This window comes from Lactuca serriola, chromosome 1, assembly GCF_051521515.1.
Source record: "Lactuca serriola cultivar US96UC23 chromosome 1, Lser_US96UC23_V15, whole genome shotgun sequence".
Classification (NCBI taxonomy): Eukaryota; Viridiplantae; Streptophyta; class Magnoliopsida; order Asterales; family Asteraceae; genus Lactuca; species Lactuca serriola.
Window position 1 is genome coordinate 75,504,914 of NC_136408.1, and position 72,089 is coordinate 75,577,002.

The window sequence follows — 72,089 nt, forward strand, 5'->3', positions numbered from 1 at the left end:
GTCATTGAGCGTGCTTTAGGTGTCTTGAAAACACGATTCCCTATATTGAAGAGGATGACACCATTCTCATTGGTTACACAACGAAACATTACTCTTGCATGTTATACACTTCATAATTTTATAAGAAGAGAGAGACTACATGATGAGTATTTTGCACGATATAATGAACCAAATGTCTCGGTTAGGAATAACAATGCAATCGTTGATAATGATGAAGATGAGATTCCAATACATGGTACTGCAGTGGACCGTGAATATATGACCCAGCTACAGGATAAAATTGTCAAACAATTGATGCAAAATATGGAATGAGAATTATTAAAGTTTGGTTGTATGAATTTTATTTAAAAATGTTATTGTAAGACTAATTTGGTTGTATGAATTTTATTTCAATGTTTTAAGACTACAATTATTAAATTTTCGGTATTAAAAAACTATTTTCGGTTTATTAAATCACTTTATTCTAAATTTTTTTAATATTTGCAGCAGCCTGCAGATGTTCAACAAACAAACATACTTTTTATTATAGTCTGCAGCCGTTTGGTCCACCTCTTCTGCTGCATTAGGTTGCAGAGGTAGTTCGCAGACTTCAGACATTTTCGTTTCGAAAAAAACAAACAACACCTAAATAAGCCTTAAACTAAGAACCGAAAACTGAACCACATACCACTATTCGGTTCCAACCGGTTTTGTTTCTGATTCGGTTTTTCATTAAAAAAAACTCATCCCTACCCTAGGTCTTTACATTTTGGAGTGTCAAAACTCTCCAAACATTTAGAATCTGGATAGACATGTTCAAACCACAATGATAATAAATTCAATAATTTATTTATCTATTAACGTAAATCTTTGAAATGAGAAACTTGTCTCTCTGATTTGTCGAAAGATTTAAACTTCACGGAAATATATTGAGTAATGAGGACGGTAGAGATGAGTAATGAGCAACAGTTGGGGTTCTTTGTTCTTCAACAATAATGATAAGGGATCATGCACTAAATTGTTATTTTTTATGTACCTAACGGTTTATTTAAAAGGATGTTAGTCATATGAACTATATATGTAACGAAATAAAAACATACGAATGACGTTGAAATGATTTCAGAAATTGGGACTAGATTCAGACAATTTCAGTAATTTATTCTATAATATATATTTTATTAAAAATGACCAAACAAATAACGTACGCAGCCATACAACATTCTTTATGGACAATGATTGGAGGAATGATAGAGGTTGAGAATACGTATGAAGCAAATGAGTGTGGCAAGAGGATTGGTTGGAATTGTGGAGTAAAGTTTTAAACTTTTGTGCACATTACTTAAACGTCGCATGTGCCGAAATTTTAGGGGGTGTCGATGTAAATTGGAATATTCTCTGCACCTTTGAAAATTACGCGTTTCCGGCTCCCGCAAGAAAGCCCATGCCCATCCTATAGTCATTCCCATTAATGTTCGTTTTAGCTTATTACTTATATTGCCTTTAATCTATATATTAATGGTCCCTAAATGTTCATTTTGTGTTTTACGGTCTGCAATTTCATTCAATTCTAAGATCATAATAATTGAAAAAGATTCAATGGGTATCCATGAAAGTTTATAAAACTTCATTAAACTTTAATTAAAACTATTACGCTTACACGTGATATTGCGACAATTCACCAGCAACGATGACTCCCACCTTTGACCATCGAAATTGTGTTCCTTTTTATTTTAAATTCGGTAGATTTTGACAGAATCTAATCATTTTTGTGATAATTATCTTAAAATCAGTATTATACAATCATTGATTTTCAATGAGCAAGAAGATGGAATGATATTAAAGGTGAGTGGTTTAAAGTTCAAATTTGTTGGGTCAAAAATATGGTTTATATTTTACTTTTCTAGCCAATTGGGTTTTCGTTCATGTAATATGTGTTTGCAGTTGTGTGTTCACGGCCCAAGTGGGTGTTTACGGTCGTGAACCTGTTCACGGCCCATATTCCATATAAATAGATGTAAGGGTGAGGAGTGCATGTGAGAGTCTGTACGGCTAGGAAGGGTGCTAAGTGTGTGAAAATCAAGGTGTTATAGAGAGAGAAACAAGAGAGAGGAATAGAGTGTGTGTGTGTGTGTGTGAATCTTGTAAGGAACTTCATTCTAATCATCAAATCATTCAAGATTCATCTTATTCTTCTTCTTCTCCTTCTTCATATTTTGATCTTGTAACATCCAATTGATTGGGATTCTGCACCATCAATTAGATCTGATTGATACATCAAGCGAAATTTGGGACTTACAATTGGTATGCATCCTGGTAGTTAGGATGGTGTTATGTTTAGCGACCTGGTTTAGGTCGGAATCCTAGTATATAGGATGATGCTATGTTAGTGATCGGTTAGATCAGTATCCTGGTTATAGGATGTTGCTATGTTATTGATCTGTTAGATTGGTTTGTTGTCCATAGACTGTTATGTGATTAGCTATTATATGTGCACATGGTTGTTTGATTGGGGATTGGGTTGAGGCAGTCCTGCTTTGTGCTGAAGTGTCACAACTAGAAATTTTTGTGCCTTGTAACCAACACTTAAACCAAATTATGAATCAAAGATATAAGAGCATGTATGATGCATACTCTATGACAACAAAATTTCAATCAAACACCCCATGCAAGCATTTCAAGTAGTCATTAAGCAATTGGAAACCCTAGAAGTTCTTGTTTAAGTCCATTTTGGACTATGACTTCCTTATTGGGCCCAATGGACCAATAAGCTTCCAATTTGACTATCTTGGGCTTAGAACTCTTAAATGGGCTCTAATTGGACCCATTTCCAATTATTTCAATGTTTTGGGCCATATTGGGCCTAGAATGAAATAAATTAATTATATGAACCATTTTGGGCCATAATTAACCTAATTTAGCCCTAATAGGTCATAAAAATTATATTTTGATTTAATTGAGTCAAACATCATCTAACTTAACTATAGTATGGGCTTAGGGGCAAAAAGCCCAAAAATCTCCTCTTTCCCCTCTCCATTCTCGGCCCAAGCCCACAAAGAGGAAGAGTTGACTTTGTTGGGTGACACCTCACTTTTACATCAAGGATCTCCATGCAACACTCATACTTCCATGCAACCATCTTATCAATCCTCTCTCTTCTCCCTTCTCTTTCTTCTCTCGGCCGAATCCAAACACACACACACACACACCTACATTTCACTCTCCATTCTCTCAAGAAAACTCTCTCATATCTCCTCCATATTTTCGAGATCTAAGAAGTATTCAAGGGGATTCTTACACAAAAATCATCATCTAAGGTAAGTTGATGTTAGATCCATAAGCTAGTTATTTCATTCCATTCAATAATCACCTCTTAATCCATTCAAACTTATGATTTAGCACCTTAGAAGCATCTAAGTTTGAGATCTTCCAAGGAGGGTTGCTAAGGCCGAATTTTCTTCTCATTTTTCTTCCAAAACCAAAACCACACCCAAGGTGAGCTTCATACCCCCTCTTTTTCGGTTTTTATAAATTTTTGTGGGGGAGAATACAAGCAAATGTGTAGATCTATGAGTAAATGTATGCCTTGTGTGATTTTTATGCTTATATGTATGATCTTATGTGATTTGTGATGAATATGTTAGCCAAAAGAACCTAAAAACCGAGATCTACAATATGAGGAATGAAATAAACATAACTTATACCATTTCACACTAATCAAGTCTAGAAAAATAGTTTAGTTGGTTAGAATGAACATTTTTGGACTTAAAACCCATTTTTGGGCTCAAATTGTCAAAAATACAAAACTAGGGGGCCCAAAACGACAAATGATAATTTCTGAAGGTTGAAAAGTGTCCAAACAGTTTCTAATACAAATTTTCTGAATATCAACACTTTTAAAGGGCTAAAAATGTGAATTTTGAGCATAATGGGCTAAAATGGGCTTTTCGGCCCAATAAGCCCCAAATTGTGAGATTTCGGAAATTGAAGGGCTGGAAATGCAATTTTCTGTAAAACAGGGGACTATAAGTGTATTAAAACCATTTCAAAGGTTAAAACTGCTTTTTAAATTCAAAAAGGATCAAAAATGCTAAAATTTTCCATTTAGGGCCAAAACTGTAAAAGTTGCGAAAATGGGGGTTTCAACTGAGAAAATTTCATTTTTGAAGGACTTAATCTGTTTATCAAGTAAATTTGGGCTGAAAATGTCTTTTCAACAAGTTTTGATACTAAAGTGTCAAGAAAAATGGTTTAAGGACTAAAATGGAAATTCTTTTATATAAAGGGTTAAAAGTGTAAATTTTATCCAAGAAGGGGCATAAAAAGGTAAACTCTAAGGTGTAAAACAATAAATCCCTTAAGATAAAATACGATTACCACGGCTACCGGCGAAACGTAATAGCAAATACACTTTCAACACCAATATCGTTACCAAACGAATTGATTCGGTCTCGAATCAATAACGAATCAAAAATCAATAAACAATAGTACTTCAATACACATGCGAAAATTTACGACAAGTTAATATTTAATCTTTGGGCTTGAAAGTTTCAAATCGTGCTTGTTGGGCCCAGCTAGCCCAATGACATGATCTTTAGGCCCGAAGGGAACGTGCTTACATGTTATTGGGTCTTCTATGACCTAATTTCGTGTAAAAGGACTTTCAATAGCTTTATTTTGCTGTTGGGCCCCAAGGGACCACTGGTACTGCTAGCAAAGTCGAGAAGTCAAATGTGAGTCGGGCCAAGTGCCTTTCGCATTCACGATAGCCTTGAACGACTTATGGAAATAACAAGGGCTTCGTACCCTCTTTTCTCCTCAGTTGTGGGGCTATGAGAAGTCAGAGTGGTTGGATTAAGTGAGTAGTACGGACGACGCCTAAGGGATCGTTTGTATTTGGTAGTTGTAAACTAGTCATTTTCATTAATGCGTGATTATAACGACTCACAACCCATAATTAATCCAATGTCACCTGGAATTATCGAAAACAAATGTCGTATCGGTATAACAATAAATAAGACACGTAATTTGATGTATTAGGAAAACATCAGGTTTTCCTGGGGAAATTCAACACTTTCACCTATGTGATGTATACAAAGTCTAACAATTATTCACGTTTACAAAAATCAACAAGCATACTTACGGATCTTCACACTTTTTCTTATATACAATACTCTTTTCAGAAAATATCGGATTTTCTAGTGGTTTTCAAAGTTATACAAATCATTTCTTTTCAAACATTACTTATGAACTCACCAACATTTCATATGTTGACGTTTTTTCCAAAATACTTGTATTCTCAGGTAACAGGTAAATCGAAGAAAATGTATCCAATGATGTCATGATGTTTTGTTTAAATAGTATCGAACGGTTTATGTTTTGGAAATGTAATGTTTTAAAACAATGTACTGAATGTAAACAATATCGGTTGTAATATTTCAATGCATGGTGATGAAAGATGTTATGATTCATGTATAATCATTGTGATGGTATTCAATTAAGTCACAATAGCCCTCGGACGTTTCCGCCATCTGGTTCAGGGGTGTGACAGGTTGGTATCAGAGCTCTGTTTATAGTGAACTAGCATATCTAACCACACATTGATATGTAACTATAAACCAAAAGAGGGACTAACACAACTCTGAACAAAACAAGTAAAACATAACAATAAAACACCCTTGCTTGTATTAGGAACAAGAACCTAACACCGAACCAAACAAGATAATGCTAGTTTTTCGGTTAATCCAGGACTGTTCTTAGTTGTATCAAGGAGCGGACGTAGCCTGATCAACTACATTCCCTCTAAGGCAACCAACACCTCTCCAAAGAGCTCATTCTTCTCCAGATGCACCAAGAACACTTCAAAGCGCCCAAAAAAAACTCAAGGATTTCACAAATGGAGGATAAGGTAGGTATTTAGGGTTAGAGATGATGGAGGTTGAAGATAAGAAGTGTTCCCAAGAAGTTAAGGTGTTTAAATAGTGTCCAAGATCCAAAACTAGGGTTTTGGTCTGTTTGGCGTACGCCCAACGTACAGATTGTATGCCCAACGTACGTGGGTGGTCCATCACGATCGTCTGAGCCTCGTACGCTCAACGTACTCCCTGTACGCCCAACTTACTCGGTTTAACCCAAAATCCTTGTAACTTCAAATAACCATAACTTTTTCGTTCAAACTCCGATTTCGACGTTCTTTATATCCACGAAAAGGTAATAAGAAGCTATATAATCCTATCAACTCTCCTTTTCCTTAAAACTTTTCAAACTTAAATCCAAAATTCATAAAAGGCCCAAACTATCATTTTATGGTTATACCTTTGGGCTCCAAAACACAAACCGAACTCTCGGATCACCTAATCTACATTATCCACATCCAAAGGGGTATATATCTCTCTTTCCTCCTAGGCCCAAAGCCTCAAGATAACTGATCTTCGGGTCACAACCACGAATTATGAAACGATTTGAGACAAGGTGTTACAACAATGGAGACTTCTTTTGAGTTATCTACCAACTAAAGATAATTTTCTAGCCCGTGGTATTGATGTGTCTTGTTTGCTCTTTCCAATTTGTGGGGATTATGTAGAAGAAGTAAATTAAGTTTTCGTGGATTGTGAAGCAGCGAAAGTCATGTTTTCTAAACTGTAGCAATGGTGTGACATGTATTTCACTTTTATCTTTGGTATACGATTTGGATCAGATGGTTGCTTCTTCTCGTTTATCAGTGGTCCGTAAATTGGTCTTAATGCGATTATATCAACAACTTGGTGGAACTTATGAAAATTTAAAAATAAATGTGTTTTTTGATGGTTCTAAACCGAAAAATGATTGGCATTTTGACGATATAGTTGCTATTTCTTTTTGTTGAATCATGCATAAAAAACATAAGTTTCGTATTGATTAGAACTTATGGTTTCAAAATCCTATTTTAAACATTTTAAAATTTGATTTTTCGGTCGGCTGTTCATGACAAAAAATAAAACTAAATTGTAATATTTGATCACCCGTAGGTGTGAGTGTGATGTCTTGTTTTTGTATGCCAAGAAGTACAATGAAAGAAATTTAAGATCGAAAAATAATAAAAATATGTTACATTTTGTTGCGCTTATATACTATTTTATTTTACTTCATAATTTAATAAGGATATAAATTGATTTGGCAGATTGCATACGTCATTTTTTTTGGCATCAAGGTCTTGGCTTTTTTACTATTTAGTATCTGAACATCAAAATAGAGAAAATTAAACCTTTATCTTTAATTTGTCACCATATAACTATTGGAAGTGGTTTATCTAGATAACATGTCATGTAAGTCGTTGTGATCCAGCTTCATCCACGAGGTAATCTATCTACATGGTGTGTCATATAAGAGCACCTACAACGGTCTTTCAAAGATATCTTACAAATGACATGGAGGTGCCATGTTATTAATACTCATATTATTTTACAAGATGAGTTGCAATGCCACTTGTCTTTTATATTGTTTATGTTGCTTTCTCTACAATGATCACAAATGTGTAGTTTAAAAAACACATCCATAACAAATAATTATAATAAGTAAAATGGCGAAATAAATTTATCCATAATGCGATATATATATATATATATATATATATATATATATATATATATATATATATATATATATATATATATATATATATATAATTTCAGATATATTTTAAAATTTATAAATTAGTTGTTTATGATCAATGGGATACACTTTGAAATTAAAATTTTATTGTATTGATGTGAGCGGTCTAAGCCATTTTGATTCAACTTTGTTTGCCTGGCCTGACATGGTGCACACACGGATTTCCTTTAATTTTTTTTTTTAAGTTATTATTTATAACCTATAAATAAACACAAAGAATGTTAATCTGATGAACATTATTAACACAAACCTAGAAATAAAAAATAAAAAATAAACATAGTTAATCAAAATCCAATCAGGTGGAGGTTTTTCGGATAAACAAAATTAAAAATTAAAAAAAAAAAAAGAGAGAGAAAAAAAAAAAAAAAAACCCTTCAACAAATTCAAGTGACATCCTAAAACCTAGATCTAGAAAATGTTCATTCCTCATCTTCCTCTATTGTGGATCTATTAGCCAAAAGATAAATGAAAGCCATCTTCAACCCACTAAACCCACGTCTATAAGCCAAGAAAACTCGATCAGTTGATTCTTTGTCTGCTTTATCTTCGAACCATAAACCTAGATATGGTGAATGTCTGTTCACCGAAATATGTTTTTAACCAATAAAATAAAATCATCACCTCCAATATGTAACCAAAACCAAGATCTTCGAACAATTACCTAAAAAACATAAATCAAAATATAGATTTCGATATATTTAGGGGCACAGAAGGATAAAACACTAATGAATCATTGGATGTTCAAGTTGATTGACGAAGATGAAGAAGATGAAATTAAAATCAAATTCCATTGGTAAGACCACTCGTTGTTGTAACGCCTGCTACACCGCCCTTGTGTGGTGTTTTTTGTCGTTATGTTACAAGGCGTTACGGTGACAACGGGGGAAACGGACTTTCATCGATTTAAACGGTCACTTTTTAACTATTTCTCTCATCTTATTACATACAACTCAATCAACTCCACATTCAATTACTATGAATCAAAACTCCAACACTCCGGAAAATGAAAGCAAAGATCAGTGGTGAGTTTAAAACGTAAAACCACATAGTTCACTATTTAAATAAAACCGATAAAAAAATACTAGTTGTAGGTTCAGATCGGATCGAATCGTATAAGCAACAAACATCAAATTATTTTTAAAGACGCTCTTGATTTTGATTTCTAAAATAAACAACAATTCACAAACAACAATCAAATAATCAAACACATGAACAACAATCAAATAGTAAATTCACATTGAAATTTTGAAACAATAAAAAAAACCTACTGTGAACTCAATAATATGTTGTCCACATCCAGTAGCCTAACCCAGATGAATTGCAACAAATCAAGATCGTAGGTAACTAGGATGTATCATTTTGGTTTTGAAGATGTGTGGGGAAGCATCATTTGGTAAATGATTCACTCATGATCATGACTTTTATTAATAAATAGTAATAATAATTAAATTAAAAATATTAGTTATTAAAAAAAATCAATATGGATACCATGTCTGCACCACATGAATGAATGTGGGTTAGATTTTTTCGTTTGACACATTGGCTAGTAACTTGTTTCACCTCGGGAAAATGTCGACAATAGACATTTTTTTAGGGGAGTTTCAAAATGTAGTCACAAAAAACTTTCTTTCCAGCAATAAACATGCATTCCGCGGAGGGTCATCTATGACCTTCGCGGACTCTCCATATCTCCGAGAAGTGGGGTTATTTACGTAATTTTGCCCCTCCGCATCCCTCCTCTTTGGTACCCCATTGGTCTCCCCTTTGGTCCCTCGACGTAGACGTCCCCCGCAATATCAGGTCTCCACATCTCCGAAGCCTTCCCACGATAACCACCACAACGAAGCAGCCCTTCCGTCGATGGCAACCCTTCCGACGACATCAGATGGATGGCTAGATCCTCAACATTTTTCTTGATGGATAGCCGATCAAAGGGTTATGGTGAATGCAAACAACAAGGTCGATGATATATATTAGGTACAAAAAAAAAAGGAAAGTGACCAAATGAGAACAAACTCAACAGTTGGTTACCCTCGTGAGTCACTTCCCTTTACTCATTTACAGAAAATCCCACGTCCTCTCCTGCTCATATTAATGATTTTATGAGATTCATTTTTGTTTCTCTTCAAAACATAACCCACGAAAGAACATTATTCATACATGTACAACTTTGTAATGCACTTGGATATTTATTAGAGGAATCTTGATTGAGCAGATGCATTTCATAACTACATTTACATTTCTAATCAAATGATTTATCGTATCATGGATTCTGAACAAGTCTACAAACGAGTATAATCACAAGTGTTATGATTTTTTTAGTTTACTTGGGTTTAAGATCGAATTCATGGGATAAGATACAACATCAATATGTACAAGATAATACAGCTTTTGTAGACACATCACCATAATATACCTTGAGGTAAGCATTTATGATAATAAATATACCTCTCATACACAGTCATATCCTTTTGCAGAGAGTTGTTGACAGTTAACCACAGTAGGCATATCATAAACCATGTTTTGACGAAGCTACCTCTCCGAAACGCTCTTCATGTACGTTATGGCCTAAGAAGGTTGTAGTCTTTGATACTTTTGCAGTTTTAATTTCATTTAACTTTTTGGAGAAAATGACACAGGATGGTAATCAATTGTTGAGTTTGTTCTCATTTGGTCCTTTTTTTATGTACCCAATATACCAACGAACTTGTTGTTTGTGTTCACCATAACTCTTTCGACCAGTTATCACATGTCAAAAGGGTTATGGTGGACACAAATAATAAGTTCAATGATATATTGGGTACAAAAAAAAAGGAACCAAATGAAAACAAACTTCAGAATTAATTAATTCGAGAGTTATTTTCCCATTACATAAAGAACATATTAGTAAAGAAAGTTATATAACTAAATACTTTCCCATTAAATTTGTTATCTACATAAATCTTAAAATATTTATGATTTTAAATGTTTGGTTATTGAGTTGGGTTGACAATAGTATTTAAGTTCTAGCGTAATTTCAAAAATATTAGATAAGTTCTTACAATTGTTCTCCACAAGTTCATATTATAGAAAAATCTATAAGGGGACTTTTACACAATCATTTACAAATCAATCATTCATCATATTATGATCATGATATTATGTATATTGTTCTTCATCAACTTCAAACATCCTTTTAACATGTTTCTATTTTCTATTATTCCTCACCAATATTTTTTAATATGTGATTTCACTATTATTCATATTTTATTTGTTTAATATCATACATAATGTATCCCAACTCACAACAAAATTGTACGCAAAAAAAATACTGTAGTCTATATAAGAAAACTCTAAAAATAATGTGTGTACATGAACACACCTTATGTCCATGTCATGTAAACTCTCTCTTGAAATTTATCCTCATTAATTGTTTTTCTACCCCCACAAATGTAACATCATTTTGTTAAATATTTTCTAATGCCATTTGTCCAAACAATACCTTATCTACACAAACTAAATCAAGAAGAAAAAGAAACAAGTCTACATTCACTTTTTAAAGATGTGTTCAAGTCAATGACTTACATGTCTAATTCCTTAATTCGTTTCTTGAACTTCTTAATGGCATCTACCAATTTAATACAAAGCATAGTACGCTAAAATAAAGGTTATCATCAAATCCAAATATCCCCATTAAAAATGAAGTCTAATTCTTGAACATCAATTAGCTACCAATAAGAAAACATATTAGGAACAAATCTTGAACTCGGTTTCAAGCCTTTTTCGATTTTGTCTTCACCTTCGTCTTCGATTGATGTGGAAAGAACAATCGGAAAACCCAACCAGCAAATATCGCACCTACAAATGGACAAATCCAATAAACATAAAAATGTTCCCATGTATCATGTCGCTTATTCACATATGCCCACCCAAACGCCTGCACAAAAAATTAAGTTTCACAATTATCAGGTAGACACAGTTTCATCTTAAATCAAGGACTTGACATATCTCACACAGAAAACAAGGATCAAGGACTTGGCATATCTGACTCAGAAAACAAGGATCAAGGACTTGACATATCTGACACAGAAAATCAAGGATCAAGGACTTTATATCTTACAATACAAGGACTTGACATAGGAAAATCAAGGATTTGACAAATCTGACACAAAAAATCAAGAATTTGACAAATGTGACACATAAAATCAAGGACTTCACACATAAAATACGGGTTTATAGAAAACTTACATTGGCGGGATTCATTGAAGGACCAGTGTACTTGGCACCGGCAACGACCATAGTGACGATTGATGTGGAAAGCAGAAAATTCTTTATGAGTGGACTTTTGGGACCTTTGAGAATGATACATAGGACCAAAATACTTGTAAAGAAAGTCAACACCCCCTCAGCAATGGCACCCGTGTGCATGTCAACTTTCAGAGAAGGTCCACCGAGCTTGTGTTTGTGCTCCAATGGCATTACTTCAACAATCGCCATAGCACCACCAACAGCACCTAAAGCCTGATTCATCACATATGTATTCTAGATTCATGCTAGATTCTGAATCTTGACTTGGAAAGTCAAAGATCGTTTCTTTTATGTATTTTGACCAAAAGTCAACCTGATTTCTATAACAAATCTGATTATTGAGCTTTAATCGCAATTAGTCAGTTCAGAATCAACTAATTGACTTAAAAAAAAAAACGATTAATTCGTAATGAATATGATCAGAACGCCTAAACGGATCAATTTTGGGCATAACTGTACGTATATGATTTTGATTTAAGAATTGAAACCCTATTTTCGTTAAACAATAATTACACGAATTAAGTTAACGGAAGTACCTGAGCAGGAAATCGGACGGCGGCGGAGATGAGAGAATCGCGGCCGAGACCGGCAGCATAGAAGGTGGCAGTACCGGTGGGATTGAAGCTAGCTCCACCTAACGCATCGCCAATAACACCGAAGATGAGCAAGAGAATGAATACGAGGGAGATTGTGATCAAAAGAGACGCCATCCCTTGGATCCCGATGGCAGCGGCGATGACGGAAGTAGTAGCACCAAGGGTGGAAGCACAGAAAACCCACATGAAAGTCAACACCCCATCACCAATCGCCGCCTTCACTACCCCCATATCTACCCGATCTATGAATAAGTTCTCCACTCACTGCAAGATTAGTGAATTCCCACTGGAGAGATGAAGTAGATAGTATCAGAGTAGAAGAGTATTGGAATCAGAGAAGACTTTTTAATTAGGTAAAACCTGTGATGGCGTAAACGCCGTGTACGTTTTTAATTTTTAATTTTATTTATTTATTTATTTATTTTTATTTTTTTGTGATCTTAAATACAAGGCCCCACTCCCACCTATTAATTTCCACCATCATCGAATCAGAAGAAAGCAATTATAAATTTTTGAATATTATTGTTATTTAAATATCTTTTTCGATATTTATTTTTCAGTTTTTATTATTTTGAATAATTCAATGTCTAATACATACCTAACATTCAATCAAAATATCGAATTAGACGGAGACATCAAGGTGAGATAGTTATCATAATAATTAGATAATAGATAATTAAAATAACGAATGATATCATAAGCGGTTTTTAATGTGATTATACATATACTGCAACTATTTTTTATATTTAGTCTATTCCAATACCATTTTTATAGCCTAAAGAGTTGGATAATGACAAAAAAATTATGTTAGACATTATAAAAAACAATTATAATAAACAAAATACCAAATTTAATAAACCAAATATAAAACTTGCCAATTTCATTATCAATCGAACAAAGTCAAAAGTCACAAACACTAATGTACAATGGAACACATGTGCAATGACACAATTACCCCTGTACCAAACCCCACCCACAGTACCAAAACATGAAAAGAACACAATTACAATTTATCTGTGAAAGTGTTGACGCGATTTCCATTTTGTAATTAGTTCCTCCGGAGAGCAGCGGCGGATAGCACTATCAATGCCACCAAAATCGCCGTCGCTAGAAAGGAACCCACCACTGCCCCACTAACACGTGGACAGAACTCATTGAATTGCTGACAAAGCGCCGGCCAATTGGTGTTGGGGTTTCCGTTGTGTGCCAAGTACACGATGGCGGCAGCCGCCGATGCAGCCGCCATAGTCAAAGCTAATGCTAGCTGAAGAACAAATCATATTTTATGTACTATTTAATCACATTATTACATTATATCAATTTCAAAAACCAATTATTGTTATAAATTATTCATGTTGAATGAACAAACCAATTAAAAAGGCTGGTTAATTTATTTTCATTAGATAAAAAATTGGACATACCGTGTCGAAAAGAAGGAGCAACATCCTAGCTCCTACGATATGTGGGCGAATGATACAAACGATCGATAAAGGCAAGGAAAGGAGTAGGTATACACAAGTTATCACATTTCCTACCAAGAAAAACCTGTATAAACGTTCACATTACAAATTATAAATATGTTAGAAGTCAGATATATACCATGGTCTTTGTAAAATAATGTTTTATGGGTGTATCAAGAAATGTATAACATACGTAAATGTGGGAAAATCATCATAGCTAGCTTGGAACTGAAAAAACCGAGTGAAAAACTGGAGGTTTTGGCTCGTGGTGCCCATAACCGCAGCTGCAGCTAAAGTAGCAGTAATCGCACATATCCTTAAAATTAGATCAATAATGCCAACACCTCTTTTCCACCCTCCAACCGGTGGTTGTTGGCCAAGTCTCACGGTGGTTGCCGCCACAATAGGTGGTGCACCCTTCACGGACTTGGAGGAGGTAACCTCCCTCACTGGAATTGCAATATCACCACTTTCTTTGCTTGAACGACTTGAATCCATTTTGAGGGTTTTTAACAAAATAAGAAGTGAGTTGAGTAATGTTGTTTGCGAAAGGCTTCTATGAAGATAAACATGCATGCACGTACATATATATCGCAAAATGTATTTGGTGGGTTAGTTTTGGTTGATATAAGAATGATATTATGTGAAGTGCTTGTACTTTTTAGGGGAGTTGTTGCTATAGCCAACTAGCTCCACTTCAGCTAGAATTAAAGTGTCTAAAATCACAAGTTTTAGCATAAATGTAATAGTATATATCATTTTTTGATACGAGAGCATCCAGCATCGGGAATTCGGGATGCTAGTATCAGTTGGTTACTAAAGCAACGATGACTATTTGTCCGATATAATAGGTGTTCACTTAGAAGTTAGAATTAATATAATAATCTTTTTTTAAGTTAATATTATAAAAAGCAGTATATATTTAGATTTTTTTAAGCCTAAAACTCCTTTATTATTAATTAAATAAAACTTTCAAATATATATATATATATATATATATATATATATATATATATATATATATATATATATATATATATATATAGGTTATTTTAACAGGTTTACCAGTTAAATGATCACTTTTTCCAAAAAAAACATAACTTTTTTGCTCAAAAAAGCCATACATTTTTAAATTTAAAAAAAAAAAAAAAAAAAAAAAAAAAAAAAAAAACCTTGCATAAGTGATTGACAAACTTTTTTTTTTTGTTGGGATTCATAATTCTTATGTTATTGTTTATGGTTTTATTTATGATGTTTTTGATGAAAGAAAATAAATGTTTACTTCATATATTATTTGGCTTGTTAATTTGGAAGTCCAAGGTTATAAGTCTACTAACTTGGATAAACTTATATCACACATGGTTTGATCTATGTTAATTTCGAGACATGCATTTGCTATATTGGATGGAATCATATTACAAATGATTTGGCACCCGTTAATTTGAAGACATAAGTTTCTTCAAAAAAAAAAAAATTGGTATTGTAATTTTTCTAGAAAAAAATTCGTTTTATGTAGTGTTTATATATATATCCCTTTCATTCATATGCACAAACAAACAACTAATCTATTGGTTATTTATTGAGAAATTAAGTCTCGGTATTATATATATATATATATATATATATATATATATATATATATATATATATATATATATATATATATATATATATATATATATATATATATATATATATATATATATACACACACACGCATCTCTTCACTTAAGGTGCTGATTTATTGAAATAAAGGTTTCTAGATCAATTCTTTCTCCTTATGAATCCTATGTTTAAATTTCTTTTATTTTTTCAGCCATTCTATTCTTTTATTTGCTCAGCTATTATATCCTATAACGTCAAACACATGTAAACTCAATTATTTTCATCTATTATATTAAACTTGTTATCCCCATGCTTCATTTGATATATACTTTAAGTCTCACATCGATTCAAGTATCAAAAAATACTTCAACTTCATGTTTAAATAAAAAGATTTGAAGTTAGCTAAGGATTCGATTAATGTTTGGGCTTAAAATGAAAACCAAATCGGAAAACCCAAGTACAAACTAAAAACCAAAACATCGAACTGATGGGTTTGGGTTCGGTTCAGTTTTAAAAGTTTCAAAACCGAGGCTGTTGATTTTGGGTTCGGTTTTAGGTCAAACTGACCCAACCCACCCCATTCTCAGTCCTTATGGTGATACCCCAGAAAAAAAAAATTAGGATACCCCTTTGCTTTGGGTCTGGCTCTGCCACTAGTTAGAAGAGCGATAATCCCCTTTGATTATTAAAGCAATCTAAGATATCATGTCAAATGAATCGTTGCTTTTCATCCGCAACAATCTTTAAGCATCCTACAAATGCATTTTGATATGCATCTTGCCATAAAAATAATAATTAGACATCATAGCCTTCATTTTATTCCAAAAAAACTTCAAATTTAATGTTGATAACCAAGGATAACACCATAAACTACAATGGAAACAAAACATACAAATTATGAGCAAGAACAAAAAGTTTGGCCAAATGAAAAAGTTTGCCTAATATAAACGGGTTTTTTTTCCGAAAAAAGTTAGTTTTTTCGGAAAAAAAAAAGATCGTCAATTACCGGTAAACATACTAAAAAGGCTCGAATGAAAAAGAAAAAAAAAAACTGAACATCCTTATGAAATATATCTTCATATTAAACATTTATGTGAAATATATCTTCATATTAAACATTTATACATAAAGGCATCATTAAAATTTGAGATTAGTGGACAAAATCAAAGAAATTTGTATTCTTAAGATTCAATTAAATTTTGTGTCCTAATGGATTGGTTATTCTTTAGCTAAATGTAAAAAATTTAAAATCTATTTTTTATTTATTTACAGAAAAAACAAAAATATCATCTCTAACTACCTTTTATTTTAATTATGATTCATCAAATTAAAATATATCATTATTGTCCCTCCCGTATCTCATACATCTAACATAAAACAACACCTATATTTATATACACACTCATACATACCTATAAGTACATGCATACACAAACAATTCCATGCTCATGTCGACATCGACATCCACACCACCTCTTCTTTACATATATACGCACACATACCCATCCATACACCAACCTGCCCCATACATACATGACCACCCCTACACCCTATCCTGCCCTCATTGACCCAGAGAGCTTACACCGCACATGCATCGCCTTCGTACTCCTACCCTAACCCACACTCATATACACATGCCTACGCAACAAGCCTACACCAACGCAAATTTCTACCCACCTCACCCATACACCTACACCTACACACGCGTCCGTGCCCATTCCAAAATATCACGTAGGTTTGAGTGAGTAAGAGTTTAATTAATAAAAGTTTTATATTTATTATTAAAAATATAGCAAGTTATAGTAAAAACCCATAAAATTAAGGGTATTTTGGTTATATTATATAATTTACTTTCCAATTATTTTGACAAGGGAGATGATATAATTCCACAGCAATTTTTTATTAATCCACTGGAAAATTGATGAATAGACAATTATATCCCTCAACCCACTTTCATCTCCATAAGATGTAGATTTGTGTATTTAATGGCGATTTTATTCGGTCTGTACATGGTATGCAAATGAACATGTTATTTTGCAGCTAAAATCAACTGTCATATTATTCTACTTGCATTGCTTTTATCAATTTTGAATTACTTTGATCCGTAATTTCTAAGTATTGGCATCAAATTTAATTTTTCATAGGAATTCTCTGAGTTTTCATAGGATTCAAAATGTGAACATGAGGTGTTGCATTACCACCCACACAAAGAACCCATATGATTACATGCCTAATAAGTATTATTGTTTAGCCAAAGAACACATGATTAACACACAAACACACATACACACATACACATAAATCACTATTAAACACACCCACACATAAGACCATCCACTATAAAGACGACGACAAACAAGGGAACCACGAGGACCATCATCAAACACAAACCGTTGTCGGTGTACTGGTGATGACCACGAACGGAGAGAGAGGGAGAAAATGAAGGATGGGAAAGAGAGGCACCGGTCATGGTCCTCCATTCTCTTAACCACGAACCACCACAACCACGATCCACGACGAGGCACCGAGATGGTGTTCACAATCGTGGTTCGTGGCCAGCTAGACCACTGAGACCTTCGTATTGGGCATACCGGACGATCTAATGGTGTACACATATACACCTAAAATCATATGCATTTTGATCTATGAGGAGTTCAAGAAAAAAAACAGTAAAATTGTTGGTGTTGGTTACTAAATCGAAACAAGAAACCAAAAGCATCGGTGGTGGTCTTCCGCTAAAAACGAAACATGAATTCAAATAAGTTTCCAACAATTTTGGTCATACATGAAAATAATATGATTATGAAATCCAAGAGTCCAATTTTTAATGCGTCTTTGAATCCTTACATGGCCAATATTTTGTTTTTACACCAAATTCAACTGATTACTTATGCTCGTCTCTGTCTATATTTCGTTTCAGTTATATTACATTGTTATATTCAAACATGAGTAGTTCATTCTCACTGTAACACCCAAAGTCTTGAAAGCCCAAAAAGTAAAGGAAACCCTAGATTTAAGGGGGACTCGGCGAGTCCAAGGAGGAACTCGGCGAGTCCGAGCGGGATCTAAGTCGAGGAGTAAGTGACCGACTCGGCGAGTCGGCCAAGGTGACTCGGCGAGTCTGGTCTGTGCGAGGAAAATCCTAAATCCGGGGCTTGGAGCCTATTTAATCGCCTCATTCTTCTTCCTAGGGCTCCTTTACTGTCTCTCACACCCAGAACGCCGCACCCTAAGCCTCTATTGTGTTCATTCAAGATTTTAGCCATTTTGAGTGGTTTTAAGGAAGAAGAAGAAGTGGGAATCTTTGAAGCATCAAGGAGTGGCCTTGGATCCGAAGTTTGGGGAACATTTCTGAGCATTTGAAGGTATTAAGTCGTTCCTCTCCTTTAGATCTTCTTTGGTTATGAGTTTTGGGGCTTTTAAGCCATGTCTAAGTTTAATCTCGAGCTTGAGGTCCAGATCTGAGGTTGCTACCTCAGATCCATGCTTGTTTTGGTTTAGAATCCCATAAAGTATCAGCCATTGAGTGGATTTTTGGAGCCTTTGGTCTCAAACCCTAGTTCATGGTGTATTTTGCTTAGATCTCCATCTTCACACGTAAAGTTTGCAACTTTTCGTGGGGGATAGGCTTGGTAAGAGTAGATCTACGATTTGGAGTCCCTGCATGACTCGAAAGTCCCCTACATGTTGTGGAACCGAATGGACTCGGCGAGTCCTTTGAGTGGACTCGACGAGTGGCTTGAAGGTGAGGAGGAACTCGACGAGTGTGATGAACAGCTCGTCGAGTCAGATGAAGATGGGCATGAACTTGGCGAGTTGGATGAACAACTCGGCGAGTTGGATGAAGATTGCCTTGTGCTCAGCGAGTCTGTTCTTAGACTCGGCGAGTCAGGTCGCGTAGTCCCAAAACCTTCGAGTTAAGACTCGAGTCAACGAGTCGAGCAAGGACTCAGTGAGTTGGTCAGGACAGGATTCAGGAATCTGTAGACTCGGCGAGTCAGGGGCTAACTCGGCGAGTCAAGTCGCGATTGGAAGGACTTGAGCATAAGAACTCGGCGAGTCAGTAAGTGGACTCGGCGAGTAGGGTTGACCTGGAAGGTTGACTTTAACCAGGACTTTGACTTTGGCAGGGGTTGACTTGGTTGACCTTTGAAGGTCAGTTGGACTAAGTAATGTGTTGGCATTGGTAGCTCGGGGAGCTAGTGGAGCAGCAGTTCGGAGTCAGTGGTCGGGTAGCGGTCAAAGGGATTAGCAGCAACAGTTCAGCAGTATCAGGTGAGTTTCCCTTTGTATGAATGGGTCTACGGCCACAATGCCGGCCCATGTAGTTATGAGTAGAAGACCCGGGGGTTAGCCCTAGGCACAGTATGCTAGTATGATATTCGGACGAGGTCCGATGATAGAGGGCGGGTGCCCAAGGAGTGGTTTATGTGATAGTTTATACTTGTTGTCTGTGTGATACTTGTATGTGCCTGGTAGGGAGGTGAGTGGGGGCGAGGTCTCGTATCTCACCAATAGCAGAGTGTGGATGGTGTTCCACATCTCAGTAGCAGCAGTACAGGGGCGAGGCCCAAGTTAGGAAAGGAGGGAGGACGGGCGGGCCCCGTATCTCACTATCAGCAGGAGTATGGACGAGGTTCCATGACTCATCAGTAGCAGGACACGGGCGGGGCCCGGGGATAGGCGAGGCCTTAGAGCAAGAGTTGTTAGTATATGTTTAGCTTATGTGTTGTTATGTGATATATGGATTTGCTACTATATGTTAGTGGGCGGGGCCCTGTGACAGGTGAGGCCTAAGTGAAACAGATCTGTATCCGAGTGGGGCTCGAAGCCAGGCGGGGCCTAGAGCGGCGGGGCCGTTGTAGCGGGCGAGGCCCGAAGTAGGGGACGAGGTCCCGGATAGCGGGCGTGGCCCAGTATATGCAGTATGTGGTTATGCATGGTATGTGGTAAGGTGGGGAACTCACTAAGCTTCGTGCTTACGGTTTTCAGTTTTGTTTTCAGGTACTTCCGGTAGCGGAGGGAGGAGCTCGGGGTGATCGCATGGCACACACCATAGATTAGTCAGCCTGGGAATGTTTACTCTGATAATGAACATGTGTTTTGAAAACTTATACTCAATTTATGTTTTGGAATGATGGCTTTGTTTTAAAGTAAGGCTTTATTAAAAGAAATTTTTGGGTCGTATTTTTGGGTCGTTACACTCAATAGTTCACTTACTGTTTGAATCGATGAAGACGCAAAAGTTGAAGAAATTTCAGAGGAAATTATTGAATCGTTTTGAGTCGGAGATCCAACAAGAAATTATAGCTTTTTTGGAAACTAATTATTTTCTCTCTTCAATATTATAATAAAAGCAAAAATGGGTTGATGGGTAAAATGGGTAAATTATTTTTTCAGAAGCAAAATGTATGCAGTCTACGGACCACGTCTGCAGACCTCTGCAGTAGAAGAGTTGGACCAAATGTCTACAATCTGAAATAAGAAGATTTTTTTTTTTTCACACCTACAGGCTGCTAGAATAAACTAAAATCTAATTAAACCATTTTTTTAAACTTAAAAGAGTTTTTTAATAATTTTATGACTTTATTATAGATAATTAACAAATGTAGATCTACTTTTATGTATTATTATATAAAAAGTGAAAATAAAATGGTATGAATTAACGTATATATTTGATAAAACCAAACAAACGTTGGTCGCAAAGATATACATAAACATTATAATTAAGGATAAAATAATTTAACATGTAAAATGAATGGAAATAAACTTTGATTTTAAATGAAATTTTCAACATTTTCATTTTACCTTTTCAATTAAATAAATTAAAAACTGGTCATAAATATTTATCCAATAAATGAATGATATTGCATTAAATAATGTTTTATAAAATTTGATACAAAAAGTATAAGACAATATTACAAATTTTCTTTTATATCTATATAAACAGCTCTAACGATCATTATTGTAATTAAATCTTTATTTATAAATTTGTCACAAAAGTTATGATGGTATTGTCAAAAAAATTTTCTTTAAGTATTATAACTTTTTTTCCAAATTGTTTGTCATAGATAAAGTTGGAATAAATCTAAGTTAAGAAAAAAAAAACAAAAAACACTATGATATATGTGCTTTTTAGGCCAGAAGATGCCTGAATAGGTTTAAAGACTTTGGTCTATATTTATGCCAACTTAAAGAAGCCTAATGGTCTGCACAGCGCAGACAAAAAAGAGTAAGAAAATCTGCAGACAAAAAACAAACACCACGTTCTAATTTGTGTTGATCTTTTAAATTTTAATCCAAAAACCCTTTGTATAACACCAAATTCGACTAAACTTAAAGACATCAAAAGAGTATCCCTCGTCATACCAAAAATAAAATTTGCGGTACATATGTGGTCGCGTATCTTACTAATTATGCCATAGTTCGTTGCAACCATTTGTATTCAATGAACCGAAAGTTATTTTGTTCACTAACTTCGTGGACTACAAGTCGTTGATCCATCGTGATTCATGAATAATACCAAGTTGTATATATTGCCATCTATACCTTAACAATATCTTACTTCAATGAGATAAAATGTTTAAGTTGATCTCATTTTATGTATTCACGATTATTATGATCAAGAGTCTATCAATCATTTTGCGTGAATTACAATGATATACAGTTTTGATAGAATCAAGAACAAATCACGGGATGCCAATAACAACAGGGATGAACGGGAACATATAATAGCTAAGCGGTGCCAACCTCCATAACATTCTATTGGCAAAGGCAGATCGACCCGATGTTTCCTCCAACTGCATCATTTTGAGCCCCACATTTGTTACAAATTTCGTGAATTACAATTAATGATACATGAGAATATATATAAATTTTTCATGTTCTAACACGAATCCTGACAAAAAATGATACGACCACAGAAAAATTGTTAGTTTAATAACGGTAATTAACCTCACAACATTAATAAATATATAACAAACAAGAGACGTGGAGATATAGCATTTGGATACCAAATATAAATCCAAAAAACAAAGATATTAAACATATTATACATCTTAAACATCTATATAAGTAACTTAACATATATAAGTCACTTCACACACGACATAAACTTAGATAACAAGTTATTAAACACAAGAACATAAAGTCAAGAAACAATCACGGGATGCCAATGATAGGCATGAAGGGAATATAATAGCTCGACGGGGCCAACCCCCATTCTCGTGGCAAAGGTAGATCAACGGTCTTGGATGCATCATTCGGGGTCCCACATTTCCCTTCATGGTTTTGTGATAAAGGGCATGATGTATAGAAGCTCAATGGTTGAGATGTAGTGTAGGAGTCAGTTTCATCGACCTTCATGATGTTAGTGACCATGGTCTTTCTTGAGACGTAGAGTTGTTTAGGTCCACCCAAGATCTTGGCTTGACAATTGTTTGAGGGTAGTTGGGTCTCAAAGGCACCATGATCATTGGTTGTAACCATGACCACGTTTTCCATTTGGTTGCACTTCACTAGTATCTTGATGCCTATATGAGCAAGTGAAAAGAAGAAAAAGATGAGATGGTGACTAGTGAGAAGTGTTGTTCTTTATTGGCTTGTACTTTATACATCAAAACTTGTCTTCCATGCATGTTGACTTGTACTTTGAAGTTTGAACCAACACTAACCAAAAGGAAAATTATTCATATTCTAAAATGTTATTGATTAAATTCATCATAAAACAAGATGGTTATAGAAGACGAGATGTGACATAAGATATGAACTATAAAATCTGTCGTATTCTATTATTCCATATAGTACACCATTTGTGTTACATGTCGAGATCGAATAATTTAATTAACAAAGGAACCACATAATTATTGATTCATAAAATTTCTGTTTCTTTTTTGTCTTTTTCTTAATTATGAGTTTTGTTTTGATTATACGGGTGTTATATACATTAGAAACGAAGATAAATATATAATAATTACCCAAATTTTATTTTAAAAAGTTGAATGTGGCATGTGATTCTAAAACAAAACCATGTACAACTAAAGAACAGTTAAACGAGAATTTTTAAGTTATGAAACCAGACCTGCAAGGTTAGAACTGTCAAGACAGTCGAGACAACTCACTGAGTCTTTCAGAAGATGGCATATCGAGAACTCAACCATGGATAGAGCCAATGCAAACAAGAGCATTTGAGCTTGCATCTTCACAGCCATGTCTAAATCAAAACCCAAGATGTAACAATAAAAAGCCAATGTAGTTTGAGATATAAGTTAATAGATGGATAATGAGGGTGTACAAATATTTATAAGGAAAGGAATATGATCGTAATAAATAAAACAGGGACCCAAAGCCACAAGGGGTGGTTGATTTATAAATGTGAATTCAACCATGAAACCAACAACTTCTTTTAATTCATTATAGGAGTGTCCCAAAAGAACCAAAAAGCAAACCAAAAATTGGAAAAAACCGAAGAATTGAGTTGTTTTGAAAAAAAAGATTGTCTGATTTTTGAGATTTTATAAACCGAAATCTTAGGTTATACGTAGTATTTGATTTTGTTGTAAAGAAAACAAAAAAAAAAAAACCACCAAACCAAAACCAAAAATTATACATTTAATATTAAAATCACTTGGTAACTCGCCTTATAAAAATGAATGGCTACCTATAGGATGCGAGGTCTTAGGTTCTAATCAATAATCAATAATCATAAATAAGGGACATTGACACGTTTAAGATATTGCTATTATTATTTTGTGATTGATTTTTTACATGAGACTTATGGCAGATTGATGTGTTTCGCTTTGATTGTGCTACGGTAATTTGGATTATAATTTTTTTTATATAAAATAGGTTTATTATTTTTAACTGTATGTTAATTTATTAGCTTGTATGATTTTTTTTTTTTTTTTTGTTTTGTTTTGTTTTTTTTCATTTTCAACTTGGTTTTCATAAAGATTGTTTATAAAAAACAGTTATATTTTAAAGGGAAAATGATTTAGAATTGTAATTATCTATTCGCTTTATTCATATTTAAGCAAAAAAAAAAAATTTATATGATTGATCAATATACTTACTAAATATGTTCAAATGTTACAGTTGTGACCGTTTATCTAAGGTTACAACTTACTTTACGTATATGTGATATCTTCGTGGCAAATTAAAAGGAAAAACCGACTTAGAGGAATAATTATCTATTTATTTTGTTTATATTTAAACAACTTTGTTCTGTACACGTTTGTCCATTATAATTGTTAGGAGTGCTCAAATGTTTTAATTTGTAAGTAATTTCCAATTTTGATGAGTAACTTTGTAATATATTTTCTAAAATTTGATGTTACTTTAATTTAAATTTATTTTTAATGTATTTTTATATATTATTACAAATAAATTTGATTTCGTTGAATCTTCTAAAAGAATAAATACCTAAGAATTTGCCATAGGATAAATAACTACGAAATTTGTTACAGAAAAATAGTTTTGAATTTTTCAAGGGAAATACAGTTATAAAATTTACCGTGGAAAAATGACCACATGATTATGGTTACAAAATTTGCCACGGAGAAATGGATAAAGAAATATAGCTATGGAATTTGCTATGAAAATATGGCTACAAGATAACATTTAAAAATTCTTTAATGGCTAAAAACATTTTTAATTAAAAGTAAAACTCTGGAAACCATCAAAAACTTCAAACAAAATAAAACATTTTTTAAAAGTAATACAATGAATAATCACAAGTGATATCATGACACTTATTTATCTAACTAGACTCTATGTTATTCCAAATCTAATTAATGACATATTATATATGTTTGTGTAACTATTTTTTCTTCTCAATCTGCACCATGATGTATGTTTCTCATGCGGGTATATGTTAAAATAATACATTTGGATGAAAAACTTAGTAAGTCATACAATGGTTAGACATCATAAAATCATATATATATATATATATATATATATATATATATATATATATATATATATATATATATATATATATATATATATATATATATAACATCAAATATATTAAATATAACCCTTTGTAAACCATGTGTAGAACACCATTAATATTTATACATCTTTACAAGAATTTTTTTTACATATATAGGAGTATATATTCTTTTCACCTATATATGAGTATATATGAATGCAAGATGATCATAATTTATGCTTTCATACTCATTTTATCTTAAAATTGCTATACTTAAAATACATGAATGCTACATATTGTGATAAATAATACATGATATACGTCGCAACAAAGCACATTGTGGTTATTGAACGTATTCATCTTTATAAACATTTGAAATGAAAGAAAATTGAGTATCAAAATAAGCAAATGGATAAATAATTTTCTTTACTGTTATTAGATAACTCATAATTGATAATAATTGGTTTATTAAAATAAAAAGAAAACTCCTTGTTCATTATAAATATTGTTAAACACTTCTAACAAGTTCGATGATCAATGATATACAGAAGAAAAAAAAAAAAAAAAAGATTATCTAGATGTGAACAAAACAAACAAATAACTACCCTCCTAAGTTATTTCCCATTTTTAATTTTCCATATAGAAGTTACGTATATTCCAAATAAGTTGTAACCTAAGATATTCAGTCACAGTGATAACATTTGAATACTTTTTACAAGTTTGTTTTGTGCGATCCTCCTATCAAAATGTAGAAGAGAGATGTGGATATAATATGTTAAAATTCCAGTCTATGTGGCCCTCTCACCTACAATCACAATGAGTGGTGGCCGACGAACGTGTTGGTTAACTCAACCAGTTTACTTGGCTAGTGCAACTAATAGTGATTCCAACTGTGGGCATTTGTAACTTCCTCATACAAATACTTTTCGGTCTGATTTTTCTTTCATTGTTTACTACTTCCTATGTGGCCCTCTCACCTGCAATCACAATGAGTGGTGGCCAACGAACGTGTTGGTTAACTCAACCAGTTTACTTGGCTAGTGCAACTAATGTTGATTCCAACTGTGGGCATTTGTAACTTCCTCATACAGATTCTTTTCAGTCTGATTTTTCTTTCATTGTTTACTACTTGAAAATGTTTGTAACATCCGGATTCCCAGGTATATTATTTTATTTATTTATTTGTTAGGTTTGCTGAGTAACTTGACGAGTTGGTGCCTCAACTCGTCAAGTAGAGTCGCGATTGGTGACGTAGATTAATGAGCTAACTCGACGAGTCTGTGAGCCGACTCGCCGAGTCAGTGCTGCTGAAGGAAACTCTAAATTCTCGGGCCTGTGGCCTTTTTAAGGACACTTATAGCCTCCATTTCATTTCACCAGTACCCTTGCACCCTTGAGAGAAACCTTAACGCCCATAGTGAGCTAGAGTGGTGAGGATAACTAATCTTGTGTTCATTTTGGCTCATTTCCTTGACGAAGAAGGAAGGTTCATCAAAGATCAAGAAAGGAGGGCCAGTAGATATGTTTCTTCTTCATCTCAAGCTTCAGAAAAAGGTAAAAAGCTTTTACCTTTCTTGTAGGAGGATTAGATCTCATGTTCTAGAGATTTAGGGCTTGCAACACCTTCTTGATGGGGCTTTAGATGCACCAAGCCCCTTTTTGAGTCTAGACTTCATATCTGGACCTTAGGATGTCCAGAGAGTCCAAAAGTTCAAAGCCATAGTTGATCGACCAAGGATTTTGGTGTTTTGAAAGCATTAATGGAGTGGTGATGGAATATAGAGCAATATATGCCATGCATGATCATCAAGATCGAACCTTTACGTGACTTTTGGACATTAGAAGGCTAGATGTAGAGGTTGGAGTTGCATATCTGCCCTCAGGTTCCCTTATGAGAAATCTGATTTCGTCAACTTGCCGAGTCTGTGAGATGACTCACGAGTCGGATCGGGTTTGTCCTAGCGTTCTTGACCCAGTGATAACTCGTCGAGTTGGGGGTCAACTTGACGAGCTGAGTGAAACCCTAGCAAGACCTCTGAGGATACAAGTGGACTCGGTGAGCCACATGAGTGCACTCGGCGAGTCAGGTCAACTTTGACTGTTGACTCGTATCAACTTCTGTTGACTTTAAGGATGGGTCAATTATGAGCATTTGGGACCATGAAGGGGTAAAATAGTCTTTTACCTATCCCAAGGGTTAGAAAGAGAATAAGATAACTTGTGGTGTAAGTGAGTAAGAGTGGGGTATTGATTAGAGATGCTTATCTAATGTGTTAGGCGGAGGCTAGTTTGAGATTTTCGAGTACGTGTCTATTACTTGCTAGCTACGAGGTGAGTCTTCTCACTATACTATACCTAGAGTGGTAATTATGTGTGACCAGAGGGTCGTATGTGCTTGCTTGAGTATGCATCTTTTGTGTTATATGTGCTATATGTTATATTATGTGATACTTAGATCGGACCGGAGGGTCCAACGAGCTATGAGACCGAAGGGTCCTCACTTAGACCGGACCGGAGGGTCCAACGAGCTATGGGACTGAAGGGTCTTACAGAATTATAGCCTCGAGTGGCTGATTATTTGTGCATGGTATTTTGCGGAACTCACTAAGTTTCGTGCTTACCGTGTTATGTTTTATGTGTTTCAGGTACCTTCGAGAATTGCAGGAAGGCACTGACATGATTGTACACGCATGTTCGGGTTTATGTTGAGGATTCTGGGAGTTGACTTTTGTTGTGGATTTATGTTGAGACACTTGTGATTTTATGAAATATAATATATGAGTTTTATGCGTTTTAAAAATGAAAATTTTGTTTGAAAAAAAATTACGTCGTTACAATGTTTTTCGAAGGACATATCATACTTGTAATTTACACATCGAGAAGTCGTCCATTTTTAGCTCCAAAGTAGATACTTAGTATATATTTGAACTCTTCCATACCTTTAAAAATTTCCAAGTCTTTTACATTTCATTAAACTTTTTTCTTATCTTCAACTGGTCATAACTTCCTCAACTGAAGTCTGATTTTCATGAATCCTATATTCATGGAAGTTGGCCATGAGATGTACAGCATATTCTTTATTACTCTTGGTTAAATGCTTCTTGATTTTGAGTAATTAACCTGTGAAGTAGAAACCATTACAAAAAAAATATCTTTGAAAGAGTAAGTACTTCTTAATTGGCTGATACCTAAGGTGAAATTGTAAGAGACTTTTATTTTACATGAGGTGTCATCGAGTAAAAATTAGACACACATTATTTTATGTTTAGACATAATGGAAACAGTTATATGTAAAATAATGGATCTATTCGAAAACTTATGCTCTACAACGATGATGATCGTAACTTTTGCTGCCCAAAGGGGATAGAAACTTCATCAATTCATGACATCATTTTTAAAAGGAGAAATAAATGTAGGAGCTTGGTGGATTAGACAAGAGAATATGTGACAATGGAAGTGATGGTTGGAGTACAAATATGAAAAGGCCTTTTAAAGACTAATCAAATACCTCGAGCTTGGTTTAGCCAAATTAAGGCTTATTTCATTAAAGACAGTTTCGAAAGTTTTCCAAGCAAGGGTCTAGAAATGTGTGAGTTCAATGTTCCATGATAAAGGAGTTTAATATGACATAAACAATATTTTTTTTCTAGGAATTGAGGTATTGCAAAAATATGTTGGTATTTTTATATATCAAAAGAAGCATGCATGTGAGGTTCTATGTTGGTTCAGTATGGAGGAAAGCAACCATGTTAGTAGTCTAATAGTTCAAGGGCAGAAAATTGGTTATGATGAAAGTTGAAAAACAGGGTTTGCTACTCAATTTAAATGAATGATATGTAGTCTAATGTATATCATAGCTACTCGTCATGAATTCATGATTATTTTAAGTCTTATCATTTGCTACATGACAAGTCCAACATAAATACATCTTGTTGTATCTAAGAGATTCTCAAGATATTTAAAAAGGACTATAGATTGTGGAGTATTTTACAATAAGGAAGGGTCTAGCAATTGGGTGAGCTATGCATACAATGTTTATGCTAGTTAGACGGAGGATATCAAGAGCACTTTAGACTACATGTTTATGATGTATGGATGAGCAGTAGCATTGAGTTCAAGAAAAAAGTGGAGACAATTTATCAATTACTGAGGCCAAATTTGTCAAATTCGTTATGTGTGTTTGTCAGGCTATATGGGTGAGAATGGTTCTAAACAGGATTTAGCATTTACAAAAGGATGGTAATGTGTTAAAGTGTGACTAACACATCAACAATAAAGTTGTCCAAAATTTTAGTTCTACATAGTCGTTCCAAGCATATACGAGTGGATATTTCATTACCTTAGAGTTCTTGATAAAGGACTTATTGAGCTATTGCACATTGGTATTAGAGATCGGTATTTGAGACTTGATAATTAAACCTCTTAAGAGCTTATTCTAAAGCTTCATAAGGAAATGTATGTAATGTGGCTGATTTGAACTAAATGTTTATTAAAAACAATAAGTTCAAATGAGCAATTCTTGAAATAAGTAATCCTGAGTTAGGTTTTGTAGGATAAATCTGAGTTTGTTAGGATTTTCTTTCATATTTTTACTTACTTTTAGTTCTTATGCGATTTTCTCGTATATGTATTATGGCTATTTAAAGAAGGGTTTGATTCAATAAAAGTTAAACCCATAGGGTGTGTGTTTTCTTATGTTCCTCATAAATTAAGGCTTTAGTATCATATATATATATATATATATATATATATATATATATATATATATATATATATATATATATATATATATATAGGTTCAGGTTTATTTGAGACCATTCTAATTTTGTGAGACCGTGAGACCAAATCTAAAAATAATTTGAAAATGCAAAATAAATGGAAAAATCAAAAAATTCTTTTTTTAAATATTATTTTCGGAACTTGAATTAACTAAAAAAAATAAAAAAAATCCTGTTTTTTTGAAAAATACGTGAAATATTCTAATAGAATATTACACTGTACATATTCTAAAAAATAATTTTTAAATGCAAAATAAATGGAAAAATCTAAAAATAATTTTTTTAAATATTATTTTCGGAACTTGAATTAACTATAAAAAATAAAAAATAAAATAAAAAAATCCTGTTTTTTGTGAAAAATACGTGAAATATTTTAATACAATATTACATTGTATATATTCTAAAAAATAATTTAAAAATGCAAAATAAATGGAAAAATCCAAAAAAAAAATTTTAATTATTATTTTCGGAACTTGAATTAACTAAAAAAATAAAAATGCGTCTCACGGTCTCACAAAATTAGATCGTCTCACATGAACCTAACCCTATATATATATATATATATATATATATATATATATATATATATATATATATATATATATATATATATATATATATATATATATATATATATATATATATATATATATTCTCCTTTCATTTGGCTTCATCGTCACTTCCTTTTTTTTTTAGTTTCATTTTCCATGAGTTCTCAAAGATCTTTGGACTGAACATTACATCTCTTCATATTGATGCTCCAATATTCAAATGATTCAATTTTGAATATGGGAATCTCTGAGTTGTCAAGAATGTTAGATGTTGTTTCTATAGGAGGAAACAAAATCATTAAATCAACAACACAATCTAGAAGAAACTTTGGCTCTAATACACATTTGTTGGAGATTAAATAATAGAGAGCATTGAAGAAGTTGTTGCAATGCTTGAATCTATTGAAAAAGAAATATTGTCTTAAATAGACATTACATTTTTATGAACGCTGAATTATATTTTTAATCAAATGAAAGAGGCTAACAAGAAACTAGCAATGTTACAGGGTTACACTTCGTTACATAACTTGTAACGTTACGTATTACACAGTAGAATAAAAGTATTTACAACGAAAGTATATATCGTGCAGAGAAATCATTTGAGATGCTATTCCTAATAAACAACAAACAAAGGGAGACAATATTTCATTCCTAATTTAACGATAAAAACTCGTACAAATTTGGATTTGTATCTTAATCGGAATTTGGTGGTGTTGATGATATGTTGGTCTTGGTATTTGTATTGTTTTGATTTTTATTAATCTTTTACAATGATAATAATATTAAATAGCGAAAGTAAATTAATTGGGAATATAATTAGTTCATGTTATCAAAACGTCAAATTTGGTGATATGTCAACAATTTAACAAACTTTATTCTGTACTTATCATTTGTCATAAAAAATTGAAATAAAAATTATAATTTATTTTATAGAAACCAATAATAAAATTGATTACGTCAATACATATTAACCCTAAATATAAAAGTAATTTATGAGAGGTACATGCCCCTATCTTTTGACCATTTTGTGGTGCCACCCGTCATTGAAGTTCTCTTTCAGGTGAACCTATAAAAGTTCATAGGATATCCATGTTGACATCCATATGTTCGGTTTTGATGTTCCAAGGTTTAGTAAGTATCATTTATTATTTTATAAATAGACTTATAACAAGTTTGAGTTACTATATATATTCTTTGAGATAATATAAACGGAATGTTAGATTAATAATCTTTGCTATATATAACTAGTCCCAGTGCTTTTGTTACTAATTAGGATTTAGGCCCAAGCCCTTTATGGTTTACATTAGATCTCTTATATAACTTTATTTATATGAAGTTTAACCTTATTATTTATTTATTTATGAAACAATCTATTATCTCACATGATATCAGAGCTCTAGGTTAAAACCTTATTTCTGACCACAACTCGTAGCCACCGTCGTCCACCTCCGACGACCTTCTCTAATAGTCGTCGGAGGTGCCGTCATTATATTTCTTATTTTTCCGTATCTACTCTTCTCCACCTAAATAATAAAATAGCTGGATGACACCAATCCAGAGCCCTTTCATCGGCTTCTTCTACTGCCTCATCTACTTGTGCCTCTTCCTGGGCCGGTCACTTCTTCATACCTCTTTTCCAATTTGGCCCTTCTGATGTTGTTGCATTTCTCAAATGGTACATTCTCTGTCGGGTAGCCTCTGATCTGCAGTCGTTTCTTTCTCTATCAACATTGCAGTCGTCGATCTCGGCAGTATTGGCTCCAGCCGCCGCAACTCGAGCCCTCTTTCTTTCTCGTTGCCTTTCTTCGGATCCCTCTGCCACCGGTTGCATGATCGTTATCGTCGCCGCCGCTCATCTCTTCTTTTACAAAAGAACTGATGTTGGTCGTCGCTTCTTCTCTCTTCTTCTCCGACAAGCAGTTGTTAGATGTTATCATTATAGCTCTGTCACCGCCAAGTTGTCGTTGTCTTCATTTATGTTATGTTTTATGTTTTTAGTTTTCAGTTTAATCGTCTCCTGCCGATCAAACTGTGGGGGGTGTTAGTGATTAGGGTTTAGGCCCAAGTCCTTTAGGGTTTACATTAGGTCTCTTATGTAACTTTATTTATATGAGGTTTAAACTCACTATTTATGAATAAAACAATCTATTATCTTACAGTTTTTTCATTACGCACAACCCTGCACTACATCTTTAGTCTCCAACATTCGAAAATGGGGATTCATAGAATTCATTAGATTCAACCAAAGATGTTTCAATAATGTACTTTTCAGTAGGATAACTCCAACACTAAAAAACTTTGCTCTAAAAAAAATAAAATAATTCATTTTTGTCACCAATTAGATTGGTAATCCCCTCCCCATCCACCATAATGCTTCGAATAAATGGTTTCCTTCTTCTTCGTTTCAACATTTCATGATATAAGCTAGAATTCTCGTCACCCTCCATCCCCAAGTAATTTATGATTTTTGAGCTACATCCATAACTTCTCCAAAGTAAGAACATATCAATTTTATTCAATTCTTTATTTCCCCATGTAAATTTTCGACCTCCCAAAGGAACATGAACCATATCCCAGTTTAAAATAAAAAAAAATATAAAAAAATAAAAAAAAAACATTAAAACTATATGCGGTTGTTTGACAAAAGAAAGAATCAGACCTATCAAAACAATTTCGGACCTCATTAAAGTAGTTGAATTCCGTACATGATATGCTTGATTTGTGTTATTGAATTTGGTCGTATCACATGTAAAAAGGATACCTCTCGGTCTCCCGTTTAGCCTACCTAAGAACAAGATCAAAATGTATGTTACCTCGTACTCATATAACAATAGATAAAGACAAAATGTAATTAAGGGATTACATAATCAAAGGATATAAAGTATATTAACACCAAAATTAAGGGACAATTATGAATGCTCTTATAAATATAAAGACTATATGCAGGTCGATCCTAAGAAGGTGTAGGGTGTGAGACCGTATAGGCATGTATCATCAAGGGAGCGCGATTTTTTTAACAAATGCTAATTTTCGTTGGAAATTTGTCATTAATCAATTGGAGTGAGGTGACTTCTCTAATGGTTTACGTCGTTGATTATTCATAAATAAACAAATATTTTTTCTTAGTCACTAATATAATTTAATATAATTTGGGACCATCTATTAGATATGAAACTTTATGGTAGTGTTAATGAATTTTGTTTATATATAAATTATTTATACTTAAAGGCCCATTTTACTTTTCATAAATAAAGGCCCTAAGAGTATGCAACTAACATTCGAACAAACCACTAGCGAAGTCCTTAAGAATTAAGAATTTGTAAAGTTTGCACATGTAAACATTCTAGATAAGAATACCAAAAAAAAAAAAAAAATTGTTTTTGTATTCTAATTATATCTATTCTAGATACGAATGTCGGTGCCGCCTCTTTTGCCTTTTCATCCCTTCTACTTTTTCTTATTTCCATTTTGAGCCCACCGCTTGTTTGATTTTCAATTTATAGTTTTTGGCAATTTAAGTGCCTCTACTCATTTTCTATTATACTATATATTAAAATTGTCAATCCTTAGCTTAGCTACAGTAAACTGCTAAGGATTTGACAGTTTTGGTCCTCTGATTATGGATGAGATTGTAGTTTTGGTCCTCTGATTATGGATGGGACTGGGTCGTTGGGTCGATTTGTACACCAGGCGTACACATAATTAAGTTAGTGTCTTGCTATGTGTCCTACTCTATATCCTTATTCGCATCGTCATCGAATCCCTTTCACTGTTTTCTGCCACGTCCCCATTCACCGCTTCTTCTTACCTTTTCACCGACTTATTCTCTGTCTCTCATCTTCCTATTCGTCTGCTACCGCTCCTCTTCCCCAAACTTCGTCGATATCTCCTCTTCAGTGTCGTTGTCCGCCACTGCAGAAGAACCCGACGAACAGCCATCAGACGTGTTTTATATAGAGGCGATTTTGATTTTTCCCACCCACCTCCACTGAGTCTGTTGAAAACTATCGATCCTTCCTATTTCAAAAAATGTCTCCGTCTCCTTCTCCGCCCCCGGCGCTCCGGTCCGCTTTCTCCGTTAACCACGGTTGTCGGTAGAAACCAGTGTGCCTTACAATCGCCAAGAAAAAGTCTCTTAACATCGCAGGTTTCTAAGAACCCTAATCTTATGGTTGATATTGACAGACCTAGCTGGATTTCAAATGAAGAAACTTAGGTTTCTTGCTTTCTTCTCGATTCTATTTTTTGGTCAACCCCTCGTGACAGTTACGTCGAAGCCGAATTTTGTGAGAAACGGGTTCTACAATCGACCCACTCACACTCCTCTCTACCTTCCCTGTTAAGCAAAAAAAAAAAAAAAACAAGAAAGAAGATGAGCCAAAATATGTAAGCGGCATTTGCTTCGATCTTATCTCTTTCATCATAGAAATATCGAATTTTAAATAGGTTTCATTACTTTGATTTGATGTTCTAGATAATTTACTGCCATTAATGGAGTTTCCTAACAACTTGTTGCTATTATTCTTATACTTTATAAAATATATAAAGATATTTTACAACCCTCTACTTTTTATAATATAATTTTTATCCTGTATTTGAACATTGAAAATTATCAATTTCACCCCTTTTGTTTTTTAAGTTTTTGTTATATCATCCATAATATGAAAAATCTCATTTTCGTACAGTTACCACTCATTCGAATTTCTAAACGTTCGTATGTATCGGTATAAATTAGAGGTGGTCAACGTTTCGACATAAATTTAAAACTTTCGTTCGTTGATTTAATAAAAAAAAATTAGGTGCTTTTTTTTATATACGTGTCTATATGAATTTGACTTCATCTATGTTTATACTTTATAAAATGACATTTTCAGCCATTTACTTTTTAAAATGTCATTTTCACCCTATTTTGAACTTTGAAAAATATCAATTTCACCCATTTTATTTTCTAAACTTTTGTTTTATCTCCTATAATATATACGATTTGATTTTCCTACAGTTACAGCGCCTACGACTTTCTAAATTTTTGAATGCGTCGCTATAAATTAGAGGTTGTCAACGTTTCGCCGTAAATTTAAAACTTTCGTTTGTTGATTTTAAAAAAATACTTGTTTTTTTATGTACATGTCGATACAAATTTGAGTTCGTCGTATTTTTATGTATGTTTCCTACGAATGACTGGAGTCACATATAATACGTTTTTAATTATTTGAACTTCTTTTCGTTAACTTAAAAAACTTATTTATTTTTATGTAATTGTCACATGTAATATAATTTTAATTATATTTGTTTGGCATGGTTTTGGCCCCTAACTTTTGTAGTTTGCCAATTTAACTCTTACTAAGTTGTATTCAACATGTATCAACTTATTTTCTACTGTTTCTCAAGTATATTACAGTCACGACGGATATAATCCTCATTTACTCTAAAATACAATAAATGTGGTTTTCAAACCAACAAAATTTAATAGAAAGTCGTTATTATTATCCATCTGCACCAAACCTAATGTCAATGGCATACATTCAATGTTGTTGACTTGTAGTCAAACATCCTGTGCAAACATTTATGTGATCTAAGAAAGTAACATTTACATATTATTTGCGTGTATTCTTCAATATCAGAGAATAAGAAAAAAGAAAACTAAAATAAAACAATTTGAGTAAATCAAATAAATCGTCCGTGATTTTGGGTAAATTACATCTTTCGTCACTATTTTTCCTTTATTCGGTTCATTTCTATAGTATATTTTTATTATAGTTGTCGTTCACTATTTTTCCTTTATTCGGTTCATTTCTATAGTATATTTTTATTATAGTTGTCGTTCATGTCAAACATTAAATCACTATATCACTTTTAAATATCTATCTTTTAATTTATTTATTATCTATAATTTATAAATTTTAAAATTGAAATAGGCCTCACCCATTCCTTATGAAACACGATCTCTATAACCATCATTGATGATACCACTGGACCGTCGTTGACAGTATACTTAGGTGTTGTTTGTTTTTCCGAAGTGAATCTGTCTGAAGTCTGCGGACCACCTCTGCAGACCTCTGCAGCAGAAGAGGTGGACCAAAGTGCTGCAGACTGTAATGAGAAGCATGTTTGTTTTCTTAACGTCTGCAGACTGCTGCAGATATTAAAAAATTTAAAATAAAGTAATTTAATAAACCGAAAATAGTTTGTTAATACCAAAAATTTAATAATTGTAGTCTTAAAACATTGAAATAAAATTCAAACAACGAAATTAGTCTTACAATAACATTTTTAAATAAAATTCATACAACCAAACTTTAATAATTTTCATTCCATATTTTGCATCAATTGTTCGGCAATTTCATCCCGTAACTGGCTCATATATTCACGGTCCGCAGCAGTACCATGTGTTGGAATCTCATCTTCATCATTATCAACGACCGCATTGTTATTCCGAACCGAGACATTTGGTTCATCATATCGTGCAAAAAACTCATCACGTAGTCCCTCTCTTCTTATAAAATTATGAAGCGCAAAACATGCTAGAGTAATGTTTCGTTGTGTAACCAACGAGAATGGTGTCATCCTCTTCAGTATAGGGAATCGTGCTTTCAAGACACCAAAAGCACGCTCAATGACATTCCGAAGTTTTGCGTGTCCATGGTTAAATTTTTCTTTATTCGTTAATGCACGTCTTCGACGGAAATCTCCAAGTCAATACCTAACATTACGGTACGGTGCCATAAAACCTCGAATGTTTGCATAGGCGGCATCACATAGATAATATTTATCTGTAAAAAAAAGTCATTTATTTTCAAATAAAGATAAAACTATTTAAATAACCATAAATTTACCTGGAGGTGGAAGTGGGAATGGTGCATGTGGATTTGCTAATGCTTCTGATAAAATTCTAGAATCGTGTGCTATCCCTTCCCAACCGGCAACAACAAACGTAAACATCATGTTAAAGTCACATATTGCCAATACGTTTTGGTAACAATCGCCTTTTCCCCTACTTCTATATAAATCCTGTTTGTTTGCAGGGACAACAGCATGTATCAAAGTGCCATCAAGTGCACCAACTGCTCCCTTGAACATCCGTCGTAGCCTCCTATTATGTCCCGGAATGTTTGGATTCGGATTAAAAGATATTGGTACTATAATGTCATGTGCGAAAAGCAACATTTTGGCCAACACTTCATGAAAAAACTTATGAATTGTTTGCTTTGAGTGTTGAAATCTCCGCTTGATAATCACATAACGTTGGTTATGACCGATCATCATCAAAAACATAGCCATCTTCTCCTCAACCGACACATGTTTGCTATCCTTTAACGCGTAGTTTACTCTAAAATGAGCACATAGTCGGACAAATGCGTAACACTTCAAGACATTGTAGAGGATTACGGTGAAGTAACTCTAAAGTAAATTCATGTCCTATCATTTCCGAATCGTTGTCCCGCACTCGTTTGACACCCCTCTTCCAAAAGTAGCGGACATACAAGTACATAAGAATTATGAGTAGTATCTTTTTGTCGTGATCCATTACAAACCTATTAATCAAGAAAACATATAATAACATAAGATAATAATATAACATAAGATAATAACATAAATCTCAAGTACCAAAAAAATATAACATAAATTTCAAGTACCAAAAAACATATCATAAATCCCAAGTAGCAAATAACCAAATAACATTCAAGTACCAAATAACAAAATAACATTCAAGTACCAAAACATATCATAAATCCCAAGTAGCAAATAACCAAATAACATATAAACTTAATGAACAATCTTTCCATCCTTTAAAACTCCTAAACTTGTAGTTGTCATCTCGATCCATCCTCTTAATATTTGTGGATCATTAGGCAAATTTACCCACATCTCTCTAATATTTATGGTCCCTCCAAAAATGTGATACGCAGCAAATCGTATAGGGTCTATTGGGTCTAACTCGAGCAACTCAAGCTTCTCTAAACACTAGGGAATTGTTGGCCCTTGAGTCAAATGGCGTAGAGCTTTTTGCATCTCCAGTGCTAAATCATCAGCAGTAATAGAAGCTTTAGGCGAGGCACAAGAAGGTGGATCAGGTGAGGCACTGGGAGCTCGAGGTCTAGGAGTTGAAGGTTTAGCCCTTTTGTTGGGGTTACCAGAAGGTGAAGCAACATAAGGTGAATCAGCAGAAGGTGAAGCAGCAGAAGGTGGAGTCTGAGTAAAATGTTCACTTGTATGATTGGAAAAAAAATCATCTTCATTTATGTTAATGGAAGGCGCGTCCAAAAGTTGTAATGGTGCGCCATGGAAAGAAGATGATCCCGATGGTGTTTGGGATGTGGCATAGCTGAGATTACCAGATGCACTGCTTCCATCAAAGAGTTCTGCACAAAGCTCTGGAAACAATAATGGGACGGTTTTCAAAGAAGCAGCTTTCGGATGTCCCTAAACGCAATCAATGTAACAAAAGTAATATAAGAATAAATATGTGTGTGTGTGTGTATATATATATATATATATATATATATATATATATATATATATATGTATGTATGTATATATGTATACCTTTTTAAAGTCCTCCCACTCCTCATTTGTTAAGTTAAAAGTATTTGTTTGTGGGTTGTAAAGGTTTCCAGTTTTGTTTTTTAAGTATAACCATCCTGTGTATTTGGCTTTAAGGTTATCATAAGCGTTTTTTAATTGTCGTTGATTCAAATCCACGCCATACTTTTCCTTGATAGTTGTTCCTAACTTGTGCCATGATTGTTTGTGCAAACTCAAACCTTTTCTACCCACGGTCTGCACTTCTTCAATACAAGTTTGCAATAAGCATTTTGTTTGCTCATTGGTCCATGTATGTTTATCTCCCATTGCTAATAACAAAAAAAAAATATAGAATACATACTTTAGCTACAAAGATTAATCATATTCCAACATAATCAACAAATAAGTTCAGGATATTCAACAACAATACATCATGAATGAACAAAAAAAAACAATTAAGCAAAGATTATGATTTTGAAACCGAGGGCATGCAAGAAATCAGAAAATTGGTCCTCAAATGCAAAGAATCGGTACTCAAATGCATAAGAAATCACAGAATTTGTACTCAATTTCATACAATCGTTAGTCAAATCAATAAGAAATCAAAAAAAAAATAAATAAATAAAAAATAACTGATCTAGAAACCGAGGGCATGCAAGAAATCAGAAAATTGGTCCTCAAAAAAAATAAAATAAAAAATAATTGAGCTTGAATATTATAATTTCCAGATGATAAATTGAGAAATTAGGGATTGTAGTTCACATTATACAGAGCAGTTTTCTGTTTTCAAGTTGTAGCTAATAAAAAATATAAAGTAATCTGTTTATTTAATAAACTTTTTTTATTATCGTGTTGAGAAAATGCTACAACATGATGCATAAACTCTTACACTTTGTTCTTGAAACTGGTTTTATGGGACCAAATGATAGGCTTTAACTACTTTAGCATTGTTACACCTAAAAAAGTGTTTTCCTCTTTCAATTTAGGAGAAAAAGGGAGGGAATGGATAGCTTTTTTGTAAATTTTATAATGATATAAATCTCCCTTTTATTTGCTTCAGAGAGGGAGACAAAAGCCTTATAATTTATAATATAATCATATATTTGCAATATTGTAAAGCCACGTGCTTTCTTTTCCTTTTTGCTTTTGTTCATGCATGTGTTTGTTTGTGATTTCATTCTTATGATAAACTCTACTGAAGTTCTGTTTCATATGAGGCTTTATACAGACTGAAGACTTCATTGCTGGATTGAATCTGTTATCTTGTTATAATTTTATTGATCAGTCATGTGAATATATTCTGAAGCAGCTATCAGTCATGCAGAAACTAGGGTATGAAGAAAGATTACAATCACCATACTCTTTTCCTACTTTTATGCATACTTTTTACAATGGTATTGGAATTTGAGATTCCATTCCCACTTAACATTCCTATGTTTGATTCATTCAAAGAATCGGTACTCAAATGTATAAGAAATCACAGAATTTGTACTCAATTTCATTGAATCGGTGCTCAAAGAAATCAGAAAAAAAAATTACCTGTGAAGATCGAGGGCAGCAGCAAGCGGCGTAGGCGAGGGACGTTGCAGAGGGGAACGACGAAGGCGACCGGCGATGGGTGGCAGCGGAGGCTGGAGTCGAATCGGACCAGATCGATAGTTGGCTGCCGAGAAGAAGAAGGGGAAAGAACAAGGCAGCGGCGTTTTTTTTTTGTTTAGGGCATAGAGTGTTTTTTAGACGAGGTTAGAAGTAGTTAGAAGAGGTAAGTCCACTGCTGTGTGGGGAAGAGGACGGGAAGAGGTTTTTAAGCCCGAAGTCTGCAGAAAAACAAACTGCTGCGAACCTAAAAGTGTTGCGCGTGTGCTGCGCCACGCAGCACTAAGAGGTTAGAAGAGTTTTTTTTTTAAAAAACAAACGCAACCTTAGCCTACCATCATCTGTGATATTAATACTACCCTCACCTCTTAGGTGTCGTTTGTTTTTTCGAAGCAAAAATGCTTGAAGTCCGCGGACTATCTCTGCAACTCTCTGTAGCAGAGATGGGGACCAAACCACTGCAACATATAATAAAAAGTTTATTTGTTTTTTAACATCTGCAGACTGTTGCAATAAGTTAAAGTAAGACATGAAGAGGTTTGAAGCAGATGATCAAGTGTTGCGACGCGCAGCACACGCATAGCAGTTTTTAAGTCAGAAGTCTTCTGAAAAACAAACAGCTGCAGAGGGTCAAGTATTGCGTGTGTGCTGCACGGTGCAACAATAAGTAGTTAGAAGTGGTTTTTTAGAAAAAAAAAAAAAAAAAAAAAAAAAAAAAAAAAAAACACCTTAATCTCTCATCCGTCCTCGCTTCACATTCCCTTCATCTCCATATATTTGACAACCCAAACCGAATCTAAAGTAAGGCTATTAGACGTGACATATTATCACACAAAAAAGTTACAACCTAACATGTCATGTCAATCATAGTGTAATAACACCAATTAAAAAAAAATAAACAACATATTATAACATCCATTGATTTTCATATCATTATTTCTTTTTATTTTTTTCACGATTTATTTTTTTCGATTTCTTTTATTTTCTATCTTTTCCAGTTTTTTTTATGTTATAATATTTATAAAAACAAATATAGATTAATAAAATCATGTTGTTTAATTAAATCATGAATTAAACACAAAAATAGCATTACACGAAAAAAAATTGAACGCAAAAAATACGATAGTCCTAATTTTAAAATATAAAATGATAGTCTTAGTCAAAATATCTCTTGTAGATCTTCTCCTTCATCGCATGAAACACTCCTAAATCTCGTACTAGGATCACGTACTGACATATCTTCATCGCTCGTTCGAAGAAATGTCAAATCCTTCGTCATTTCATATTTCTCTACTTGACGGCGAAAAAAGTCCAAGTGTTGGCGATGTACTTCAACTCTTTTTTTTGCTATTAAATTGTGTGTGTCGAAATGTTCTTTATTTTCCGCCAACTCTTGTGCCATTCTTTCAGCTTCATCTGCATGTCGGTGAGCGCTCTTCGCATTGTCGCATCCAACCGGTCGTCGGGGGGGGGGGGGGGGGGGGGAGATCTTTTCGACTTTCTCGGGGATGTCATCGGTGTCGGCGTTGATGTTAGTTCGTGCGTCAGAAACGCCAAATACACTTGAATTGAGCAACCTCTTTGATTGTACCTCCGACGATGTTGATGTTTTAATCCATTTGGGATCTTTCTCGCAATCTCTCATACTTTTTTCACACTCGAAAACGTGACCCATTTCGACGTGATAGTGCTTCATCGCAGCTCTAAATACATCAAAATCGTTGGCACCATTTTGATTTCTGAAACAAGCTTGTTGTAGATCTCATTAAACTTTGTGCACCTATGATTGTCTGGAGTCCACTTGCTACTAAACATAACAATATTGCAATATGAAGGTTTCTTCATTAGCGTGTAAAAATTTACGAGCACGACATCCGAAAAACCAACTTTCCTCATGTCGTTTCCTAAGCATTCATTTTTGGAAGTTCTGCACCACGCGATTGCCAAATTATTCTCCTCTGGTATCCACCATAACGAAGGTTCTTCACCTTTCGCCACCGCTTTCCTTTTCCTTTTCCTTTTCCCGTTCCCTCTCCGTCTACCTTATGGATGCATTTCGAACACCATATCTTACGTTTGTTTCGTGAGTGATGGTTGTGTGGTTGTTTGTGGCATGGAAGCAAAAGTATTGAAAATGTTTTGTTGTACGCTTGGGTTTTGTTGCATGTAGGGTGATGTAGGAAATTGCATTAGAGGTGAAGTGAGGATTAAAATAGTTTCCTTAAAATAATATTTGTTGTGAGTTTTGAATATTAATGAGGATCATATAACTCATATTGCATGAAATTCGTCAGAGCGGATGGTTTGTCTTTGGTGAAGAAGTGTAAATAGTAATAGCTAAAGAAATTATTTTTTTCCTTTGTGACCGTTCCACAACGTTCACAACAGTCATTTGACCTCTTTTTAAATTAGCATTACAACGCGTTTTCAAAGCAATGAGGCATCCCTTAACGAGCAGATGGCGCGGTGTTCCTCGCATGATAAAGTTGTTGAGGTGGGTACATGTCTGCAATAATGGGCCTTAACGTGCCCACACCGATCAGTTTAAGGGTGGTAATCCATGACACGTTGGGAATTCAAACAATTTCTTTAATCTATACAAATTGTGACGTTGATCCCGTAGATATTTCGATTCCAGCCCAATGATGGCGACAAAAATATATAATACAAACATAAAAATAGAACGAATATATTTCAAATTTGCATTCGTGTCAAATGAAAAAAAAAAAAAAAAAAAAAAAAAAAAAAAAAGAGATGTCGTGTCATGTTTAAATTTTGACACAAAATTACTGTGATATTTACATGTGATTGTCGTGTTTATTGTGTTTTTTATACAATTAATAATGCATTAAATAAGCTAAAGGTTTATTTTAATTTATATTTTTTGTATTTGTTGTGTTGGTCGTTTTTATCATCTTTTAGTTGGGTTGTTTTTGTGTTAGTAAAGCAAAACACGACATTGTATCTTGTTGTATTATATAAAAAAATTGTCTAGTCGTGTTGTGTCAGACTGTCATCTCAAAACACCACATGACAATCCACTACTCAAAAGCTTATGCACAAGCACCACATACCCTCAAGACCTTCCCAATCTCTATCATCTCACATGCATGAAACATAATGAATTTATGTCGATTCAACGCATGAACGAACTAAACTGGAACTATAAAACTCGGCGTTGATGAAAACTTAATCGTCGTGAAACAAAATGAAATCAAACAACACCTATGGAATACTGAAAAATGAATTTAAACAAGTACCCGAAAAAGAATGAAATCACACTGCGGTATATGGAAATCGATATATAGAACCCATAATGATGAACATGGGTGGGTAATATATTTTAGATAAATCTTCGTAAATAGTCCATATGGTCTCCCGAAATATCAAGTTTGGTTCTTAATTTTTTTCAATCTCATAGAAGGTCCATGTGGTTTAAATTTCTATCGTGGTTGGCCTTAGTAAGAAATTGCTTATTTACCCTTTTATTTTATTTTTTTCATTTTCTTTTATTCCAGCAATTAAACAAAACAAAAAAATAAATACTTCTTCTATCCCACCCACACCCTCCTCCTTCCTCCCCACCTTATAATATTCATGTTCAAGATACCACCACAACCGGTCAACACCGCCGCCACTGCCACCAGAGCACCACCGTTACTGGAACACCGTCATCATCTTCAAATCAGTTGGTCCCACCACCCAACTCTCTCCCATCTAAACTTAAACCTCTCTCATCTAAAAGAATCAATCTCCATTATCTTGAGGAACTTTAACCCTTCTCCGTCTCACTACTACCTCCCCCAACCATCCTTTCTTCCATATGCACGTAGCGAACATCAACATAAGGTTGTCACTTTCTACCACGACAACCCACCCTTGTCCCTCCATTCCAACCACCATCAAACATCTTCGAGACCTTTATCCTCTACCTGAAATCACTACCATGATAACCTTTAATCATAACAAACAAACTACCTTATAACCTACTTCACCCTCGCCTTATCATCAGATCATTACCACCATCATAAAAACCTTTTCGACCACCATAATCAATGCCAAACCATCAGCCAACACTACATCTGTCTAGAAAAATCAGAAAAAGTGATTGACCAACATCCCTACAACACCCACATCTACCTTTCATCTTTTGCAAACAATCGCTAACCCATTATCCATATCTTCATATTTTCACAGTAGCAAGAAATTAGCAGTGGATACTCGAGAATTGAAGGATAAGATGGTGTGTATTTGTGCGATTTTGAGAAGAGAAAAGAGAGGGCTCTGATTTCTTGTCTCATACATGCGTGAAAGAAGCACCCAATAGCCCCATGTTCATCAATTCTTGAGCGTTTATGTGAATCATGTACACACACGCACACGCGCATCGATGAAGAGTGAAAATGGTACATCATAGAAGATCGATTGAAGATTATCAAGGGCTACACTAGAGAATTTACCTGTTATTTAAAAAATCAATGGATGCTACATCATAGAAGATCAATTGAGGGAGTGAATTGGTTAGTCTTTAATATTGAATGTCGCCGGAAAGGAAGAACGATGGGAGACACAGAATCACCGAAAACCCAGAAATGGGGAAGAGAATTTAGATGGGGAAGAAACTCACTGTGTCTCATCGGATGGGGGTTAGGACTAAAAGGGTTTTTTATTTTCTTATTTTCTTTTTTTGTGTTAAAATTAGTTAAAGAAAATATCAAAATAAAATAAAAATTGTATAAAAATCTTTTTTGGTGGGACAGGGACCAACTAGGATAGAAACTGAAACCACGTGAACTTTTTGTGAGACCGATAAAAGTTGGGGACTGAACTTAATATTCTGAAAAACCACATGGAATTTGTGAAGGTTTTTCTATATTTTGATAGAAATTATTATTTATATTAAATTGTAACAAGGCTTACGAACAGTAGATAGATTGCAGTCGATCCAAACCGCTTTTCCATCGGTTGGCTGGTTTTAGTAGGCTTCACTGGTTTTAGGGGTGATATGGTTAAGCCGATTCTCTTCACTTTGTCATTTGTTACACCACCCTCTAGACTTAACACTCTCCTTTTTCCATTTGCTGCTTAATTATGACATCCCCAAAATCACGGCCAGAAAAGACCGGTTTCATTTATGCTTTTAAAATAATTCTCAGAGTAAATCCTTTTGATTTAAAAGAGTTGCGGAATTTGTTCCCAAAAACAAAACATGATAAAATAGATTTTTATCAAAACATTTCAGAAAGAAATATAATTTCATTTCATAATAAAAAATCGGGATGTCATGTTCCGATACATACCATAAAGCATAAACGATACATTACAAGTCATTCAACAAATATATACATATACAGGCTTGTAAACAAAACAACTTGATGATTCATCCATCTTATGCCCTTGCGCCACTTCCTGTAATACAAATAAACTGAGTGGGCAAGCTTGGGAGCCTGGTGAGCATATAGGGTTTTCAACCCACAATAAATAATTATATTTAATTCACCAACCAACAATAACCTGATTACCCATTCATGTTATCCTCACTTTACGTCCCTAAAACAACATCTATTACAAGGGACCTAATCTAGGATTTTCATCGGGACGGACATTACTGCAAAAGGGCTTCATTAGCAATAAATGTCCTAAAGGCAACCATGAGGGGATAGAGTACACCAGTGAACACATCGTTCACAACACCTACAAGTTATGAGCCTGCTAGCATTCCACATGACTGTCTAGAAAGAGTCCGTGGTCGTTATTCATACTCCGCTAAATAACTATATCAACAACAACAACAACGAGGCCTCTCATCTGTTTATCACACATCAACTATCTACCCATGTTCTACCCAACATATTAGTAGATAAAAAATATATATTTTTATACATAGTTTAAAACTTGTATAGCATGTTCAATCAATATATATTCCACATAATAGATGAGGCACACACACATAACACATATTTCATAGTAAATAAATCATATCTATGAGTTAGAAGAAAGTGAATATACATTCACACATATAATCAACAAAATATACACATAACACGTATTTCGTACCAAATATTTCATAATTATGTGTTAGAAGAAAATAACTACACACTCACTTGATCAGAAGATGATAGGACAACACTACGACTTGTAGAAGTAGTATTCTTCGGTAGATCTGGAAGATCTTCACAAAAACTGGGCTCCTCGCGGGCAGAGCTTCGGCTCGGAAACTCTTTTCTTCTCGGGATCTTCGGGCTTCGGGACTCGCTTCGGGTCTCAGGATGATACCGGGGCTTCGGGATATTTTTGCACGTAAATCGAGGTAAAACGGGAGAGAGAGGAGAGAAAATAGCAACCCTAAATGGCTGGCCCTTCAAATCTATTTATAGGGCAAAATTTGCCCTTGCCACAAGGGCGGCTTAACCAGATTTGAGGCTCTAAGCGAACAAAAAACTTGGGGCCCTTTCGTTCCAACACTGATTTTGTAATAAAAACAATTATAAAAGTGAAGATTGTCTTTTTTTTTCTATTTAAACTTGTAGTGTTTTAATTAAAAGGAAAACTCAAACTTGCAAGATTATTTTAACTCAAAAATACACAACTCAACACAAAAATCAATGAACAAACCCGTAGTCACATACATAGAAATTGATCAATAGACAATAACCAAAATTCCAACTGTTCATAACACAAGAAGCATTTTCCCTATTTGACTTTCATACCCAAGTATTTCTATTTAATATGCTAAGAAAAGAAACATTTAATATAAAATAGTAGTTATAGTCAATTCATGAATCAAATAGAATACCTTGACAAATTCGGTAAACACAAATTCACAAAAACTTAATTCACAAGATGTAAACAAATTAAGGTTTACCTGTTTATTTTATCAAATCATATAAATCTTGTTTATCAAATCATATAAATCTTGTAATACCTTGACAAGAAGTAAACAAATTAAGATGCTAGCAACACAAAAAATGAGTGGAAACACTAACTCAAAAAATCAAAAATCAAACAGCAACAAAGAAATTGAGAATAAAAGGTATCAAGTGAAAACACATAATGAAAAAAAAAACGACTATTAACCCTAATAGATAATCAGATAATGGAAAAATCAATTGAAAAAACACAGCACATACCTTAATCATTAGAGAAATTCATCGGTCTTCATAGTAGTCGAGAATGGAGGAGTAAGAAGAACATAAGTTATTTCAGCGGTTCAACCTTTCTTTCAGTGTTTAGCAGTTCAAGAATCAAGATTGAAGTAGCCTACTAGAATCAAGAACAGGGAATCAATCAATCAGAGATTCAGCCCACAAGAATGGAGAAGGAAGGAAGAAGTGTGATCGTCGCTTTTGATTTGAGGCATTTGAGGAGTCGTATGTTTATCAAAGAATGCAGAAGCTGAGAAGAGAAATATGAAATCAACATTAGAGGATTTGGGTTAAATGGGGCCCCCTAAAAAATGGGGCCCTAAGCCCTAACTTATATTTTTAATACATCAAGCCGGCTTGCCACGTCGTGGGCTTGGTCGTCACTGCATGCGTCATCGCAAGTTGCGTCTGGGGGACTCCAGGAGGTATCAGAAGACTTGCCACGTCGTGGCACTGCTTGCCACGTCGTGGTATCTGACAGTTTTGGGGTTTCGCGCCCCGAACTTCAGAAATTCATAACTTTCGCATACGAACTCCGTTACGTTCTTTATATCGACGCGTAGGTGAGATTATGATCTACAACTCTCGTTTAGACTCCGTTGGCTAATTTTGACTTTATTTTTAATATATTATAAATATATTACTTATATATTATTTTTAGTAGGCCGGGACAGGAAAACTCCGTTATAAATTCATAACTTCTTCATCCGACGTCCGTTTTCGCCTATCTTTTTATTGTTTCACTACTATTAACGAGATCTTCGATTCTCGTTTGAATTGTTTGGCTAAAAACCGCTCGATCTCAAATCAAGTATTCGGGCTGCATAATGCTAAGTCGAAACTTCAAAAAATCATAACTTCCTCATACGAAGTCAGATTTGGGTGTTCTTTTTATGCACGCTCTCGGTTTAACGAACTCTTCAAGTTTCGTTTAGATTACTAAGGCTAAATATCGTTCTATCTTAAATTCGTATTTTACGTCATTCGGCGTTGTGCCGGTTCTGTCGCGAAACTTCGACAAATCATAACTTCTTCGTTATAACTCGGATTTCGGCATTCTTTATATCTCCGGAATCCTTGTTTCGCCACTACAACTTTACGTAAAGATATCGAGCTTATCTAATATTTCATTTTGACGCTTATTTTTATTCTTAATTCATTTAAGCCACACAATTAAGCACAAAACATATAATACTCAAATAATACATTCTTATTATTTCAAAATGGGTTACAACGGTTAACCTAGACTATTACATTGCTATTAATGACAAGCCCAGGCGTTATATTAATGCTTTAGGTGTTCACGGTAAACAAATGATCATAAGTTACTTCTTTTTTGCTCATGTATTCCTCGAATTTCCGTCAAGCGAGTTCAATGCATCTCCGATTATCACCCCCCATGTTTTTGCTTCACACATGCTTCGCCGGATTCTAATTCTCTCACATGCTTACAAACCCTTAAATTTTTGTCTGATGTCGGTTATTCGATCACAAATTTGTGTTCGATATGTCGGTTTCTTCCGGTTTTGTGAAACAAACGATTTCTTGTTTTCTTTTTCTCCACCGGCTTCCTGCATTGAATGAAGAACCCTAAAACTTTGGAATTGTCTTATGCTACAACCGGTGGGATTCTTATTCACTATGATTATCTATATTTCAAATTTTATTTTGATGGTGTGTTATTTAGAATTTGTTTGGTATGTATGAATTTGGGTTAAGGATTAACAGCCTATTGGTTAAAGTTATGAATTGAAGGGAGACGGTAAAGAAGAACGATATTTGAATCTTCAAGAATGACATAACCATGGTATGTAATTTCTCTTTCTCCCTGTTCCTCTGCACTACCATTACTTTTTTTTTTTTTTTTTTTCATTTTTACCCTTTTTTGTACATCTCCCACAACAACTGTATTGCAGAACATACACCATCAATAATCTTTTGTGCTAGATTTGTATAAGCTTCTTGTAGTGTTTGATGAAGTCATTGACCATGAGGTATGCATAATTTTCTATGATTATTGTAAACCCTTTTTAATGTTTTTGGTTCTTAAGTGCTTTTCACTACTAAAAAAACTGGTGCAATAGCTACAACACAATCCGTAGCTGTAAGCGAATAGTTACAGAATTGCTACGGAAAATGTCTGCAACATAATGGCCCGTGGCTAAATTATAGCTACGGATTAACTACAGAATCGCTACGGAATTTTCCGTAGCTACCATAGCTACGGAATAGCTACCGAAATAAATAGCTATGGATATCCTATAGAATAGCTACGAAACTAAATAGCTACAGAAGTGGATAGCTACGAAATAGCTACGGATTTTCTGTAGGTAATCCGTAGCTAATTACTTTTTATTTTAAAAAAACAATAATTTTTTTAAATAAAAAAACAATTAATTTTGTCAAAATGAAATAAAAATTCATTACATTAAACTACAAAATTTCAAATACATTACTAAGTGCTTAACACAATACAAAAACATCATTTTCCAAAAATAAATATTACAATAAACATATCTATACAACAAAATAAAAAATTTGGTCAAACTAAAAAATATGTTGCTATTTACAACACTTATAGTGCACTGATGCACTGATACCAGGCATACTCTTCCTCATTTGGGCTAACAAAACAAAAAATTTATAAGTTATTCAAATTTATTGTATAACATAAAATACATAATTGATAATTCTACTCTTACTCATCTAGGTTTTCTAGTTTAATAGCCTTAAATCCAACCTCATTTTCACTTGTTAAATATTATATACAAAGATCAATGCTTACAACCACCGCCTTTAAAATAAACATAACATATTTAGATGTGAAACATTAAATAGGAATAATGCCCTTACTTCTGAATGACAAGATTTATCAAAATTCCAAACATTTGGATTTACTTTGCCTCTTCTTCACAATCCCATGTTAACATTGATATCGTCCTCAGTCTTCTCGAAACACTGATTGTTTAGTCCTTCAATACAACTCGTAGGTGATCACTGGAACCAGAACCGAAGGAATGTCATTGTGTTTTGACAACACCATCAACACCTGCAATCACAACCAAAAAGGTCTTGTAAGAATTAAAATGGAAAATGGTAATTCGCAAAATTAAAAGTGAGAAATCAAATTCAGAAATGAATGTATCAACACCGTAAATATTGAATCTCACCAAAGCAACATAAATGGTGTAACATCCCAAAAATCATAACAAAAAATTTTCGTTTTAAATTATTAAATAAAATCATAGGTATCAAAATCTTCTCATAAAAATATAAATCATAGTATCTCAAACATCATATCAAAACACATGTCAATATATATATATATATATATATATATATATATATATATATATATATATATATATATATATATATATATATATATATATATAATGAAAGAATTGCATTTATTATTATTCAAGAAAGTTTCCCATCCAAGAAATATCGTAACAAGCTTGGTGTTAGAAGGCTTTAACAACCATTGCAAAAACGTGGGGTCTGGTAAATGCCAGGGGGAACCTAAGGGTGGTCCACGGTGGCACCGACAACCTCTAACTTTTTCGGCCGTAGTGAAAAAAATTTCGAAAATTTTATTTTTTCTACTACCGTGTAACCCTTAATTCTCCCGTGCAACCCCTACTGCAAAATCTTGCGTCCGCCCCTGATAAATGCTCAACTAAATCTCAAACATAAAATATATGGTATGGTTGGAATAATCACAACACATCTAGGAATTATCAACACTTCAATTCACATTCTTATCGACAACATCCCTTAACGTATAAATTTCTTGGAGCACATATTTGATTCAACTAGATTAATATATATCACTGCATATAATGAATTTTATGGTTCAAGTCCCAAATACATGGGAAGGTCCATTCACGTGGGCCCAATCCATCCCTTGACGTAATTTTGATTCCATTAAATTCTAACATTTAGGCAATAACAATGGAAATTATCAAGGTCAGCCCAAATATATTTTTGGCCTATTACGAAAATAAAATAAGGGCCCATCAATTACTAAGAATATATACGACCACTAAATTTAATTTAAATCTATAAAGAATTTACTATTATGAATCAGATACCTAAGTTTTTTACTGTCTGTACTACAAATTTATTATGGTTATGTGAAAAAAAATTTATATGTAAACTAATTTTGACAAATTTAAAGTAAATTTTGAAATACATATGCCAATGATAAATTTGAACACTTTAAAAAAGATGTATTTTATTGTGTATTTATTTAAGTACATTCTTATATAAAACATAAAAAAGATAATAAAAAAAGAACAAATTAGGAAAGAATTTGCAGAAAGTAGGTGTGTTCTTAAGTTCATATTATAAGAAACAAGGGCTTTAGTAAGTAAGTAATCATACATATTACTCATAAACGTATATATGTTTACAAATAAAAATGAGGTATATATAAATAGGAAAATAATAATGGTTTTAAAATTGGGCCCTAAATTTTTATGGGCCCTGGACCATTGTCCACCTTGCCCCACCCATTGGGTTGGGCCTAAGAATCATCTAGAAACTAGAAAGTGTGACTCAGTATCATCTTCTCTCACATCAGTATGTTTATCAAACAAACCTCTAGCCACCTCCATAGTTTCTATACACCCATGGCTAATTCACAATACTCTTCGAGGGAAATCTTAGAAACAATCAAACTTGGAGGTCAAATTAGATTCCAAGTCTTTGTTAAAGAAGCTCAGTTTAGGAACTCAAGTCTCAAGCAATGTTACATGTGTGATAGTTGTGGACAAATGAAAATGATGTCTCTAAATATTAAATTAAGGAGTGGGTTGTTCTGTTGTTAAGATGAATTTAGTGAAAGAACTAATTAAGATTTTTAATTCTAATTAAAAATGTTTTAATCTTTAAAGGATTTTTAAATATATCGAAGCCATATTCCCATAGAAAATTTTGTAGTTGTATTTTCATAGCCATTTTTCCGTAGTAACATTTAAATACTTTTAACAATTTTATTGGTTAAAAAAATATAAGGTTAATGTAAACAAAACAAATAGATAATTACATTTCTAAATTATTTTCCAATGTTAAACAAGAAAATAAAAAAGTCATTTTTTTTAACTGTTTATTTTAATATAAATTTAATAGGAGTTGATTTATACTACATATTTTGTTTTCAAAAGGTCCAATAGGTAAATGATTTTGAAAAGCAAAAACTGAAACAAATTATTCGAGTAAACTATCATAATTTATACGTATTTAAATATTTATAATTTCCTTAATATTAATATTTATTTATAAAGCTTTAATCAGCCACGTGGATCCGATTTTACCGGCCTCACTCAACTTCCAGCTCGAATGCATGCCCTAATTGGCTAATTTCTAACAATCAAATTCAAATATAAATCCAACAAGAATCAAGAATCCCTAAATTTTTGTTATTGTTTCAAGTCTCAGTAATTTCAGAAGAACAGTGGAGATATGAAGATTCCAAACACGAAGACGAAGAAGATGATGTTGATCTTGCTATTGCTTTACTTGATTAACGATCATCACGCACTCTCGAATTGCTCGCTTCAACTCGAAGCTGCTAAATCAGGCTTCGTTTCTGTCAATAAGCGCGGAGGTGGCGGAGGAGGTCACAGCGGTGGTGGAGGTCATTTTGGCGGAGGAGGAGGCCATTTTGGCGGAGGAGGAGGTCATGCTGGCGGAGAAGGAGGTCATATAGGCGGAGGAGGAGGTCGTGGCGGCAGAGGAGGTGGTCACGCTCACGCAGGTGGAGGCACTGATTTTATTCCGGTGTATGTAGGTACTCATCATCATCACCATACTCATGTTCACAACAATGGTAGCAACGACGGCGTCCTCCTCAAGCATTCTGTTCTCCGATTAGCTTCCACTGTGTCAGGTTTTGTGGTTCATTTGTGTTTCCTTTAGGATTCTGATCATATATAGATGCATATGATTACGTATTGTAGATAACTGTATATGATTGTAGACAACCGTATATGATAATCAGTTTGTGAATAAGAATCTACAATCTTGATCGATCGAGACATAATTCTGGATTTATATCTTGAATCTGTTTATGTGATTTTCAACCAATGATTGAGTAGACTACTTTTATTTATCGCCATTATCATGTCAATGATCCATTTGGAATAGTGATCACTATGGTATTATATATTATAGCAAATCTAATGTTTAAGCAATAATGAACTTGATCCACGCAAAAATTTATGTATGAGATTGTTGTTGGATCTTAATGTTAATTGCATTAAGAGGAACCTCTCGATGTAAATGGAAATATTTTGGTGATGAGTTTGATTCGTAGAAATTATTAGATCTGTGTTAGTAGTTGTGGACTTGTGGTATGATAGTTAGTTATATGGATGATTATGTTAGTTGTTATGGTGTATTTATTATTATTATTTGTGTGTGTGTGTGAGTTCGGATATATAAAAAATCGACCTAAAAATTAAGTTTTTGTTATCAGGATTATAGATTTTTTGGTTGAATAATTCATACATTCTATATAAATTAAATGATTTTTTTAGTTTGTTTTTAATTGATACAAGTAATGTCTTATTTAATCAATGATATTTTATTTTGTTTCCTAATTAGTAGTTACAGTTAAACTTTAAATCTTTGTTACTTATCGAGTACCTAATTTCTTTTAATAAATAATATTTTCATTTTAATGTTTGATTAAAAATATTAATTCTTAACTAGGTGTCAAACTCGTGTGCTACACGGGTAGATTAAAAAAAGTTATATATTAAATATAAACTTTAAATGTTTTTTTTAAAGAAAACATTAAATATCACAGTGTAAACATTATATATTTTTTAAAATAAAATTTCAATATATATATATATATATACAAACAAAATGATGAATAAATAAATAATTCAATTTATATTAGTAAAACAAAACTACAAAAAAAATAATTATATTTTGACCATATAACAAATTTTTTAGTTTGTCAAAAAAAAACAACAAAATTTGATTTTTTTTACACATACTATTTTGTTTAAAATAACAATAAACTTTAAGAGAAATCAACTAATTGCTTTTCTCACTTTCTACCTGTTTCTTTGAAACTTTTCTCAAAATAGAATCTCCTTTCAAATTTACTAGTCCAAATGATCCTTTGACTGATCAGTTTTTTTTCGTAAATAGAAACTTCTTTCAAATTTGCTAGTCCAAAACCGATCCTTTGACTGATCAGTTTTAACCACGACAATAAAATAAAAGGTAAATTGCAAGTAAAATAAGGTATTTTCGGTTAAAAGTTAAAAGTTATTGGTTCATTTAGTTTTTGGTTTTATATTGATTTAGTTGTGGAACTTATTAATTTTATTCAAAATTGTTAATGCTACTGGAAATTTTCATATATTTTTTGGTTATATAAGGTAATTGAACTTATCTTTTGGTTATTTAAGGCTATTAAACTTTATTTTATTATAATTAGTCACTAAACTTTTAAAGTTATGCTTATTTTATTTTTATATTTTTTCACAATTTCATTTTTTCACTTTGTTTTCATGTTTTTTTTTATAAAATCTATTTTTACAACTTCATTTTTTTCTTCATTTTTATATATTTTTTAAAATATGTTTTATAACTTCATTTATATTATAGCTTTATTCAATCCATAGATATTGATTTGATGATCATAGAAGACACGATTATCACAAATCAAACCACAAATGAAGCTATCAAGCTTTTCATCGCAATTCACTTTCCATTATCGATCATTCATCATAGTTTTTGGGTTCAATCTTGTTATTGTTGGGTATGTTTTTTTCGATCTCATTAGTATTTGATTCTTGTTGATGTTATTGTTTGTTCTTTTTTTGTTCTTGTTTTTTGTTGTAATTCATTTTGTTCGGGTATTAGATTATATGTTTTACTTGGGGTAGTATATTTTGTTGTAATTCGTGGTGTTGTTTAGTGTTTTCGAAGTTGATATTTATGCTAAATTATTGAGATGTTGTTAGTGGTTTTTTTGGTGGAGGAAGTTAATTATATACGTCATTCTAAACATGGTCTATTTTCTGACCTATTTACCCTTGATGAGGAGCTTTGATGATGGACTTTTATAAAGTAGTTAGATATGACATTCTTATATCTTGGTACAAATTTGACTAATTTACCCTTGAGGTTTATTCCTTATTCTCTTTATGAATTGGTCTAGCCCTAGTTTATGCTGTTCAAGAAAAATTGGGAAGATTTTTCTTCTGATTTGTGATTCAAGAACTAAAGTCAACGAGTACTAGATTAAATATTATGAATCTTTATATTAGTTTTTTGAAATAATAGTTTATGTGTGTTGTTCATATGTTATCGTGATATTTGGTTTGTTCATGTTTATGATACTAAGGTAGTTTCTGATTTTTTTGTTTTCTTTTTACCTAAGAAATAAGTATGTTATCTTTTATGTCGATCCATCACATGATTGTTGTATCTTTGTTTTCTTGATGATTGCATTACTACTTGGAGCCAAGTAATGCATCAATTTTTTTTTGTTAAAAAGTTGGTTCTCATAGATTGTTTACTTATAACATTATTTTTTTTATTTTAATTTCAATTCGAACTGATCAAATTATTGAAGTTGCAAATGCTATGTATGAATTTTATTAATTACTCATGGTTTGTTTTCATTCAAATTTGGATTGATTATGAGGGTTCGAACGATTCATACCTTTGAATCGTTCAAAGGTAACTCACGAGCCTCTTAATGTTTTAATGTTATTGATGATTTGATTTAAAACAATATTTATTTTCCTTGCATTTAATACACCAAAAAATTATTTATTGTACCGCTTATGTCCTACTTCTAAATCAAGTAGCCTTATTCAAATATAAGAAAATGTACTTAATGCCTGGCACCTAATTAACGAAGTTATAAAAATATATTGTGCAAAAACCTATAAAAAAATTACAAAAATAGATTTTGACGAAAACATAAAAACAAAGTAAAATAGGAAGTTGGCAAAAATATTTTGTGAAAAACAAAAAAAAAATGAAAAAAAAAAAACTTGTAACGAATAAAGTTATAAATAAACTGTGAAAACATGTAAAACGAAATAAACTAAAGTCGTAAAAATGAATTGAAAAAATAATATAAAAACGAATGCACATTACAAAAATTCAGTGACTCATTAAAAAGGTTTAGCGTCCTTAAGTTGCTAAAAAATTTAAACAACGAACTTAAATAATTAAAATATTATATGAAAACCTGTTGTTATCTTTTATAGTGATCATTGTAGTAAATAGTGATTTTTTAAAATTTAAAACAAAATAAATGACCAAATGAAAATAAAACTGGACTTTAAATAACTAAATATGACATCAACCATTTAGCTAAGAGAAAATAACGAGAGTAGTCGCTTTTAAAAAGATTTATCATAAAATAGCCACAAAATGAAAAATGCCTAAAATAGTCCTAATTTTTGAAGTTGGGCCATTTGCCAAAATGTATATTTTTGAAGTTGGTTGTTTTTTTTTTTCAAACTTCGAAATTTTATAATTCTTTCATAAGAATTTCGTCTCAGCTGATTTTTTATCATTGTATTCTTTGTGATAAAAATTTTCCATTGATATGTTACACTTAAAATTTAGATATTAGAAAGTCATATTATTTTAGCTACAAAATAGGTTAAAATTTATATATTACACTAAGGTGTCGAACGGGTAAAATTTTCGGGTTCGGGTAGAACGGGTCGGATAGAACGAGTATTTCCTTGAGAAAATAGTACCCAATACCCGACCTATATTGTAATTCGGGTTTCGAGTATTTGAGTTTGAGGTCGGGTCAGATAATTATCGGGTATATCCGAAAATTTCTTAAATGACACTTATTGATAATTTTTTTACATGTTGGTTTAATAAAGAATTGAGTAAGAAAATACTCCACACAATTAACAAGTACATCTATAATAACAATACAAATCATTATAATATGTTATGTACTTTTTTAATTCCATTACGTGTGATAGAGAGAAACTGAGAATTGTGATGACGGTTAAGGACTTCAGCTTCAGCGTCGTATTCACTTTGCAAGTTTGCGTCGACTGTCGAGCCGTTGTTCACAAGAAGGAAACGAAGAGTTTTATTTTATTTGAAGTGTGCGTACGTGACTGCATTGTATATTTGGTATTATTTAAAAAACAAATTCGGGTATTCGAGTATACCCGAAAATAAATATTCATACCTAAAACCCGACCTATATTATTATCAGGTTAACCTATTACCTGAATGTTCATACCCGTTACCCGTTCTACCCGACCTATTCTACCCGAATTCGGAATGGGTCGGATGGATAGAACGTGTTTCGGGTTTTTTCGACAGACCTATATTACACTTCCGATTTGTATGTCAGAAAATCATATATTTTTTAACTAAAAAATAAAATATTCGATAAAATTATGAAAACAATTTCATAGCTTTCGTATACAAACTCGTAACAATCATCATACTACTTAAGTTCTCATACAAGGGTGTTCTACAAAAATCGAAAAAAAAAAAAAAATCGTACTCAATCTAGATTTTCATAGGTATAAAAAAACATTTTTTCGCGGTCAACAAGATTTTCATAGATGATTGACCGTAAAAATAGTAGCTATTTGGGTTCTTTTTAAAAAAATAATTTTGTGGCTATTGTCAAAAAAAATGACTATTATGGTCATTTTGTGTTTAGTTGATTCTTAAATGTTATAGGTTTAAAATCTTGAGTTAATTACGACTCTAGGGATGATTGGGATTGCTTTTAACTCCAAAAAAGTTTTTAGACAAAAGTATTTATTTATTTATGGTATCAAAATGAGTGTTTTATAAAAATATTTGGATTAGTACTTATGATGTCAAAAACAATAAATCATTAATTTCAAAAATATTTGGCTTAATTTTTTTTTTTTTTTGAAGCTATTACTTTTTAATATATATATATATATATATATATATATATATATATATATATATATATATATATATATATATATAATTTACGTACTTTTTAAAATCTTATTTTGTAACTAATGAAAAATTATTTTGAAAACTACTTTTGAATTTACCGAACACTTATTTTTTTAATTTATTAACTTTTTAAAAAAACTAATAAATTATCTTGAAAAACAATGGGAAGAACCTTTTAAATATAAAACATATAATCAAATAAACTCCTCGTTTCCAAAGCAGTTATAAAAAATCACTACTCAATTTTAAGTAGCTAAGATATTTATGATTAGAAACTAATATAGTATCATGTAAAATAAAATTTGAATTTATATAAATAGTAAGGAAAGTAGATTACATTGCATCCTTATAATCCGATTTTACCGGTCTCACTTCAACACGCTGAATATTTATATCCCTTCATGCCATGGTTACTGCCCATCAGATCTCCAAGAGGCAACAAGAATCAGAAATTCTTTAACTGTTTCTGTTTCAAGCTTTAACAATCTGAAATTCAGAAGATCTATACACTCGATATGAAGATTGCAAAGATGACGACGACGACGAAGATGATGTGGATTTTGCTAGTCCTTTACTTGATTAATGCTCTTCATGCATCAACAGATCGGTCGCTTCATCGCCAAGGTAAATCAGGCTCGGTTTTTGTCGATAGGCGCGGAGGTGGAGGTGGGGGTGGAGGTGGAGGTGGTCGTGGTGGTGGAGGAAGTTTTGGCGGAGGAGGAAGAGGTTTTGGTGGCGGAGGAGGTTTCGGTGGCGGAGGAGGACGTGGTTATGGTGGCGGAGGAGGAGGACGCGGTTATGGTGGCGGGGGACGAGGTTATGGTGGCAAAGGACGTGGTTATGGTGGCGGAGAAGAAGAAGAAGAAGGTGGTACTGGTGGAAGCAGAGACGGCGGTGGAGGTTCTTATATGCCGGGATACACAGGTTTTGGTAGTAACCCTACTCCGGGTCACGGTCGTCGTAGCAACAATGGCAGCCTCCAGACGGGTTCTCATCTCCTATTGCTTTCCACTATGTTAGGTTTGGTGATTCTTTTCTGTTTCTCCTAAATTTGGAGTTGGGATTCTTGATCGTGATTCATGATACATTGATTACGTTTATAGACAACCGTAAATAGTATTCATTAGCTTGGTTAAAAATTTTGTTGATGAATGAGAATCTACAGTTTTGATATAATTCTTGATTTGAATTTTGAATCTGTTTATTTGATTGAGAGTTGTAATCGTAGTTATGAATCTTGATTCTTGAAGCTTTAATGGTGCATCGAAGGTGTTCGACGAATCGCCTATGAGAATGTCTTAAGCTCGATCTCGCCCCGTTAAATGTTAATACCCTAATGAAAACCGTATAAAAAAATAATATTAGGAAACAAAGTGTTTTAATATTTTAAAGGTATCGATAAATCAAAAAAATATATTATAAAAATAGGACTGGGTTATTTTCAATATTATAATTTTGATTAGGTTAAAATTTTATTACCAACTTATCCAAACGTTAAATTTTATTATAATTATGGTCTTATATCTTTTTTTTTTTTTTTTTTTTTTTACAAGTTCACAATAAAATAATAAATAATAAATAATAAATTTTACTTTTACAACTTCTAAAAAAATTAGGATTGTTTAACAATATTTTTACATGGTTTTGCAATAAAAGCTTATGGATTTTTTTTACAATCTTTTTTTTTAAATCAACATTTTTTTTACATTCGCATACATTTCTCTTTTTTTAATTATCATTTTACTAACCTCTTTCTAAACGGATCAAAATAATCCACTCAAATATAATTAAAGGTCAATTATGATGTTTTTTAGCTCAAAAATTATTCAATTTATTTACAACTTTTTAGAGTTTTTAGAGATGTTTTGATTTAAAAAACTATAGAAAAGTTAAGTAAAATAACACATCAAATATTGTACCAAACGTACTAAAAGAAGTTATGAAACAAAATTAAAACGTTGTAAAAAAAGTTTTAAAATAATATAAAGTTTGGAACATATTTGTCAAAAAAAAATAAGTTCTAAAGTTGTAAAGTTCAGTAAAAAGTTGTAAAAATTACTCTAGAAAAAATAAAATTGTTGTAAAAAAAAAGTAAGTTTGTAAAAAAAAAAAGTTTTGATGGATTTATATATAAAAAAGGGTTTGGATCATATTTGTAAAAAATTTAAAGTTTCCATTCAATTCTTAATAAAATTTAAAATTTAGGAGAAAAATATAAAATAAAAATGACATAGCATGTGTAAATTTCAAAAAAAAAAAAGAATTAAAAAAAATGAATGCTCTTTACCTTTATATAGTATTTTTTTTTTTATTTTTTTGGTAAATCGAAGAATTTTTAAAACATTAAGAAAAATAAACGAGAAATTCTATTTTGGATAGTGACCAAAAAATAGTAACCTTACTTTGTCCTACTTTGGACAGAAACCAAGGTATTATTTGTTTTTTCTGAGATTAATTGTCTGTAGTCTGCGGACTATATTCGTAGACCTGTGCAGTAAAAAAGATGGACCAAACGTATTCAGTCTGAAAAAAAAATTGTTTGTTTTCTTAACATCTACATGCTACTAAAATAAACAAAAATCTAAATAAACTGATTTTTTTAAGTTCAAATTGTTTTTTTAATATTTTTATGACTTTTTATAAATTAATAATAAATCTAGAACAACTTTTATGTATTATTGTAATAAAAATTGAAAATAAAAATGGTACGATTTAGCGTATATATTTGATAAAAACCAAAAATTTTGGTTGCAAAGTTATACCTAAACTTTGTAATTAGGAATCAATGAAATTGATACATAAATGGATGGAAAATAAATGTCGATTTTTTTAATTAAATCGGTTAAAAACATACCATAAAATTTTTCTCAATAAATTGAAGATACTGTATTAAATAATGTTTTATAAAATTTGACACAAAAAATATAAGAATATATTATGATTTTTTTTTTCATATTTATACAAACAACTTCAACGACAATTATTATAATAAATCTTTATTTATAAATTTGTCAAAAATATCATATTTGTGTCGTCGAACTTTTTTTTAAAGTATTGCAACTTTTTTTTTCCAAATTGTTTATCATTAATAAAGTTGGAATAAATATAAATTAAAAAAAAAAAAAGAATATGTGTGTTTTTTTAAGCTAGAAGATGTGTGGAGATATTAAAAAATTATGGTCCATATCTGTGTCAAGAAGAGTGTGTGCAGACATTTTTAGGTCTGCAGTCTTCGAAAAAACAAACAGTCTGCGAAGGCTAATGTATGTGCGTGGTCTGCGCAGCGCAGACAGAAGATACCAAGAAGATCTACAAAAAAAAAAATAATAAACAATATCCAAAAGTCTAACAAAATATACACATAAGTATGATATTGCAAAATTGAACCCTAATTTTTTTGACATGGACTAAATTTGATATTTTCTCAAATATTTATAACTTCCTCGACTGTTATTTATGAAACTTTTATTAAACAAAAACATTTTTCGAATTTTCGAGTCCAACCTCTTATGAGCAATCAATTTTAACTAAGAAATTTAAGCAAAAAGTAATTTGTAAGTAAAACAAGGTACTTGTAGTTAACTCTTTCTTAGCAACATACTTTTCAAATTACCGATTATGTTAGGGTTTATTGTCTAGGCAAAAGCAATCTAGATTTTTGAAGGATCTATATCAAGACTAAAGTTTAGTATATGATTAGCCAGGTCGTGAAAATATAAGTTGATGGAGAAGAATCTCATATTCGGCTAAGGGAGCTTAGTGCTTTGTGGATGGACGTCGAGCCTCCTGCGAAGATCAAATTCCAAGAGTTATATGGGACTGCGAAGATGAAGACGATTGAGGTATTTCTGACATGTGAGAAAGAATCATTGGAGGAAGTTGTCTCACCTACTGGAGTAGTAAACAGATAATAACAAAGAAGGCATTGACAAAAACCTAGTGGAAATCAATTGTAAAGGACAAAACAAGGCATTACTTTTCAAAATATTTAACTAGTTGACCTTGTTATTTGTAATAAAGGTGATATACATAAGACTGAATATAATAATAGCAATGATTTTAATGAAGTCATGTAATCTCCACGTGAGGTGAATAAGGAAGATGGGAAGTGATATGTACACAACAACCTTTTTTCATATACAATAATTTATGTTTTAGATGATAGTATAATTTGTATATTGAACAACCCATGGTTTTTATGATACCAATTTTTGATCTAAAGATCTTACAATTTGAAGATCTTACGGGCGAAAAATGATATCGATCACAACAGATAGGTATCTGAAGTAAGCTCTATATTGGGATCTTAGGATCGGATCTTAAGATCTTAACTTGATCCAATCCCACTTCTTTAGTCTTTTTATAAAGTCAAGCCTAAAAAATCCTCCATTCAGCTAAAACTCGAGCATGACATACCACAAGATGTCTTATAGAGCATCAACATTTCATTCGTTTCACCTTGAGCAATTGATGTCCAGCCTAGCTGGGTTGATGCACCGGGTTTTATACCCATGTGGGGCATGAGGTCGGGAGTTCTATTCCCTTAAACTACCTCTTGTGGTGCCACATATGGGGATTTTTTCCCTGGAAATCCCTATGGGGGCTGAGTTTGCCATGTAAAGGAGCTTGAACCCGGGGTGCTCGTTGAAATATTGCGAGTAGGCTCCATATAATTCGTTTGCCGTTTCAAAAAAAAATCCAGTTCACCTTGAACTACATAGAGTATCATGATACTCATGATATCCCCTTCTAATCTTTTCCCTTTAGTTATATGTGGTCACAATGACCATGTTTATTTTTTCTGTTTAAGATGCTTTGTTCCTAATTTTAGTGGTTTGCAACAACAAGAACTATGGTTCATGCTTAAGAAGTTAAAATTGATTATATCGTTGATGTCGTAATCAATGTCGATATACATAAACAGGATATTTTCAACAAATTTGGAGAATAGTTCGTTTTAGTAAGGATCTTGTGATCCCGATTCGATTTTACGGTCACAATCTTGCAAAACATAAAACACTTTTAGGTAGGATCTTAATCTTGACAATTTTGGTATAACCTTCTAAAGCATAAATTATTGTGAATGGAAAAAAGTTGTTGTGGATCCATACACAACAATTTATGTTTGAAATATTGTACTATTTGTATATTGTACAACCCTTTAAAATGTAAATTGTTGTGTATGACTAAAAGTTGTTGCATACGGATCAAATCCGAAGTAGACATGAACAAAAAGACCGGAATCGGGCCGTTCCCAGAAAAAATTGAGACCGGACCGATTTGAAATGAGATTGGGCCAAAGAAAGACCATACCAGCTCGAGATTGTCCTGGTCTAAAAAAACTAACTTGTCTGAAAAATATATCGGACCTCTCTAAAAAATGTCTGGATGCAAAAGTTTATATGTACATAATTTTTGTGTTAATTACACATATTTTAATCACACATTATTCAATTTTTTCCTTCTTTCTTCTATTAAATTTTAGTGCATCATTTTACTAAATATTAATATACTATGTGTAATACCCATGTATTACATGGGTTAATTAAAAAAATTAAATATAAAAGTTTAAATATTTAAGAACTTGGATTTATAAGAAAATAAGAAAAATAATGAATTATTAAAATTGATTTTTTTTTCTTTTAAATTTAAATAAATAAACAAAATAAATTAATGAGTTTTAATTTTGGAATTTTAAAATAAGAAGGTTAGTCCATTGATAACTTTGATATTCATTTATTACTATATTTATTGTAATTATTACATTAAAGTGTTATGTGGAATTTATTAAAATAGAAAAACTAATAAAATGACATGTGGAAAAAAAATTAATTCAAAATAACCACAAAATGACATTTAGCAAATTGAATGAGAATGTGACATGTGGCCAAAAAAACCTTCATTTATTAGAGTAGATATATATATATATATATATATATATATATATATATACACACACACACACATTACATTAAAGTGTTATGTGTAATTTATTAAAATAGAAAAACTAATAAAATGACATGTGGAAAAAAAATTAATTCAAAATAACCACAAAATGACATTTGACAAATTGAATGAGAATGTGACATGTGGCAAAAAAAAACTTTCATTTATTAGAATAGATTATTTTGACATTAATCATATATTTATTAATCATATATTTGTTAACGGAAAAACTCAAAACCAAAACAAAAAACCAAAAAATACAAAAACCAAATCAAAAAATGCGCAAACAAAGACCTCTACATCGGATAGAAAATAAACAAAAAATAATCGGTCCCAATAAAAACAATGACTGTTTGAAACCAATCCGAGTCCCCAACTTGCATGTGGTAATATGGATCTTTACATGGATTTGGGTAAATGCAATGGGCTGTAAGGTAATTTTGGTTCAGCTAATCTGGGCCATTCAACATTAAGAAGCTCTGTTATGGGCTCCTATTCTCTAAGTCCAGAGCCAGAGACAAGATCTGTTTCCTCTCTCGAAATCAAAAGCAGGCGACTTCCAAGAAACTTGTTAAGAAGATGAGACGAGTATACTCGGGAAGGAGAAAAATAGAAAGATATAGAAGATCTTGTTTTAAAAAAGATGGAAGACCCCAAAATTAATAAAATCTCTATCATGATTCCTTCTTTCCTTATTATATATCCAATTCCCGCATGCCCTGTTTACTGAATCTGAAAATCTTTGCTTTTTTTTTTCAAGTCATTGCACTTTCAAAAGAACAATGAAAATGAAGATTGCAAAGTCCACGATGAAGCATATGATGTTAATTTTGTTAGTGCTTTACTTTATTAATGATCATCATGCATCCGCGGATAAATCAGGCTTGGTTTATGTCGATAGGCGCGGAGGAATTGGTGGTGGTGGGGGCGGAGGACGAGGTTTTGGTGGCGTTGGACGAGGTTATGGTAGCGGAGGCGCTTTTACCCCGGTGCAAACAGCAGCTGCTAAACGTACTCCGGCTCACGGCCGTGGGAGCAACAATGGCAGCCACCACACGGGTTCTCTTCTCCTATTGGTTTCCAGTATGTTAGGTTTGGTGCTTCTTTAATATTTCGCTTAGGAGTAATTATAGGATCCTTGATCATGATACATATTAGATGCATATGATTACGTTCGTAGACAAGCGTAAATTTTGAATTTGTTTATTTGATTGGAGAATTTTTTGATGATGAATGAGAATCTACAGTTTTGATATGATTTTGGACTTAAAATTTGTCATGAGTTGTAACTGCAATAATGAATCTTGAGCTTTAATGGTGGTGCATAGAAGCTGTTCGACGAATGGCCTATGAGATGGTCTTGGAGTCGACCTCGTTAATAATCTGCAACAAAGACATCTCTCCTCATGGCTGCAGGAAAACACGATTTTGGATGTTGCATAAAAATGTTATTACAATTAATAGGAAATCTCTATAATTTACGATCAACTAAATATAAAAAGTCATTACAATTACTTAAAGTGAGTTTTTATTTCCTATAACTATTTCTCATTTCGTGACCTGGATGTTTATGGGGCAAATAATATAACAATCACCGACTCACTCGTACTTTATCTTTTATGTTTAATATTATAATTTATATATTTTGAAAGAAATTCCCACTTGCATCACAATTATTTTCTCCATTCATTTTCTCTATATTTAGTTTTCTTAAAAAAAATCTAAACAATAAAAATATTTTAATTATTAAAAATGTAAAAATACGTCGAAAAGTCTCATTATTGTGAAAAAATTTTAAAACCAAAATTACCATAGTATTAAGTGGAATAAGTGTGGTTAGTTTAGAAGTAGATTCAGACAAATCTTCATAAATGTTCTTTATAGTTTTTCACAATATCAATTTTTGTCACCATTTTTTTCGGTTTTACATCATGTATATGATCAGTTTCTATTATGGTTGCGCCTGGACCCATATAAAATAATTTTTATACCCTTTTAAAATGCTTTTACCTTTACCTTTTGTTTACTTTTAATTAAAAAAGACAAATTAAAATCCCAAGATACATCTATGTCTTCTTCATTCATAGTCTCTCTCCAAAACTCTTGTTGGCGACTAAAGAATAACAACCCATTGCCACCGCCCTTTTCCACATCTTCCTTTTTGTTGAACCATCAACTCATTTTCTTGTATCTTTTTTTCCTATAGTTTTAATTTTAGATGAGCCTCTCAGGTTCTCACCGACATCGAAACCCTACCACCATCACTACCACATCTACCGCCAAATTCATCCTCTGCCTCCCTCAATTATCTTGTTTCTTGTTTCAATTTTGTTTAAGGTTTGTTTCAGAATGAACTTTTAATGAAGAAAAATAAAGGAATAAACAATAGAATAAAGAGATGGAGGTTTTTGGGAGGATGAGCAAATTGGTGACTGTTGTTAAAGGAGGCTGTTTAATGGGAAACATAAAAGCTAATATAAGTACGGTTCCACTAGATAATTTTTACCAAAAGAAACAAGAAGGACAAGGTAGTGGATGAGGGTCAGAATCGATACCATTGAATCTTGAGACTTCAATACTTAATGGCTTTGCATTCCAACTGTTCGATGTTTGTCTTAAGCCAAATACGCCTCTTGAATTCAAAATTTAATTTTGGATTGTGGTGTTGATGTTCTACACTAGTGTTCATTGCTCTAACATTAAAGATTAGTTTATCCAAACGATCAAAAAATTCCAGTCATATTTGTGCCCAAATTTGTTTGAACTTTGAGTAATTCCTCTTGAATTTGACTAATTGTTTTGGTGTGAAATTCCACAAAAAAAATATCACCACCATAGCTTTGTTGATCCATTGGTTACCCTTATTGAAGAAGTTTTGTTGATCGATTAATTCCCTTTTCTCACCGGTGAGGTCTGTTTTAGATTTCAGGTTATGTATTCTTTCCAGTAAGGCAAAACAGACTATGTCCTCCATTTGGTTTTCCGCTTGAGAATGAAAAAGAGAACAATATGACTATAAGGTGAGTTTTCCTCACTGTACTTGTGGGTCGAAGGCACCAATGACGGCCCATTGGACTGGGTATCTTGGTATATTGAATTGATGTTACGTTGGTTCTGTATTAGACTGGTAGATCTGTATGATTACCTGTATTCACCAAGTATGCGTTAGATTGGTAGATCGATATAATTACCTGTACTTGTTGGTTATTGAATGTTATTATATATGTCAACATGTTATGGTTTGTTCGGTTGAGACGACTTTGTGCAGAAGGTCAAGATACCCAGGGCGGTTCAGATAGACTGAAGGATCGAGAGGCGGTCCAGTCAGGGTGAAGGCCCGAAGAGTAGTCCAGATAATCTGTAGGCCCTGCGAGGCAGTATAGTCAGGCTGAAGGCTCACATATGCATGTTGTTATCTGTATTGGTTGTGTTTGGTATTTTGGGCGAAACTCACTAAGCTTTGACTTACAGTTTAAGTTTTATGTTTCAACTTTAGATGATCGGGGGAAAGCAACGACGTGATCGTACACATCCTTTGATGACATGTTTTAGAGATGATTGTGAACTATTGATTTTGGAACAATTGTACTTGATATTGGGTTTTTATGACTTGGGTTTTTAATGCCAAGTTTCAGGTATGTTCTTTTTAGATGATTTAAATAAATTTATAAAGAGTTAGATGCCTAGTGGCCATGATGTGGTGATCAAGTCCCACGGCGTGACCAATGCAATAGTCCATGTGACCTTAAGTCAGCGCCACAACGTGGAATATATCGCCAAGGCGTGGCCGTTGTTTAATGAAAAACCCTAATATGGGGTTTGAACCCCTATTTAAGGAATGTGATGGCCAGGTTTGCTCACCCTCAGCCTCATTAACTCTCTCTCTCTCTCTTTCTTAGCCTCCAAAAGTAAACCCTAGCCTCTATTTATAACCTTTGAAGTTCTTGTGTGTTTTGGTGTCATTTGAAGAAATAGAAGGCATATTTGAGCTTGGTTCCAACAAGAAAATCTCCTCACCGACCCTGTTTACGTTTCTGGATCTTTGTAAGTCCCCAAGATTCAACTTTTATGTTATTCGTCCTTAGATCTAGTTCTTTTGTCTCGAAATCTTCTTAGTATGAGAATTTAGATGGGTGAACCTCATAAAGTTGGCAACTTTATGGACGTATGGGATCATTCTAGTGTCATGTGTTCCAGATTTGAGAATCTATGGAGTTTTCGATCTTGTATTCAAGTTTAAGTCCTTATGGTCATATTTTGACCTAAAATGGAAAGGAAATGCATTTCCTTAAAGCCACGATTTTTAGGGTTTATTAGGAGCATGAAGTCATTCTTGAAACTTTAGAGATGCAACTCTAAGGATTGTGTGCTTAATGAGAGTCTTGATGCATTAAGTTATCCTTAGGAGTTAGGGTTTGAGATCTTGACTTATTGAGGGGTTATGAGGAATAAAATAGGAAAGTTTATCCATCAAGACGATGAGAAGGACCAGATATGAGCTTTGGAGCTCTTGAAGTTTGGGGGAAATGACTTAATGGTTTAAGTTGTCCAGACCAATCCCCATGGAGCGACTTAAGTTGCCACGGCGAGGCGACTGGGTCGAGACCCGTCTGTTTTGTCGACTAGCAGCCACGGCATAGCGACTAGCTGGAGTTGACTTTGACTTTGACCAAGTTTGACTTAGGGGTATTTTGGGTATTTTGAGTTGTAGTTTGAGTTTAGGTCAATATTTGTTATTTAGGTGGCTTTTAGAGTTGACATTTGGAGCAATAACGTTCTTTTCTGCTATCTTTTCAGACTGTGAGGTGAGTTTTCTTCATTGTACTTGCAGGTCAAAAGCACCAATGTCGGCCCACTGGATTATGTATCTTGGTATATTGGATTGATGTTATGCTGACTATGTGTTAGATTGGTAGATCTGTATGATTACATGTGTTCACTGAGTATGTGTTAGATTGTTAGATATGTATGATTACAAATGTTACTGGTTATTGATTGTTATTGTATATATCGACATGATATGGTTTGTTAGGTTGAGGCGGCCCTGCTTTGTGCTAAAGGCCAAGATACCTGGGGCGATCCAGATAGACTAAAGGCCTACGAGGTGGTCCAGTCAAGCTGAAGGCCTAGAGAGCGGTCCAGATAGATTGTAGGCCCAGCGAGGCGGTACAGTCAGGTTGAAGGCTCATATATGCATGTTGTTATATGTATTAGTTGTGTGTGGTATTTTGGGGGAAACTCACTAATCGTTGGCTTACAGTTTAAGTTTTATGTTTCAGGTACTTCATATGATCGGGGGAAAAGCAAAGGCGTGATCGTACATATCCTTCGGTGATATGTTTTGGAGATGATTGTGATACATTAATTTTGGAACATTTGTACTTGATCTTGGGTTCTTTTAACTTAGGTTTGATTGAAAACAATTATTTCTTTTTAATTAAAAATGAAAAAAAAATGAAAATGCTCAATTTTGAACAGAAAGTCTCGTTTGACACTATAAGCTTCTAGAGTTTAGTTTAAACAAAACGCCTCAAATCCAAATGTTACTTTACGTAGCGTTTAATAAAACGATACCAGCTACAAGCTACAAAATACAAACAACTCATTACCAACTAGTTTTATCGAACACGCCGATGATACACATATCACATATGGTAGTAGGGTTGAGGTGGGCTAGCTCTACTTTTATTTTAAAATAATTAAATTGTTTAAATAAATTGAAATAAAAACAAATTAAAATGGCAAAACACTCTTTCAAATTTTTTGAAGATCAAAATCACAAAAGTTTAGTTTTTGTTTTTGAACTATTGGATACAAGTTTGAAAAATAATTGGACCCCTTCCACATGTATTTTTTGGTAAATTTACTGATTTACTCTACGATTAAACTTAAAAATATATAATGTAAAATGGAAATTTACTTGAAATATCCAGGAAAGTGGATCACCATGGTGATTGCTTCCTTATTATCGGCGACGGGATCCTATTCTACCGGCCTCTTTCAAAAAGCAGTGGCACCTCGAATATTCTGCATATCTTAATTCTCACCGATCAAATATTCAACATGAATTCGTAAATAGTTGCTTTTTTTCATGCCATAATAATCTCAGAAGTAAAATGGATACAAAAATTGCGAAGAAGATGATGTTGATGTTGCTAGTGCTTTACGTAATTAACAGTCTACATGCATCCTCGGATTGGTCGATTCATCTCCAAGCTAAATCAAGCTTGGTTTATGTTAATAAGCGTGGAGGTGGTCATGGCGGCGGAGGAGGTCATGCAGGTGGTGGTCATGTAGGTGATGGCAATGATAGCAGCGGAAACGGAGGCAGCAGTAGAGGTGGTGCAAACGGTGCTGGTATCCCAGCGCATGCAGCCGGTGGTCAACAGGGTCCTGGCCGGAAGAACGACGGCAACCTCCATACGGCTTCTCTTTTCCGATTGACGTCCACTATGTTAGGTTTAGCTGTTCTTTTGTGTTTTTTTTAAGGATCCTCATACATGCATATATTATCGTTTTTTTTATAAAAAAAGCGTGGTGAATGAAAATCTAGAATTTTAATATAATTTTGTATTTACATTTTGAATTGGTTAATGTGATTGTAACCGTAATTTTTCAATGACCGCGTTAAAACTTTTTGCATATTTCGTAAATAAACACCGAGTTCATAGTTTTATAATTTATTGTAGTATATAAGTTTTGAACTTCACGTCCTTTCAAATTTGTCTTGTTTTATCTATTTTATCTCTTGCTATCACTTATCTATCTTTCTTATTACACATTCATCATTTATTCTTCATTTTTTAGTTTTTTCTTTATCGTCTCAATGGAAAATGTGGTTTTATATATTTTCAATGCAAATATAACATGAAGAACAAGTTTGAATCTCGTCTAGAAAAACAAGTTTGAAACCTATAAAAAAATTCAAAACTCGTCATAAAGAACAAGTTTGAAACTTATTGTATTTCGAAAGTTTAAAAGTTTTGAAGTACATTTGGTAATAGTTTCAAACCTTTTTTTTTAACAAAAAACATGTTCAAAACTTCAAAGTCTAAAAAGTTTTCCATTTGCAAACGT

The 72,089-nt window shown here is 33.1% G+C and overlaps 4 protein-coding genes across 4 annotated transcripts; all 4 read right to left on the reverse strand.

The window, feature by feature from the left end:
- Nucleotides 1-11,126: 11,126 nt before the first annotated feature.
- On the reverse strand, nucleotides 11,127-12,866 carry LOC145092649 (aquaporin SIP1-1-like). Its single transcript, XM_079030614.1, has 3 exons — nucleotides 12,450-12,866; nucleotides 11,854-12,126; nucleotides 11,127-11,542 (listed from the first exon to the last, which is right to left on the reverse strand). Exons 1-3 carry the CDS (start codon nucleotides 12,738-12,740, stop codon nucleotides 11,378-11,380), a joined length of 729 nt encoding a protein of 242 aa, XP_078886740.1. The 5' UTR covers nucleotides 12,741-12,866; the 3' UTR covers nucleotides 11,127-11,377.
- A 492-nt stretch (nucleotides 12,867-13,358) lies between these two features.
- On the reverse strand, nucleotides 13,359-14,538 carry LOC145069503 (casparian strip membrane protein 1-like). Its single transcript, XM_079016443.1, has 3 exons — nucleotides 14,163-14,538; nucleotides 13,931-14,054; nucleotides 13,359-13,773 (listed from the first exon to the last, which is right to left on the reverse strand). The coding sequence occupies exons 1-3, from the start codon at nucleotides 14,465-14,467 to the stop codon at nucleotides 13,558-13,560; spliced, it is 645 nt and encodes a 214-aa protein (XP_078872569.1). The 5' UTR covers nucleotides 14,468-14,538; the 3' UTR covers nucleotides 13,359-13,557.
- Nucleotides 14,539-22,593: 8,055 nt separating this feature from the next.
- Nucleotides 22,594-23,848, reverse strand: LOC145092659 (Pollen Ole e 1 allergen and extensin family protein). The gene is made up of 2 exons (XM_079030626.1): nucleotides 23,655-23,848; nucleotides 22,594-23,106 (listed from the first exon to the last, which is right to left on the reverse strand). The coding sequence occupies exons 1-2, from the start codon at nucleotides 23,782-23,784 to the stop codon at nucleotides 22,736-22,738; spliced, it is 501 nt and encodes a 166-aa protein (XP_078886752.1). The 5' UTR covers nucleotides 23,785-23,848; the 3' UTR covers nucleotides 22,594-22,735.
- A 13,682-nt stretch (nucleotides 23,849-37,530) lies between these two features.
- On the reverse strand, nucleotides 37,531-38,115 carry LOC145057370 (uncharacterized). Its single transcript, XM_079005191.1, has 2 exons — nucleotides 37,671-38,115; nucleotides 37,531-37,607 (listed from the first exon to the last, which is right to left on the reverse strand). The coding sequence occupies exons 1-2, from the start codon at nucleotides 38,113-38,115 to the stop codon at nucleotides 37,531-37,533; spliced, it is 522 nt and encodes a 173-aa protein (XP_078861317.1).
- Between the last annotated feature and the right edge of the window lie 33,974 nt (nucleotides 38,116-72,089).

Excerpts from the sequence above, each read along its gene's own strand:
- LOC145092649 (XM_079030614.1), bottom strand. The coding sequence starts at position 12,740 with ATGGGGGTAGTGAAGGCGGCGATTGGTGATGGGGTGTTGACTTTCATG. Across the intron at positions 12,127-12,449 it reads CCGTCCGATTTCCTGCTCAG|GCTTTAGGTGCTGTTGGTGG; the intron begins GTACTTCCGTTA and ends GTGATGAATCAG. Across the intron at positions 11,543-11,853 it reads CTTCAATGAATCCCGCCAAT|GCGTTTGGGTGGGCATATGT; the intron begins GTAAGTTTTCTA and ends TTTTTTGTGCAG.
- LOC145069503 (XM_079016443.1), bottom strand. The coding sequence starts at position 14,467 with ATGGATTCAAGTCGTTCAAGCAAAGAAAGTGGTGATATTGCAATTCCA. Across the intron at positions 14,055-14,162 it reads GATGATTTTCCCACATTTAC|GTTTTTCTTGGTAGGAAATG; the intron begins GTATGTTATACA and ends ACGTTTATACAG. Across the intron at positions 13,774-13,930 it reads TGCTCCTTCTTTTCGACACG|CTAGCATTAGCTTTGACTAT; the intron begins GTATGTCCAATT and ends TTTGTTCTTCAG.
- LOC145092659 (XM_079030626.1), bottom strand. The coding sequence starts at position 23,784 with ATGGCTGTGAAGATGCAAGCTCAAATGCTCTTGTTTGCATTGGCTCTA. Across the intron at positions 23,107-23,654 it reads TGACAGTTCTAACCTTGCAG|GCATCAAGATACTAGTGAAG; the intron begins GTCTGGTTTCAT and ends TTGCTCATATAG.
- LOC145057370 (XM_079005191.1), bottom strand. The coding sequence starts at position 38,115 with ATGGCTATGTTTTTGATGATGATCGGTCATAACCAACGTTATGTGATT. Across the intron at positions 37,608-37,670 it reads ATTCCCACTTCCACCTCCAG|ATAAATATTATCTATGTGAT; the intron begins GTAAATTTATGG and ends TTTTTTTTACAG.